Raw genomic sequence first — 72,089 nt, 5'->3', positions numbered from 1 at the left:
TGGGGTTTGTTTTTGATGGTTTTTGTTGTTGTTGTTGTTGTTGTTGTTCTGTCAGTATTAGATATTTTAAGAGACTAAGCGATAGTCAAACAGTTTTCTATCGGAGATGAAAACTGCAGCGAGCCCCAAGACGAACTGGCAATGTATTGCACTACTACTAGTACACCGTAAAAGGTCTTATAACAATAGCTGACGTGGATGAGGCTTAAACGGTAAGAGTCGACACAACAAATGTACACGAATCTGTATTTTGCTGAGAAAGTGGTATCCAAAATATGACATGCGTAACACAAAGAGCTTGAAGAAATGAAAGCAGGTTGTCAGCAAGTCTATTGTATTCTGGTTCGTAGGCAGATCCCACTTGTCTTTGTCCTGAAAGTGTATGAGTGTATTAAATGTTCATTGATAATCCCGAGAACCGTCCCTGCTGGATTCAAACAAGAACAAGTACACACGTGCGGTTTACTTTTCTTTCACTGCCTTCAATGGGGTCAGAGTTTGGGACACTAGAGTGATTGAGTGAGTGAGAGTTTAGATTTACAGTCAGACCGGAAAACAATGGTCAGAAAACAATACATACTTATTGAACATCCATCACCAAATGACAGGAAAACAACTGATGTAACACTGTCTGTAGAAAAGGACAATACAACATAAAAACAGGCTACAGATCACCAACAACTGACAGTAGATCACGATGTTAGACAACCCCATCTAATTTAAATCAAATTCCCCTCGTAGGAAAAATAATATCAAGTCAGCAAATATTGATTGTGATGATTAGAGGACCATGTTATATATCGTGTCTTTCAGCGCAATTTCTGCAACATCACGGCGCAGCACCCTGTACCTACACGTGCAATGAACCCGGTCTTCCGCGTGACATTTGAGTGAATAAACCAAACGGTTACCCCTACAATTACACGGTTGTTGACTAAGCTATTACAGTACTGTTATATATTTTTCCATATGGCCTAACCTGTGGCCTTTACTACGACATTTTGGGCCTGTGGATGGTGCGCCTGCCAAGAGAGCTAAATGTCGGTAGTTGGGCCATATATTGGCAACCTAATATGACTAAACGAGCTGCTACCCCGACTGGAACTCAGAGAGTGAGTTTGGTTTTACACCGCTTTTAGCAATATTCCAGCAGTATCACAGCCGGGACACCCGAAGTGGACTTCATGTATTGCACCCATGTGGGGAATCGAACCTGGGTCTTCGGTGCGAGGAGCGAAAGCCTTAACGTCAGGAGCTCAGTACCAAGGGGGGTAAGACAGACTGCCAGCTCTGTAAGAGTTTGTTGTAATTTTGTTTGTTGCTAAATGCCAGTATTTGAACTGGTATGCTGGTAGATGCTGATCTAAATTGGTCTGGAACAGTCATCATGAGTGTCAACATATGACGTTCACGAACGAAATCAGGGTGCCCGACTCTTATACATTCATATGGCTGGAGGCCATTTCTAACACCACTAATATTAATTGGCCCTGTGGTGGTGGTGTGTGATCTTGTCCCTAAAGCGCAGGTCACAAATCAGGAGAACCAACGTTGGTCGTGGAGTCTTTGGATGGTGTCATGGAGAGTCATTCGATGGGCCTGTTTGTCATCTTGACTCCTGATTGTTACCTGGACTTCTGTCCTGTTCCACAACGAAGCATGTATGTGCATAGGTGGATCCAGTGTTTGTGTGCGTGCGTGTGTGTGTGCGTGCGTGTGTGCGTGCGTGCGTGCGCATGCCCCATTTTGTCTTGAATGTTTATTGAATGACCGTTGATACACTCGTGAGAATGAAGTGTTCACCATCCCATCCCAACCCTGTTTACCCAGCAGAAAATGGGTACCCAGGAGTTACTTGCACAAAACGATCCCTACAATGACAGCAAAAGTATGGGGGGTTACGACCACCCTATTAGAGCTAAATGAGCTTTGTACAAGCGCCCACAGCGATATAAATCATATGCCTATTAACCCTTTAACGCTTTACATGCAGCTTGAGATATCCATCCATGTCCATGACGTTTATAGCGCAATTGGAGTATCCTTATATTTACACTGTTATTATTAATACAACCCCGAGTGAGGGAAGTTGTAAAGGCTACGCTACTCACCTGTCCATCCGTATCCATTAGGAAACAAAATCATGTCAACTCTCTGGGTGTGTCATGAGAAATCCTGTTGCAAGGTTACCCGTTACCGTTTGTTGTAGAAGATGACAGTTAAAACTGGTTATGACAGTAAACAGCCTGGTAAATATGTTTATCTGCAATGGTCAATAGGTTATTGTGTGACTACAAAGTACACTTGAGTGTATGTCATTGAGACTTGTTGACTAGAGGAAGGCATTTGCTTTGGTCTTACATTTAGGTGGTGTCAGGTTAGCCCTTCAGATTAAGACAACAGTGAACAGAGAACAGTTCACTAAAAGACATAACACATCTATGGGTATCTTGGATAGCTTGAGAAACTGTAAGTGTTCTCAAGGTTCAGTACTACTACAGGATGGATAGCCAGGGATACTGTAAGTGTTCTCGAGGTTCAGTACTACTACAGGATGGATAGCCAGGAATACTGTAAGTGTTCTCGAGGTTCAGTACTACTACAGGATGGATAGCCAGGGATACTGTAAGTGTTCTCGAGGTTCAGTACTACTACGGTATGGATAGCCAGGGATACTGTAAGTGTTCTCGAGGTTCAGTACTACTACGGTATGGATAGCCAGGGATACTGTAAGTGTTCTCGAGGTTCAGTACTACTACAGGATGGATAGCCAGGGATACTGTAAGTGTTCTCGAGGTTCAGTACTACTACAGGATGGATAGCCAGGGATACTGTAAGTGTTCTCGAGGTTCAGTACTACTACAGGATGGATAGCCAGGGATACTGTAAGTGTTCTCGAGGTTCAGTACTACTACAGGATGGATAGCCAGGGATACTGTAAGTGTTCTCGAGGTTCAGTACTACTACAGGATGGATAGCCAGGGATACTGTAAGTGTTCTCGAGGTTCAGTACTACTACAGGATGGATAGCCAGGGATACTGTAAGTGTTCTCGAGGTTCAGTACTACTACAGGATGGATAGCCAGGGATACTGTAAGTGTTCTTGAGCTGCAGTACTACTACTATTTTGAATCTTTGTACTGAAATAACTGTAATCATATGTTTTTCATACTGCTGATCAAGCAAGATGAGTGAGTGAGTATGGTTTTATGCCATTCTTAGCAATATTCCAGCAATATCACGGTGGATGACACCAGAAATGAGTATCATTGTACCCATATGGAGAATCGAACTCAGGTCCTCGGCATGACATGCTGATGAAAATGGACTATCTAAAAGAGCTTCTTACAAATGATTAGTTTCTATCTGGCAATATTTGAGATCATTTGCCTGGAAAGTATAATTAGTTCAACACCATAAGTAATTACACCTGGTTCACATCAGTCTCCTTCACTTTTAATGTGTTCAGGTTCCCAACATACAATGTATCCCAGTCAGGTTATCTAGCTCTAGGGTAATCGACAAAATTACAATTTAAACATTGCGAACAACTATTATTATATTTAATAAAACATAAAATTCCAAAATTGCAATCATTCTTCTTGTTAATGAAGCATAACATAAATATATAGTAACAGTGAATGAGTGAGTGAGTGAGTGGGTTAGCATCATTCAAGCAAATATCATGGCAAGGGACACCATAAATGGGCTTCACACAATATACCCATTTGGGAAATCAAATCATAGTCTTCGGAGTGACAAGCCAACACTTAACCATTCGTACGAATTCACTGCAAACAGACTACAGGATGACACATTACATTTATACATTCAAAATATAGTTCAAGCATTCTGCATACCAGTTTACCTTTCATCATGAACTGCTGATTGTTTACATTGGAATGCATGCTTCAGTGGCCTCTTGCTATTACATAGCTCAAACTCTACATACAGGTCAGTGAGTGCTCTACTGGAACAAGGGGCAATAATGTCACAGCACCTATATAATATACAGGAAATTATAGTAATATTCTATCTTCTTTATTTACATAGGGGTGCAACAACCTCACTATGAGTCAGATATGATATACATCACAAATATAGGTTTGTGAATATGAATTTTGAGAAACAAATAAAATAACAAACAAGCAGTTGATATATGATTCCTTATATTCAGTGAAACAATAATAATATAAATTCTTTGACACACTTTGAGTATGTTGACAATGTGAATGCATCATGGCAATAATCCACAACTATCATATTATATACAGAAGACTGTCGATTGTTGTTCTTCCTGGCGTGGACAAATTCATCATTGCATATATTGCTTTGATGAGGAACACCCAGGTTCAATTTAATTGCTTGTAGGGCTCGGATAGGTCACAATTTTCTACTTGGGTACCCCCTCCCCTATTACCCTACCTGGATACCCGATATGTTAATTCTTGACATCAAATCTGTATGAAATAGCAATATTTCTTTTTAGTTTGGAGGCTAAAATTTTTCAGTATCTTCAGTATCTTTGAATGAACTACATTCAAAACATGATGTCTAAATTATGTCTAAATCTTCAAAGACAATACAACCTTTTAAAATAACATATTGCATTGTTCAACCTATTAGTCACATGATCACAAAGGGTCCGGGTATGGAGATGGCAGCCTGAGTGTAACTTATCACCCATTCGTCATGGGTATCCGGGTTACCCCTACCACCCTTAGTTGCTTGGGTTTCTGTTAAATGGCTCATTCTCCAACCTGGCGGCGGTCTGTAAACCAATTTCAAGTAACAACACACCTATTCACAGATGTAATCATGAATAGGCAACTCTAGTGATCATGAATAATGAAATGAATTCAAGAAAGTTAATGATTCTATTCAGTGAATACAGGAGCAAATAGTGACAGCCCTTCTAAAGTTCACATACAATAACACATGCATTGAGTATTATATCAGTTATATCATACTGAGTTTATGACATCAGTATGCATTAATGTTTAACTGTGGTATGGTAGTTGTGGCCTGGCATTATAAAACTGGCATTAGTGTACACTAGTACAATCAGACACACTCATATGACAGCTCTTTATCTTTTATCTTAAAATTCTGGTTTTGAATCTCTGACATTTTATGTCTAAAATGAATGAAAACATATAAACTACCAAGGTTTTAATATGAGCAAGTCTGTGGAGAACTGATCATGTGGAGATAGTACATTGAAAATTTCAAGTTCACTTTTTAGAGAAAACATTCCCAAACCTATAAAAATCAGGCCTTTTCACTTTGTTTTTGTGAGTATGAATGAAAACAATGTCAGACTGGAATATCTTGAGATGTCACCATGCATAAGTTTCAAGAATCAATATGTATCATGATATCTATTTTCATGATATTACTGTGTAAATTTAGTCACATTTTGAGTATTAACATTTCATATTGTTTAATTGTTCATGAAAAGATCAACATTTTTTATTGATATTTTATTATTTTTATTATTTTATTTATTTATTTAATTTTTTTATTCTCTGAGATTAAAAAAGTTCTAATTTCTCATCTTTATGCATGAGAAATAATCATTATAACTCCCATAACATCAAAAAACATGATACAAACACAAAATGTAATTGATACATTAACAACCGATACTTTCAAAACTAAATATTTATACAGTTTAGAATGTATTGATAATAGTATTGCCTTAAAAACATTGATGCATCGATTTGTCATGGCACTATCCAAGAACATCTTCACATCGGCAGAACAAATGCTAGATGACCTGTGTTCTGTTCTCCAGTTAAATAGGGATTCACCCTAAATTGTATAACCAGGACATTTTAGAGTTGAAAATTTTATAAAACATTTCATAAATATTTAAGGAAAAGTTGAAGCCAGCTGGGAAGAGTCAATGTACTTATGAAGTGCAATGACCAAGTAATTGATACTACCAACAAAAACATGCATAAAATATGTATGACTAAATCTAACAACACAGGATCATAAACTATTACAGCATGCAGTGAATAAAGGAAATACGATACAAAACTAATCTTTGGTCCACTGATGCCAGCGTTGGCAGGAAAAGATGATGCATCTGTATGTTAATTCGAGACCAACTTGTGTTATTCTGGGACAGGTGTCTTCTTGAAGGTTACGGAAAGAAGCAAGCGGTGATGAACCCCGCACGCCTTCATTAGGGACCATTCATAACTTATGTCTAAGGGGGTGATGATGATTTGGGAGGTGGGGAAGGTATGGAGGTGGGGGCACTCATTTTGTTCTGGGTAGGTGTGTGGAGGGGGCCATCATCAATCTTGTACACACTCTGGAGGGAGTTTCAATGACTTTGTACGTGACAGGTATGGGGGAGTCACTTTGTAAATATATCTAACTGACCAAATATGGCCACAAAATGGTTCCAACAAATGGCAACAACCTCTACTCACAATATGACAAACAGCTCTTATTCAATTGGCAATATCCCATGAAGCCCTAGTCCAAGCAGTTATGTCTGTTCTCTAAGCAACTCTGTGAAGGTCTTGGTTAAAAATGGCCTTCAGCAACCCATGTTTGTCTTCAGATGCAACTTACAGGATAGGATGGTCAGGCTCCATGTGGTATGTCATAGTATCCCAGCTGTGTAGACTGATGCTGATGATGTTGACCACTGAAAGTTGTCTGGTCCACACTTGATAATTTACAGCCATATAGATAGAATATTGCATAATGGTGCATTAAACATGAAGAAAAACAAATACAAAAAATTATTTAAAAAATCCCAAAAAATAAAAACAATCTTCTCTCTGTATTATTTCAACGTGATAATGGTCAGGTTTACACAAAGAGGAGATGATATAGGTTTCCTGACGATACATGGCGTTGTTTCTACAGTGATATAGATGACAATGTGCCACTTGAACACTATGACTGGATGATGAAGGAATACCATATGTACAAACCCATGAAGTGAGTGGGTGAGTTTAGTTTTACGCCGTATTCTGCAATACTTCAGCGATATGGCGAATGTCTGTAAATAATTGAGTTTGGTCCAAACAATCTAGTGTTCAACAGCATGAGCATCGATCTGTGCAATTGGGAACTGATGACGTGTCAACTGAACCAGCGATCCCTTATGACCCAAATCCTGCTGTTGAGCGAGTGGAGTGAGTTTCTAAGTATTAGAGTTGTATCACAGCACCAACCTTGTGAATGAGTGAGTGAGTTTAGTTTTATGTCACTTTGAGATATACTGTAGTAATATCATGGCAGGGAACACCAGAAATGGGCTTCACACATAGTACTCATGTGAGGAATCTCAGCTGGGTTTTCAGCATAACGAGCGAATGCTTTAACCACGTGGCTTACCTCCCTTCAATCTTGTGACAACAAAACAAATTTTCTAGTTGGCCTACAGAATATGATTCAATTTCTTTACTTGAAATAAATTACACACATATATGAATATTAGATATCGCAAGGAATATTTCAAGTCTTTTTTTCTCATAGGAAGACATTATAACACACTGATGGACAATGCCACTACCTGTTGGCAGTCATGCAGCAACTTTTCAGAGTGCAGTTCACAAAATGTGCATTCAATCATAAAATCCTTAATGTCCTCTAATAAAAATACTTAATTATAGGTGTGGACTTTTTTTCAACTACAAACCCTTGTACTACAGAGTTTATAGAAGAAGAGGTGTAATAGGGGATACTGGATTTACAAGATTCATAAACTGTCAATGATTGAGCCTGGGAGGGAACAGATGATGAAAAGAAATTGAGGGAAAATGTCACAATTTATTCCATTCCGTTGGAAATGTTTTATCAGCATGGATATAGATTACTTTTTCTCATATACATTGGCATTGGCTAGAGGTATGTTCACAAAAAGGAATATCCCCTACTTTTTTTGAATCGTATATTACTGAGTCTGGATTAGATCAACATCATAAAGTACAGATCTACGCAAATGTGATTCGATGACACACATTGAGTGTCTGACCATCTGATCCCATTAACTGCCTCAAATATGTGTTGCTGTAGACAACTTCTATACAGGATTTTCATGAGTGAGTGAGTGAGTGAGTGAGTGAGTGAGTGAGTGAGTGAGTGAGTGAGTGAGTGAGTGAGTATGGTTTTATGCTGCTGTTAGCAATATTCCAGCAATAGCACAGCACAGGGCACCAGAAATAGGCTTTGCAGTTTTCATCAGTGTCTCTAAACTGAAGATATATGACAAGTTAACTGAATGAATGAGGATACCTAATTTTTATTTATACCCATGACACCACCATGAAGGCAAAATGAATTCAACTCTTAAATGAAACAGTGGAGAAGGATATGGGCTGTTATTTTTGTTGAATCAGAATACCATTTCAGTCACTTCTTCATAAGACACAAATATATTCTCAGAAAAGAGGTGAACAATTCTGTTTATCAACAATGATCATTTTGGAGACATCCAGCATGTACAACAAATGGTTATTACTTGCATGAAAAATTCTAAGCAAAATATTTCTTTCAGAATTTTCTGAATCTTTTCTCAATATGTCCCAGAATGTAAAATAATAGAACCTTCTCAGTAGGAGAAATTACATCTACTTCTAGTAAAGCTGAAACTACACAGATCGAACAAATTTACCACCAAGGTGACGAAGGTGAAACTCAGCTGCATAATATTTGCACATCCTGTAACAAGTAAGGGAGGTAATCACTGTATCATGAATATTTATGGAGAGTTTGGTTGAGCCATATCTGACTACATCTGAACATATGACTTCTGTATGTGCTTGCTACATAACAAGTGACAAATATATTTAGGAGAGCAGTGTACAAGTCTGCTTCTAGTAACACATTCCCACCAGCATTTCATACAATATGCTAAATAAATAAATACAAAGTGTTGCCATACTACATCAGAACCTTCACTTCAGCAACAATTACCATACCTGTCATATTAACACTGTACTTTATACACAACCCATATTTTCTTGTGTGTATTCCACATTCTTTCATAAAAGTAGTAGTGCAGAAATGACAACATTTATCATAAATGTTTCAGTTTTAGTTTATTTAGTTTTAGCTTTAGTTTATTTTCATTGCATAATCTCTGACAACAAATTAAACAAATGTATGGTTTGAGAAAGTGTTTCAGTGCCGACTAACATGCCGCATGTCAATTTTCTAAGTGTTTGGGTCACTAATTATGGCTAATATGGTAATCAGTGCAATCTTTGATTCACTTTATTAGTCTTTGGCACTTGATCTTATCAGCAAGTAACCATAATAGCTAAAAAGCAAGTTTCACATCCAAAATATAACAATAAACAAATGACTAGCACTGTAGAACTATAAATATTACAAAGGCATCATGTCACTCCACACATTTCTAAACATACATAATGGATTTCTCTCAATATTTCAGCTCTCTGGGAAGCTGCCATATAATTCACTTCGAAACAAATTATGCTTTTAGCTCATAATCTTAAAACGTTTGAATGAATTAATACAAATTGGAATTTAACTGACTCTCGAGCCCACTACTGGCCAAACATTATTTCAAGTGAACCCCATCGAGTTATGTCCCTGTTCTTTAGGAATATCCTACCCACAACTTGTCATTGGTAAACGCTGACAACACCACATGTGACAGTTTTCGATGTTTGGAGCAACTGATTACATTTCATCTATGTCAACTGTTGTCAGTCTGGAAGCTGTTTCAAGTTTCAATTATTGATTTCAGGTATTTTATTGCATTGTTTGGGAGCTAAAGTGAGGACATATTGTGCCTTGTATTTGTCCATCTGTATACAAAAGTGTCGACTACAAAGGAAAGAACTCATTTCTTATGGGACTATTCTGAAATTATAACAGTTTCTGCATTTTCCATAAAGATAAGGACATTATTTTTCTGCATTCTGTAGCTTTGATGCATTTCATCAAAATGACCAATAGTAAGAAAAACAAATTTTTCTTACTCTTTCTAGGATCAAAGCAGCAATATCACAACAAGGAGTTCCAGAAATCATCCTTGCTTTTTGTACACATATGAGAATCAAACCCTATTTGGCTGCTGTTTGCAGCAATCCTATGCTGTGGCTTCTTGCAGCGACCTACTGTGACAGTCTATGAACCCCCACAATACAGTAACTCTGAAACTAACTCAGCTGATACTTAAACTACCAAAACAAAACCAGTTATTGAACAAAATTATCTTCACTTCATTTTTAGTCATTGGAAATAGAGTGTCAACAAACCACTGGGACTGAGTGAGCGAGGTTAGTTTTACACCGCACTCAGCAATATTCAAGCTATATGGCGGCGGTCTGTAAATATTCGAGTCTGGACCAGATAATCCAGTGATCAACAGCATGACCATCGATCTGTGCAATTATAAACTGATGACATGTGTCAACCAAGTCAACCTGACTACCCAATCCCGCTACTCGCCTCTTACAACAACATCATTTTCCAACTTAATACAAGACATTTTCTGTCATAAAAAATACTAAAATACAAGTGCACAAAAATCATACAAATATGCTCCCAGCTGTATGAATGAGGTAACCAATCTCTTAACTAATAATTTTGGTAATAAGTACATGAAAACGCGTTGCTAAAAAAACGTTTGGTTGCACTGAGACTTAACAAGAATCATGCTAAGTTGGCAAATGGCATAAATCCAGCACACCATTAAGACTAGAATAAACAACCATTACAACAAGCAGAAGTTTGACAATCAAAGGAGTGTATATGTATAGACAGATATACATAGTTTCGGAACACATCTGCTGTGGATAAATGGCTATTATAAGTTATCACATCGTGTCTCGAGAAATACGGGGTTTTATCAGTCCCTCGTAAGGTTGTATTCCCCCTCCAGCTCGGGGAATACAACCTTACGAGGGACTGATAAAACCCCGTATTTCCTGAGACACGATGTGATAACACATTTATCTAGCTGTATGTTTTCACTAAATCAAAACAAAACAACATGCATTGAATCGACTTGCTGCCATGTTGACACCAGCTGATTGTTTAACCTCAAGGCACTGCACGTTACTAAAGGCTTGTTAATGCATGCTTTTTTCACTTCGCGTCGTCACCGAGGCGTAGCGGGGTGACATGACTTTCACAGCGGGAGTATACGACTTTTATACTGCTGCTGGAGGATCGTGATGGATGTACATGGTATTTTATCAGAGTCACGTGGACCAATCAAAACTCAACATTCTTACATGAGGCTAGATAAATAGCATATATCCAGGTTAACAGACAAAAAAGGAAATAGCATATGTACGTTAAAGACAAATAAACTTAAAGACAAATTAATTTAACATCAACATGAGATTTAGGACAAAGAATCACAGCATGTAATTGGAGTTAACAAGAAACCACACTTAACAACTGAAAAGACAGACCATCAAGTGTACAAATGCACAATGCAATCTTGTTACGTTTTCAATACCCACACTAGGTGCAATCTGGCTTATAAGTTTGAATGCACCATCAAACTTATGGTTGCACTACAAAATAACATCACCGGTTCTAAGAGTAACATAAATACTTGTTTAGCAAATTTTCATAACAAGTAGTCAGTATCAGATACATGCTGCAGAATCACACCCCATCATGATGAATGATTCTGTTTCCTGTTTGTATTTCCTTGATCAAATATCTAGCATTTGTTTACATATTTGACTGAGTCCAGGACAAGAGTTTTGTTTATCAGCAGTTGACTTATTGCCTGCACCTGATGGTAAACACAATTTTGGCAAAGTAACCTCAACTCCTTCCTCATGAAGGTGCGACCAGAGCTGGATTTAGTGCCTTGTTACTTGCACTGGTACAGCCCAAACTTACAAAGTGCAACCAAGTCATTAGTCTAACCTGCACCAGGTGCAAGTCAAATTATGAGAAATATATCAACAATAAATCTAACATTATAAGCATAAATATGTCAGCTCATGTTTTCATTTAACCTTGCATAGCTATGGCACTGAAATAATGCTATATATAGACATATCTTAGTTATGACAGCTCTTGTTAACAGGGACCTTTGTGTTGCTATGGTTTCACAGAAATATGTTTATACGCACCAAAACCTCTGACGTTTTAACACACTATGTTACAACTGGAATTTGACTGGTGCAAGTAGCTTTTTATCCCAGGATGCACCTGGTGCAGGTATTTTAATGTCTCTTAAATAAAGTACTGATTGTTTCTTCATTCTCATGATACTTTCCTTTCAAGAAATAGCTGGTTCTTGAAAAGTTGGCCTGACATAAATCTTCATATCATTCCTGCAGTTGAAAAGTCAGGGAATCATTATTGGTGCTGTATAGTACAGTGATCTCTGACATGCAGTATGCAAATGTTTCCTCTCCACATAGAGAGAAACGTATTACTTCTAGTCCATACTTCCTAATTAATACAATTTATTATTATGAAAGCAATAAGATGTTGGAGGATCTATTGTTACCTGCAAAGGTTTCAACCTGTTTCTAAAGGCAATCTACACCAGCCGTAGTTCACATGCAATAGTGCAGTAAATAGCAAAATCACATCCTGAAATGCACGTTGGTTGTTTACCATACAAGCAGGGAAGTACATCTAAATACAAACACACAGTAATGCATCTAAATACAAACACAAGGTAGTGCATCTCAATACAAACACAAAAAAATAAATTTTAACACAAAGAAAACATACTACTGTCCATGTGGTTGTGAAGAAGTTCATTTGGCAAATACGACAAGGTAATTTCCTAGAATAAATAAAAAAAACACTTCGTTTGATAAACAATGGGTTCATTCAAGACATTCCCTAGGAGCATCAGTCGAATATCATTTGATTAACAGTGGGTTCATTCATGCATTCTCCAGTGAACAAGCCAATATTGCAGAGGCAACCATGCTGCAGGAAAAAGCAGCTGATGAAAATGAGATGACAGGACACTTTCACACACAAACTTGGGTAAAAATCCCTGTGAACAGACAAACCATCACTCAACACACAAATAACAAACACTTAGGACAGCCATACCATACTCCCAAACCCAAGAACAAGATGAACATCAAAAATGTTTGCCAAATCAAGAGCCATAAAAACTGAAAAGCTGACATGATAGATGTTGAAACAGACATGAGCACCAGATACTCTGAAGGAAGACAGTGGAGACACAGCTAACACACTGTGGATGTCCTTTCTCTTCAGCACGCTTATCACAGACTTGGTTTGGCAGAGTTCAGTGTCCCCGGTCAACTGGCCAGCAGTGTTTTACAGTTCTTCATGGACAATCTGAAACAGAGTAATGCATCCCAAAGTGCAATGGAGGACATCGCTCTCGAGGCATCGGCACAGAAAATACAATGCAGGATCAGTAACTTTATTACAGTGTGAATAACATTGTTATTATTTGAATTAAGAAATACAGTTCATTCTACCACCACGAATAGTGTAATAAAGCACACTTTCACCCTGAACTATTATAGTTAAAGCACGAATTCTAACACCATGTATAGTGTAATAAAGCACACTTTTGCCCTGAACTATTATAGTTAAAGCACGTCCTCGTGCGTTAATTAATTTAAATAATTTCTAAGCCTTATTTCGATTGATCTATGGCAGAAAACAAATGGCGATGTCTGTGACCTAAATTAAGAATCCTCGAACAGGGCTAACTGACGTGCTGTTCTTTTGACGTGTCAGCCCCCTATGTTAAGACAAACGTTACTAGGAAAACAAATGATGAACAGTTTGATGATGGTTTATGTTTGGGTTAAATATCTTCTCTAGATCCTTTTAATTACATCCGTGATTCTCTTAAATCATACAAGGCAATATGACCGCCTCATTTCTACAACCAACGAAAGTTTAGATCAGTACATTCAGAGGAAGCTGACAAGTCAAGCGACGTTCCACGATTGCATTGTGGGAATGTAAACATTGCCAACATTACCGTGTCTTTGTAAGATTTTGAGTTGAACTATCAGACATTTTATCCGTCGGAAAACATAAACGTAATGTTTCCACGGTGATGTTGGCTGTGCGGTGCAACTGCAAACCAAGAAACGGAATGCGACTAAGCAGTTTACTATGGAAGGCTGTACGAGGCGATTGGCAGCTGACATCCATCGTGACGTCGGTTACATTGTGACATAATGCAAAAAAGTTTGATTACGAGGGGGCAGACTGGAATGGCGCAGTGACGTCAACACATTGTGACGTAATGCAAGAAGTGCACATTATCGTCTGATAAAGTATTGTCGCTTTTGATCTTTCACCGAAGCATTCTGACATAGCCTTGTTCCTTATTCAAACATGTTGTTAATGCTAACGAGACAGTATGACTTCCGTTGTGCATCGGCGTCATGAGGCAAACTGCCTATGCCAGCACTTTGTCAAAACCGGCATTTTTATTTTGTCCTGAATGGTGCCGGTATTGACAGTGTCCACTGTATATTCTCATATATACATACACCACGCAACCAATCACGTTTCTTTTATTCAAGACCAAGTCTTTACAGGAATATGGCTGTGTATGATGTGGTAGAAAAGAACACAAATCAAATTCTTACTTTAATACCTGTGGAAAAAAACAAACACCTGAAAAAGCCAGAAGTTTCACTTTGTACATATGTTAACTCTCACTTGGTACTGGGCAGACAGACAGACAGACAGACCAACTGGCAACCAGACAGTCCGACAGACCAACATACCAGACTACACCAGACTGGGTGCTGTTAGGCATAGACAGTTTTGCATATATGTGGGTAAACGTGTTACCTTATATGGCTTGCAGCCACACTGTGTTTCATGGCTTTTCTCTTGTTCTACCAGCTCAAAAGACTTGTCCTTCTTGGGTTTATTTTTCAATAATTTGGAATATTCCTGAAAACAGACAATGCATACAATTAATTACAAAACAAAACAATATCCATTCACTTTTTGTTAACTGTCAGCTTGAGTAGTCATGAGTCAACAGGGGAATGACTTGTCTGAGGCATCACTTCAGTGGATCTAGGGATATGGTAAAGAAACTTACGCTGAACAATTTTGTGTGGTAGCAAAAAATATCAGCGGGAGCCAGTTGATGCCGAACAAACTCCTGAGCATTATGGGCAATCTCCTGTACCTGCAACAGACACAACACATGTGTGAACATGTCCATCCAACCACACAGACATATCTGTACAAGTCCATTCAGCCACACAGAGACATCTCCAGAAGTCCATTCAGCCTTACAGACACATCTGCACAAGTCCATTCAGCAACAAAGATACATGTATACAAGTCCACTCAGTCACACAGACACATCTGTACAAGTCCATCCAGACACACAGACAAGACCAGGTGACCAATCTGAACATGTTCAGTCACACAAACAAGTCTAGGTGACACATTTGAACATTTTCAGTTTGCCAAGCTTACCTCATTGACATGTCAACATCTTCCCTAATCTTCTCTCATTTAAATGTTCATCTACTCCCATCGCAAAAAAATCCATCCTTTGATATTTCATCTCACTAAGTCCATCAATCCACTCCACAGATACTTTTAAATCTTGCATCTTTATTTCTATCTCCACTCATGCTCACATGATAAAAATTGAGTGCACAACTGATATAATCTCTATGGTGGTAACAGAGGATTTTGAACATGCTTTAGGGTATGGATTTGGTGCTGTACTTTAGAATTATATTTGCCTCAATGGAGAAAATGTCTTAAAATGTGTCTGACACTGTACTCTCTGCAACTTTCCCATGCTTCGTGAAACCTACAGCATGTACCTCCTTATCATGTTCCCTTGCCCATTTTAACTTCTCCATGAGGTCACTGAGATCTCTCTTGAATGGCACATAGTGAACATATGGTTCCAGATTCTTGTAGAAGTGTTCGTAGTAGTGGGAGCTTTGTTTCAGCACCGTTGAGTCACCAGCCAGCAAGTATGGCAGGCGGTAGGCAGCCACAGTCCCATCCAAGTTCAGCTGGTACTTGTGCTGCAGGTACACCAAACATTCATCTGACCCTCTCAGTTTCAGGTAAGAATTACATTCAATATCATTGCTGTATATGCAGCCACAGCCTCTCCATCAACAAAAAAAGTTGACAGGATGCAATTTAAAATATAAATCTTAGTCCAACAACATTGCAAGTAGCTATTTAAAATATCCAAATTCATACATTTCGACCTAATATTATAAAGCAATAATGATGGCAATACCCTAAATGAACCTCAGTTTTTTCAAATACATACACGGACAGTGGGGTATCCTAGTGGAAAAGCATTCACTTGTTATGCCAAAGATCCAAGTTCGATTCCCCAAATGGGTACAATGTGTGAAGTAAATTTCTGACATCCCCTGCAGTGATATTGCTGAACTATTGCTAAAAGCAGCATAAACATAAACTCACTCACAGATTTAATCACATGTTATCACATACCTCAAAGAAGCTGAAGAAGGACACAGGTTTGACAATCTTGCCATACTTCTCCTCATCCTTGGGGAAGAAGAACATGTTTGTGAGTGATGCATTGATTATGTCAGGGTGTTGCCTGGCCATCTCAACTAGCTGCAGTCTCTCCTCCCTGCTGTCCCGCCCCCTCCAGAAGGCCATGTTTGACTTGTCCTTCCACCTGGGGCCAGTGTTGCCTTGGACAGAGAATATATCTAGCGTCACTCTGAAATACACATTTGCATAGGGGTGAAACATTATACCATGATATAGGTAGTCTTTTGTTCGCACTTTGGTAGACCCAAATACATAAAAAGATTCGGTATTTTCTGTTTTTGCACCATTATCCAATCAACCTTTTTAAACCTATTCTAACATGGCAAGTAATTGAATCTTTTTGTCAAAATTGATGTAGCTTTGGGTCTTATTGTTAACTTTCTGCATTATGATCATATACCAAACTAAGATCGACCAACCTGAAGGCCTAGTACTGCAAAATATACTGCACCATAGTGGAAGCATACCATTTCACTCCTACATTCAAACATTGCAATAATGGTGTTTCAAGATATAGGTGAGGTGAGGTGAGCAATGAATGAATGAATGAATGAATGAATGAATGAATGAGTGAATGAATGAGTGAATGAATGAGTGAGTGAATGAATGAATGAATGAATGAATGAATGAATCCCCCCCCCCCCCCCAATCCCCATCCCCTCCCACCAATGGTTTGTGAGCTGTACTTCCATACATGTATTTTAGAACAAATACAAAGATTGACTTTACTTGAAACATTCAACAGAACACAACACATATTATAACTCTGATGATCACTGGGCAATATGTACAAAGAATTCCATACATAAATACAGAATACTGGGTAAGGTCAATACAAAGATTGACTTTATTTGAAACATTCAACAGAACACAACACATATTATAACTCTGGTGATCACTGGGCAATATGTACAAAGAATTCCATACATAAATACAGAATACTGGGTAAGGTCAATACAAAGATTGACTTTATTTGAAACATACAACAGAACACAACACATATTATAACTCTGGTGATCACTGGGCAATATGTACAAAGAATTCCATACATAAATACAGAATACTGGGTAAGGTCAATACAAAGATTGACTTTATTTGAAACATACAACAGAACACAACACATATTATAACTCTGGTGATCACTGGGCAATATGTACAAAGAATTCCATACATAAATACAGAATACTGGGTAAGGTCAATACAAAGATTGACTTTATTTGAAACATTCAACAGAACACAACACATATTATAACTCCGGTGATCACTGGGCAATATGTACAAAGAATTCCATACATAAATACAGAATACTGGGTAAGGTCAATACAAAGATTGACTTTATTTGAAACATTCAACAGAACACAACACATATTATAACTCTGGTGATCACTGGGCAATATGTACAAAGAATTCCATACATAAATACAGAATACTGGGTAAGGTCAATACAAAGATTGACTTTATTTGAAACATACAACAGAACACAACACATATTATAACTCTGGTGATCACTGGGCAATATGTACAAAGAATTCCATACATAAATACAGAATACTGGGTAAGGTCAATACAAAGATTGACTTTATTTGAAACATTCAACAGAACACAACACATATTATAACTCTGGTGATCACTGGGCAATATGTACAAAGAATTCCATACATAAATACAGAATACTGGGTAAGGTCAATACAAAGATTGACTTTATTTGAAACATACAACAGAACACAACACATATTATAACTCTGGTGATCACTGGGCAATATGTACAAAGAATTCCATACATAAATACAGAATACTGGGTAAGGTCAATACAAAGATTGACTTTATTTGAAACATACAACAGAACACAACACATATTATAACTCCGGTGATCACTGGGCAATATGTACAAAGAATTCCATACATAAATACAGAATACTGGGTAAGGTCAATACAAAGATTGACTTTATTTGAAACATTCAACAGAACACAACACATATTATAACTCCGGTGATCACTGGGCAATATGTACAAAGAATTCCATACATAAATACAGAATACTGGGTAAGGTCAATACAAAGATTGACTTTATTTGAAACATTCAACAGAACACAACACATATTATAACTCTGGTGATCACTGGGCAATATGTACAAAGAATTCCATACATAAATACAGAATACTGGGTAAGGTCAATACAAAGATTGACTTTATTTGAAACATACAACAGAACACAACACATATTATAACTCTGATGATCACTGGGCAATATGTACAAAGAATTCCATACATAAATACAGAATACTGGGTAAGGTCAATACAAAGATTGACTTTATTTGAAACATACAACAGAACACAACACATATTATAACTCTGGTGATCACTGGGCAATATGTACAAAGAATTCCATACATAAATACAGAATACTGGGTAAGGTCAATACAAAGATTGACTTTATTTGAAACATTCAACAGAACACAACACATATTATAACTCTGGTGATCACTGGGCAATATGTACAAAGAATTCCATACATAAATACAGAATACTGGGTAAGGTCTATGGAAAGATTGATTTTGGAATAAGGTTCATGAACCTAGCTTTCAAGAGTCATTTCCTGCACTAACACCATAAAAAATACTTGTAAGTAATAATAGCAAAACCTTGTTTTCATTTTTTCCCAAGATGTGTTTGCAAAGTTGGTGTTGATTGATAAAACTGACAAAAAGAGAGAGATATAAAAGATTTCACCTTGACATCATTTCCAGGGTAGCTTCAGTGATATCATACGTGGGAATCACGATATCGAGTGTATCATCTGACCCGCACCAGGAGAATATTGGGATAGGATTCTCACTCAATCTCCTGTTCTCCAGAGGCCAATCACCAAAGTTCATAATAAATTCCATGTCTGGAAGCTTAACCTGACAAACAAAGTGAGAATATACACAGTGTTAATTGTCCTTTTATCAGCACTAATCTGTCATTTTAATGTAACAATGTCTTATGCTATTCTTAAGTTGGGTATCCTGTACAATTTACCTACACGTATGTGTTTAGATTATCATAGAACATCTTCAAGACACTTGGCATTATCTTTTTCATTGCCATCATCTGTTCTTTTCAATCTAAGTGCGGTGGGTAGTCTGGTGGCTAGTGTCAATTCCCCATATGGGTACAATGTGTGAAGCCCTTTTCTGGTGTCCGTTATCAGTAATACTATTGGAATATTACTAAAAGCGGAGTAAAATCATACTCACTTACTCATTACAGTCTAACCACTGTGTGAGTCCTTCCTTCAATATTGCATTATTTTCACAAATGTTCACAATGTGACAAAACTAGATGCTCATATCGTGAAAACTTTCCATTTCATCAAGATATATCCATTTTATGTTGAATAATTAAAGAAGAAAAAATTAACTTTACAAACTTATGAAATTGAGATATCCTTGCTTTTCAGGTTTTTCTTGCTTAGAGGATTCACCTGATAGCAGGAAATTAATCATCAAATTAATCCTTAAAATATAACACAACAATATATGTGAATATATGTGACATACCTTGCGTGTCAAAGACAAGAGCAGTGCATCTGAAAACATCTTGAAGCCCACATGTTCCCCATAGGTCTTCCTGTATATCTGAAAAAGTCATCATCCCTCATAAGATACTTTGTGGGGATGTCAAGTCTCTGAACACCCCACCCCCTTGACACCACCTACTCAAAACAAAATCTTAAATAATGTGGACTTAAGTCATTTTCAAAAAGAGAGGGGTTTGAACCCTCTGACCCTCACCCCACATTGGATCTATCAGTGGGTCTTATATTGAAAGACATACCTTGTTATTGATGATCTTATAATGACAGATGCTGTGCCTGCCAGCATCACTGAACCTCTCCACTGCTTCCTTGGCAACCTTCTTGAAGTCAATGTCCTTAAAGATCCCCAGGTCCTGTTTGATTTGTCTGTAGCTACTTGGACAGTCCATGTCCTTGAACCACTGATCAAGGTCAGGCTGTGGACAGTCACACTTCTCATGGTACACCATACCTGCACAAACAATTCATTGAGTGAGTGAGTCAGTTGGCTCATATATTGTTCCCATGTGGGGAGTCGAACTCGGGTCTGAGCAAACGCCATAACCACAAGGCTACCCCACCACCACACGTCATTGGGGAATGATCTGGAGCAAGTGAGTGAGTGAGTTTAGTTTTATGCCACACTCAGCAATATTCCAGCTATGTGACAGAGGTCTGTAAATAATCAAGTATGGACCAGACAATGTAGGTATCAACAGCATGACCTAATCAGCGAGTCTGACCACCTGATCCCGACCATATACTCAAAGTACATTACTCCATGTAACGTATGTATGTATGGAATACACTTTCTTGGTAAAGTACAAATTCTAGTACTTTTCGGAGTTGAGAGCTATCCAGGATTCGAACCCGCACCCTCAGAGTCAGGCACCTAATCGCTAGCTCACAAAGCCAGCCGCCTAACCTGCTCAGCCACCGTGACTTTCACAAAAATGGAAGTCAGACAACTTTGGGCTTTGTGTACCCCTCTGATAAGTGTTAATTGTCTTTGATTTGAAAGCTTTAATTACACAATGTCATTTAGCAAGTAATTCAAATAATTTGAATCTTGTATCCTGCTAGGTATAGTTTCAGTAAAGTCGCTGCAATGTAATTCCCCTTCTTAATATTCACAAGGACTACATTTAAACGTTTTCCCAAAATTTATTGATTGGAATGTGAGGCAAATATTTTCATAGCCATCACTACACGACAGATGACACAAGAAAAACATTTAGAGTTATCTCCCTTCCATCGATTTGCATTCGTAAAACATTGGTAATCTCCATGCAGTGATGCAATTTTATTTGAGGTAACTACCACGAAGTACTGAATGAGTTGCTGTTGGCAGCAGGGTGTATTACAATACACTTTGCTTGTACACAGGGTGCACTGAAAATGATAAAAGAGTGCTCAGCCAATCAGACAGCAAAATTTATGTGTGAGTAAATTGCCATATATGCTTTCGTGTCACAATATATGGTGATATGAAAATTCTCTGCAATACCCACCCCTAATATCCGGTCATGAAAATGTTCATGCATCATAACCTGACCCTCTATTGTGACTTGATAATTGGTTTGAGATTTGTGGACAGTTTGGATAGGGGTACTAACAACCACACAAAAGTCTATTATACCTACAGCTGTGTCAGTTGAATGAATAAAGTCATATAGGTGTAAATGAGTGGCCTGAATGTTTCTATAGCATACTCATGTTTCATGTAACCCTTTAGATATATTTGAATATAATAGAAGTTTAAACACATCAGATATGCACCAGTAATTATGAAATATTGAATGTTGTCATAAGACAGAGATTGCAAACATTCATTTCTCTATTGCTTGTTAACACCAGGCATACTAATGTTACAGTCTAGACCTGAGAATCGAGTAATCAATTACATGAGCCTTGATCTGCGCAATCAGGAACTGTTGACATGAGTCCAGCAAGTAGGTGAGCCTGATCACCTGTTCCTGTTAGTTGCCTTTTGTGGCAAGCATGCGTTACATAAGGTCCTGTTAGTCACTTCACACAACAAACATAAAAACGAATTCCAACCTGGGTCTTCACAAGTGTGTTGCAAGTCGGATCACAATCATCTCACAACTGATGACTGGTTCATTACCAATGAGCAAAAAAGATTGGTTAGCGTCATTTTTAAGATTTTCCTGTTCAGGCTGTTAATGCAGATAAGTGTAAAAGAGAACAACACATGGTTTCTGGTGTTTTTTTGTTTCATTCAGAAACTGCACAAACATCACATCCAATTTAAAATTATGCAACTTGAACATAAACTTCCAAAAGTCTTCAAGAAATATTATGTAATGACTTTTCAGGGAGTGAAGAAAGTTTTCTACAAATTGAACACCCTCAGAATTTCAGGCCTCTGAAAACATCAATGATATGCCAAGCATTTCAAACACTGAAAGAAGAATTCCAAAATCATTTGTGTTCGATGATGAGAAAATGTTATCGATTGCTTGGTCATTTGGACACTGTGACCAATCTTTGATTATTTGAATTTATCAGAACACCACTACTGAACTTTCAAACAGAAATAAAAACAGACCTTTCAGGTTGTATGGTGAATCAGCCACATGTCTTCCTTGGTACAAGATGTCTATCTCCAGGTCCATGACGGATTCATACATGCGATACCTGACGATGTACGACCCATCATGTCGGTCTAGCACCTGTGTCCACACACGCACTCGATCATTCGACTTCTTGTATATGGTCACAGCAAAAGCTTTTTCTCCAACTGAATCGGGAAACCTGAAAAATGAAATCAAAATTTTACAAGGAAGCTGAACCCCTATTACAATAAAAGTTTCCAAAGGTAATGTATCGATGATATTGATTTTTCCTGAAATTTACAAAAAAAATTCCGTTTTCATCATGATTCATAATTTTTCCAAAAGCTCTTGGATAGAAAGAAAAGAATGGAATCTGTATTTTGCAGTGCAAATGGCACACATTTTATATATTAGAATATGAATTGTGGTATTGCTATCGTGTGAGTGAGTGAGTTTGGTTTCACTCCGCCTTTAACAATATTCCAGTAATATCACTGCGTGGGATACAAGCAATGGGTTTTACACTTTCTACCTATGTGTGGAATCGAACATGGGTCTGTGGTGTGACAAATGAACCACTAACCACTAGGATACCCCTCAGCCCCAATATTCATGTTGAGTGTGAGACTGTCTTCAACAGAGTATAACAAGATGGGGGACAAACTGACAGCAAACATACAGTTCACCTTGACACGATGAACTTAACATGCAGCAAAGGATAAAAATATTGGGCATAACAATGAGATGAAACATGTTAATTTCAGTATACGCATTGTGTGTAGACCAACTTCACCATATTAGAAATAGATATCAAAACAGTGACTTCTAACACTTTCTCAAGAGATATGAAACTTTCTTCAATATTATGTGTACTTGAGCATATCACACTTTTTTCATGATCTATTTGAAGTCACAATAACATTTATGTCAGTTGTGAGCAGCCATTGTCTGTATCAGTAAACAAATACATCTATTCAATGGTCACATGACAGATGGCTCACAAGAAGGCTGAATATATTAGCGACAATTTTACAGTTGTAATTTCAGTTCTTTTTTACGACCGCTTAGTGTGGTTATAGAACATATGTACAATAAAAGTATAAAAGGATATGCTTAGCTTGAATGTTGGCTGACAGACTTAAAAGCACTTTTGTCATGAGGAAAAGGCGTGTGACTTGGTCTATGTTTCGAATCCCATCAATGTCTTGTGGCAAACAGCGGGGTACTGAAACGTGTTTTGATCAAATTTGATATGAAGGTACTCAGGCTGAGTTGGAAGCCTTGCCCATGATAAATGAAGTTAACCCTGTCAGCAAGATGACAAGGTTAGGATGTCATGGGACGACTCCACATCCTGCTACATAAATTATGAAATTGATATTCTATTACGTATTGTTGACTGAAGGAATAAGAAAACAAGTTTTAAGTAGTTTTGGATTACACAACATTTTGGGGTGTTAGTGGATGAAGGAGCAAGCATACACCAAAACATTGGGTTATTGACAATAAAGAAGTTGATATCCATATTCACTCCTTGATGCCCTTCATAGATTTAACTGAAGGAATGACTTGGGATTACCTTTTCGCTTACTTGTATTAAAATATGTATAAGAGAAGTTGTGCTATTGTTACATACAGTTTTGTCCAAGATAGATTTGACCTATCTTTTGGATACAGAGCGATTACTAATGTTTTCAAAAATGGACCTACTCAGAACTTCTTGATTCCATCCTTTCTAGTCCCTAAATAGCACAAGGCATCAGTTGACAACCTGTTCTGTCTTAGTGTACGTCTTAGTGTTCCTATTTGATTTAAGATTTTATTTCCAGACAAGAAATTATTACAGATGTACAGACAGACAGATGGTTGGATGGACAGACTGACAAGGGATTACTATATCTGCTCATAACCTCATATATGGGGGTGAAAAAAAGAAAAAGAATGGGTTTCCCTTAGTGGTTTTCTGATCCACAATTGGTTTCTACAATGATGTAAAATCACTTTGCTTCACAGTCTACTATGATATCAGTATTCAGACATCACAAAGAAATGACATCTGTTGGCAACATTCGTCAAAGAGCAGTGTTATGACTGTTTATAAATGAAAAACGTTGGAAGAGTGCCAGATAGAATGTAGCCATTGCATCTTTTGATATCAAATATATTGACACTTACTGACGTAACGGTAACTTGTAAGCTTTTATCAACTAGTCTTCATATACTTAATAACAGAAGACCGTCTGGTGAAATACTACATATGTCCAAGCTTTACCTAAACAAACTCTTACTGCTGCCTAACAAAGAGTGAAAGAGACCTACCCTGACACTCTGTAAGCACCCCATGGTTCAATAGAGCCACACCTTGGAAATCAATTCAGAGACTGATCTCATGGGTTTTTTTTCGGACTCTTTGCAACAACAAGTCATAATTCAAAAGACATCTTCAACTCTCACTTTTGAAGATATCTATACACATGATATATTTCATGTTTGAGAAAATCAAACCTTTTTAGCAGCATTCACACAGCAAACTAAAGGGGCTACACGTCAAACTCAAGCTTGAAAGTGTGAACATACCAACAACTTGTCACAAACAACAAGAGTCGTCAAACTGTTGTTGAGAAATAGTATCGGTCTCTATTCTGACCATCTTTTCCATGAAATTTTCGGTATTGTCAAACTCGAGTTTCACGTGTGAAATGTCAAACTCATGTTGCTCAGAAACAACCAATCACAGTCAACGAAATTGCCACGTGATTGCACCGATACCTGTTCAAATGACACAAAAGTTTGACAATATGTATCTGAAGTATAGAAACGCAAGTTTGACAGCATTTAAAATTTTAACATGTGTCGTCAAACTTCAGTTTATCGTCTGAAGGCCACTATACAAACATGCACACTGACAGTGATGTAATATAATACCAGCTCCTCAGACAAATTAACCACTAAACCAATTAATGTGACGACTGGCAATATATGCAAAATACGCACGTGTGTGTGTGCGTGTGCATGTGCGTGTATCTGTGTAGATTTGTGTGTGTGTTTGTAGGTGGGATGGAATGTCAAGACACATTTATGGGGAGGCAGTAACTAGGTCGCTAGTAACACTGAACCAAGACCACAACTGTTAAGTGTTGCTGGTCCAGAGATTTACTGATTTATAACTGAAACGAAAACCTTCAGACTAAAGTACTCAGTGACTGACAGTGATCCACCTGACTCTTGCTGCCACACCCTGATCTAGGTGTGGTCAATGCCTATTTGAACTAAATATAGTCCAAAGTACATGAATTGCTAAGATATCTATAGCTGTTTGAGTAGCAATGAAACACCAGCTTGTATTTTGTAAAGTCACAGTGAGCCCTGTGCATGTATTGACTATTCACATTCAGGTAAAGCCTGCCCAAAAACACACCTGAGCTGTCTGTGAAAACATGCACATATGGCATACTGTCTATGTCACATACCAAAGTAACCACAACAGAAGAATAGTTTGTTTTGCAAAACTTTATTCCTCCCCTTAAGATATAAGTAACCCCAATACCTATACTAAACTAATTCTACAGGTGCAAATACAACTAACTAATCTAATTACCTAACCTAGCTACATATACAGTTCTGTCTACCACTTATATTGCTAAAGTTCTAATAATACTACTACTACTACTAACTACACTAAAATCCTAATACCCTCACTAATATAGATAATGATTACATATAATCCCAATCAGAAACTAAACAATTGAACTAAATAACAATAAAGGAATTTGCCACTCAGAGAGAACACTTTCTCTTTACAATGTAATCAGAATGTCAGTGCACTTTGGTTCCACTTGGTGACGTCATGGTATTTGTGTGGTATCCCTCACACCCAGGCGATGGTTTCCCTCACGGAGTTTAAGGGGCCTGTGTAATGGTTGATGGCTGTGCCATCCACATCTCACATTACTAGGAGATACATGCTCCTTGTACAACAGGGAAGACTCTTGTCTGTCTCCTTACAGGCGGAGATAATACCCCTCTCCTTACTTTAAGGATAACCGGCCAGTTCCGGGACACTACAATACAATATAAGTAACTACAGTTACTCAGTAAGACATGTGTCAATGTCTTATACTTTATGCATGTACTTTACTCCGATTTACATATTTGAAAGTGGAACAGTTTTTGTGGAACGATAACATTCAAATTTTGAATGGCTTTGTGGCTATATAGTGTTACAATATGCACATATATCTAGAAATACTACATCAGTAAAACAATTTCTTGCTACATCTACTCAATCAATAAATACAAAAGTAATAATGATAATAAAAACTTACGCCAGCCAGCGTGAGATGCAATCCCATACAAAAGTTGAACCCATACAGGTGAACACAGTGGTGATTCTGGCTGACTGTGCAGATTACTACCCTTCCTCACTATTTATATTGACCTCCCATACCCAAGCTACTCAACACCTCTCTATTGTTTACAAATTAACACCCCAGCTCTCTGGCCATACCTGGTCACGCTTCCCTGAACATAACCCTGTTCCCATAGTATTACCGAACATAATCTAACAACAACTCCCAACAATATATAACACACTCTAACAATACCATACTACATCTATTTACAGTACCATAAACTAATTATATAAACGAAATCATCTGTGATCTTGACATCACTCCCCTCTTCAAGTAATTGTACACAAGTACAATTATATATTACACTCAAGATCACATTTAAGTTTGTTTTAATGCATAAATATCATAAAACACAATTGTCTAAATGTACAATAGCACAGTAATACATAAGAAATAACTGCTGACAAATAATCTGGATATGCAGAGAGTACATTATTTACACACTGCCATACACATAGTATGACTAGGGTGAACACCGGCTCAAGAGATCAGCCCCAACATTCTCACTTCCTTTGATTGCACGAATTAGAAATCTGTAGGGTTGCAAAGTCAGGGCCCACCTCATCACTCGTCCATTGGTCATTTTTGCCTTGGTCATCCATATTAAGGGCTGATGGTCAGTCTCCAAAATAAATTCTCTCCCATACAGATATCTTTCTAACTTCTGTATTGCCCACACAATAGCCAAACACTCTTTTTCTATTGTAGAATACGCTCTCTCACGATCTACTAACTTCCGACTCACAAACAATATTGGAAATCGCTCACCTTCCTGTTCTTGTAGCAGTACAGCTCCGATTCCAACGTCAGAAGCGTCTGTTCTTACCAAGAATGGTTTCTTCAAGTCGGGTAGTTTCAAGATAGGAAAACTTGACATATGGGTTCTTAACGTAGTGAAAGCTAATTCCTGGCTTTCTGTCCATATGACCTTGTTTGGCTTTCCTTTCTTTGTGAGATCAGTTAGCGGAACTGCTATGGCTGCATAGTTTGGGATAAATTTCCGGTAGTACCCGGTCAGTCCCAACAACGCTCTCACTTGTTTCTTGGTTTGAGGTCGCTCCACATTTAGGATCTTTTCTACATTCTTACCTTCTGGTCGAATTAGACCACTACCCACCTTGTGCCCTAAAAAGTCCAGATGTTTATATCCCACTTTTACCTTTGAAGGTCGAGCTGTAAGATGGAATTGTCTTAACCTCGTAAATATTGCTCTCAGACTTACCATGTGGTGTGACCAGTTCTCAGTTCCTTCTATGATGTCGTCTATGAAGTTGTCTGTATTTGGTATGTTGTGCAATACTTGTCTCATCAGTCGGGAAAATACTGCAGGTGCATTAACTACTCCAAATGGCATCACCTTCCATTGGTATAATCCATCAGGAGTTATAAATGCTGTCAGTTCTTTGCTACTCTCTTCCATTGGAATCTGCCAATATGCTTTGCTTACATCAATTTTGGTAAGATATTTACAGTTCCGTAACCGTGCAAAGATGGAATCAGCTAATGGAATTGGTTCGGCATCAAATACGGTCACCTGATTCAGTTTGCGAAAATCGGTACAAAATCTGTAAGTCGAGTCAGGCTTCTTCACAAGTACAATGGGGGATGCATATGGTGACTGAGAAGGTTCTATCACCCCCATGTCTAACATTAGCTGTATCTCCTTAGCTACAACATCTCTCATATGATGAGGAAGTGGATAGGGCTTGGATCGTATAGGCTCATTACATGTCAGCTTGATCTTATATTCCATACAATCTACCTTCCCTGGTAAATCACTCAGTACATCTTTGAATTCACTTATGAGCTCCTTCACCTCATTTTGTTGCTCCTCTGTCAAATCTTCAGAAATGTCTACATCCTGATACGTTTCCTTAGAAACTAAAGAAGGTGAAGCTATGTCTAACATACTCACCTCTTCAGCCTTGACATCCACCAGACCAGCACTGACATGCACAAGTTGAGCTATGCTGACGTCACATACAGCTGTGTCCTTGACCTCCTCTCTCTCAATGTACCTTTTCAGTAGATTGGCATGATAGGTTTTAATCTTGTTACCAACCTGTATTCTGTAATTGCCAATGCCAAAGGTATCCAGTATTTCATATGGCCCTTTCCACTGCAGCAACAGTTTGTTTGAATCAGTGGGCAACAGAATTAATACTTTATCACCAACCTTCATTTTTCTTGGCTTGGACTTCACATCAAAGAACTTTTTGTATTTACATGCTTTCTTTTGAAGTTCTTGCTGTGCTACGTGAATAGTCTCCTCAAGACGGTTTTGAAGATCTAGCACATACTCATATGTGGTTCTTACCTCTGGATTTGGTATATCTCTTGTCCAGATTTCCCTCAGAATCTGTACTGGTCCTCTCACAGTGCGTCCATATAAGAGTTCAAATGGGGCAAAACCCAAACTCTCTTGAGGTACCTCTCGGTAAGCAAATAACAAAGCAGGTACATACCTGTCCCAGTCATTTGGTCGTTCTGCACACATCCGTTTCAGCATCGTCTTCAAGGTTCCATTGAACTTCTCCACTAGGCCATTGCACATTGGATGATAAGGGGAAGTAGTAAGCTGATGTATGGACAATAGTCTACTTACCTCCTTCATCACGCCTGACGTGAACTGGGCTCCCATGTCTGTTAATATCTCCTTGGGGATACCAACCCTACTGAATATCTCGAACAGAGCTTCGGCAACATATTCCGTCTCTACTCTGGGTAAAGCTACTGCTTCTGGGTATCGTGTTGCATAATCAACCACCGTCAGTATATACCTATTACCCTTGTCTGTGACAGGATACAATGGACCAATCAAATCAACAGCTACCCTCTCAAATGGCACTTCAATTGATGGCATTTGTCCCAGTGGTATTTTCCTTACCTTTCCCTTCGGCATGGTACGTTGACAAATATCACAAGACTGAACATGTCTTCTGACATCACCAATTACTCCTGGCCAATAAAACTGTGAGATTACCCTATCTAGAGTCTTCTTGATTCCAAGATGTCCACCCATCAGTGCTTCATGACATACCTTCATTACCTGTGTGCGCAATCCAACCGGTACTACTGCCTGTACAACTTGTTTACCATTGTCCATTTTATTGGAAGTATGCTTCCTATACAGCATATCATTCTCCACAAAGTAAGAGGAAGTACTATGTCGGGTCTCCCTAATCTTACCTTCTTCCACTAATTTTCTTATTTTGTTCAGACTTGAATCCTGATGTTGTAGGGATACGAACTCACCTCGACTCAGTGTCAACCCAACAGGTTCCAATGTCTTCAAGGGTTCCATGCCTACTTGGCGTACTCTTCTCTGGCTCCTTGTCTCTACAGCACCTACTGTTTTAATGTCCTGCTTATCCCACATCAAGTCTGGATCTCCTGGCTCTCTAACTCCGGGAATATTGCCTAATATTAAGTCACAGATTGGTGTGTCCATACATGCTGCTCTCACCATACCCGTGTAAAAGGGCGTATTTACAGTAATCCATGCTACCGGAAGTGTCAAGATCCTGCTATCTGCTAATTTACAAGATTGTGTTTCTGAAGTCAAACATGCATCTTTTACCATTGACCTCCTCACTATTACACCGTTACATCCCGTGTCTCTAAGCACATCTACTGGAGTGTCGTTTACCTTTCCCTGATAAAATGGCATGCGGTGATCTTTGGTAAGCACACTCCCTGAGGCTACATCTGCTTTAGTAACCTCCTCTGAAGTTGCTGCATCACCATCTAGAACTTCATGTATGCAGGGCTCTACTTTTGTGTTATCTGGATGTATTAGAGACATGTTTGTGTTGTCTTCACTCACCTGGATACTTGCCACTTTAAACTTGGGTTTCTTGCACTGTGCTGCCAAATGCCCAGTTTGATTGCAGTTGTAACATGTCCTTTCCTTAATAGGAACAAATTGTTTGGAACAAGTACCATGTTTACCTGATGCGCTACCCTCGACTATTTTCCCTTTGGAAACCTGCTTGTCAGTTTGACCTGGAATAACTGGTCTATTGTATCTTCCATGACTCGTACCTCTAGCTTCTATAAATTGCTCTGCTAGTCTAGCCATTTCCATCGCGTCTTTTGGCTTTCTCTCTCTCAAGAATATACCCAGATCCCTTCCAGTCACATTCAAAATCTGTTCACGCAGCAGCAAATCTCTCACACCTTCGAACGTCTTTTGTGTACCACTTAGTTCAATCCATCTGTTGAAATAGTTCTCAATTCTAACTACAAATTGTGTGAAAATCTCACCTGTTTCAGTTTTAGCAGTCCTAAATTTCTGATGGAATCCATCCTCAGTCATTTCATAGCGTTTAAGTAATGCAGTTTTAACTGCATTGTAATTTTCAGCCTCAAAGGCATTTAACCGGGAGTATACTTCTAAAGCCTTACCTTTCAGCAGAGTACACAGGTAAGCTGCCCAATGGGACGGGTCCCAGCCTTGCGCTGTAGCTACACGTTCAAACCTTTGCAGATATGCATCAATATTGTCATTGTGGTCGTCAAATGGAGGCATTTTAGGCATCTTGGGAATGGCTGCCGATCTATTCTCTCCTACCTGCCCTTCTTGATTTCCTGCCGCACTCTTTTCTAACTTGGCTAGTTCTATTCTTTCATTTGACTGTATTTTACACTTTTCTTTCTCCAATTCTAATCGTTCTCTCTCTCGTTCCCATTCTAACCTTTCTTTCTCCTTTCTTTCCTCCAGTTCTAACTTTTTAATCTCCCGCTCCCTAGCTCTTTCCTCCCGTTCGAGCCTGTCCTTTTCTTTCTCATTCTCCAACTCCATTTGCTCTTTCACAAACACTCTCAAATCATCTTTCTCATACCCTAAACTCTGACCCAGTTTGATAAGTTTGTCAATGTCCATAATTGTCTGTATGAGGGCAAAGCAGGGTACACAAAAAGTCAAACTGTCTGGAATAAATAGGGATCCTACCAAGAATAAAACCGGAGGTGATTTCCCATATATCCCAATGTTCAAAATGTTCACGACGAACCAATGGCCTTAACTGACCAATAACCACAATACACCCTCCACCCTTGAATTCCAAATCATACACTCAAGGACGCAGAAGTGGTGCCGTATGTTCTAACCCTTCTTTATGGACACAAAGATTCTGCAGCGATATACAATCAACAACGCTACATCAAATGCGCTACAGAACACAACTAGGGTTCCCTTTGATAGTGACAAATAATCTAATTATCCCACCGCTGCCACCAAAATGTCACATACCAAAGTAACCACAACAGAAGAATAGTTTGTTTTGCAAAACTTTATTCCTCCCCTTAAGATATAAGTAACCCCAATACCTATACTAAACTAATTCTACAGGTGCAAATACAACTAACTAATCTAATTACCTAACCTAGCTACATATACAGTTCTGTCTACCACTTATATTGCTAAAGTTCTAATAATACTACTACTACTACTAACTACACTAAAATCCTAATACCCTCACTAATATAGATAATGATTACATATAATCCCAATCAGAAACTAAACAATTGAACTAAATAACAATAAAGGAATTTGCCACTCAGAGAGAACACTTTCTCTTTACAATGTAATCAGAATGTCAGTGCACTTTGGTTCCACTTGGTGACGTCATGGTATTTGTGTGGTATCCCTCACACCCAGGCGATGGTTTCCCTCACGGAGTTTAAGGGGCCTGTGTAATGGTTGATGGCTGTGCCATCCACATCTCACATTACTAGGAGATACATGCTCCTTGTACAACAGGGAAGACTCTTGTCTGTCTCCTTACAGGCGGAGATAATACCCCTCTCCTTACTTTAAGGATAACCGGCCAGTTCCGGGACACTACAATACAATATAAGTAACTACAGTTACTCAGTAAGACATGTGTCAATGTCTTATACTTTATGCATGTACTTTACTCCGATTTACATATTTGAAAGTGGAACAGTTTTTGTGGAACGATAACATTCAAATTTTGAATGGCTTTGTGGCTATATAGTGTTACAATATGCACATATATCTAGAAATACTACATCAGTAAAACAATTTCTTGCTACATCTACTCAATCAATAAATACAAAAGTAATAATGATAATAAAAACTTACGCCAGCCAGCGTGAGATGCAATCCCATACAAAAGTTGAACCCATACAGGTGAACACAGTGGTGATTCTGGCTGACTGTGCAGATTACTACCCTTCCTCACTATTTATATTGACCTCCCATACCCAAGCTACTCAACACCTCTCTATTGTTTACAAATTAACACCCCAGCTCTCTGGCCATACCTGGTCACGCTTCCCTGAACATAACCCTGTTCCCATAGTATTACCGAACATAATCTAACAACAACTCCCAACAATATATAACACACTCTAACAATACCATACTACATCTATTTACAGTACCATAAACTAATTATATAAACGAAATCATCTGTGATCTTGACAGTCTACACCTCAACAAAGTATTATTCAAGACATGACACATTCTTAATAACTCCCCTGCCCTTGAAACACCCCTATTAATTTATTGGTCTATATATCTCAATCAGTCCCCACACCACTTCCCTTGTAACGTTCCTAACATTATTCAGCACGTCAAAAAGACACAACAGATGATCGTCTACTACTTAACTTTCACATCCACACACACCTACAATGGACGATCCCACTTGTCTATCATTGATCCCTCGCATACACACACCCCTACAATGGATGATCCCACTTGTCTATCATTAACCCATCGCATACACACACCCCTACAATGGATGATCCCACTTGTCTATCATTTACCCATCACTTCCATACACACATACAATGGATGATCCCACTTGTCTATCATTGATCCCTCACTCCTATACTCATCAACACTATTAGCCCTGGTCCATATGTTGCAGGAAACTTAAACACAATAAATTTGTTTACATGGGTTTAGGACATAGTCAGTGTTTTCTAGGCTACTGAGCAGACACTATGAGCAGACATTATGTACAGACATAACGGCTATAGAGTTTCCAAAACCGGTAACTGAATATCATGACTACTCCACCCTTCACGACTCTGTGCTGTGTTTGTCACAGGTGAAAATTTGTCGAAAGCCCTTAAGAATCTGACTGTAGTATGCACTAGGGTCCCAGTCCGTAAAGTGTTTATAACATTACGACATTCAGAAGTCTATAATAAACTATAAAGTTATGACAGGTCGCAATGTCACAAACGTTTATTGCATCAGAGAAAGAACTCCCATGCTATTCTTATCAACAGTTTCATTAGTGAGCACTGCAGTGTGGAATACTATGCTACTTTAAAGGGGTACTGATGCGCAGCAATTTCCGTGGACTGATTGTTCCTCTTGTTATTGTTTTTTTCCAGTGATTACCTGGATGATATCCCAGAATTCGTGACTGGTTTGTGACCTCTGCTACACAGCTCTTATGCGCAATTGAGAGTTTAATTATAGACAGATCAGCTGAGGTGAAATCATTTTTTCTTCATTACAAATGTATTATGAAAACAAATGAAACACTTTGAATGTTGATCATCTGCCAGTAGTGGAAATGGTAAAAAAACTATTAGGACGGAAAAATAATGAAGCCAGTGTACGTCTTTATATTTTGTCTCATAACCCTAATTAGTTTATTGTCATATTTGTATGACTTTGAAAATTAATAAAAGAACACACAGTCTGCTTATACTTATAGTAAATTTCTAACATGAATGTAACATTTAAACATTGAACCAAGACCAATCCACACTGCCAATGTGGATCCTATTTCACACACGCCCTACATGCGATCAAGTGTGTGTTTTCTGTCATATAGATTCTGCTGAATGCTACAACAAACAAATTAAAACAAAATGCAAACAATGAATTGAAAACAGACTTATGTTATAGCAACAACATCAGGCTACTACCTTGTTCAGGAATGCATCCATCAATACCCAGATAAAGAACAATATTCCATTGCTCTGCAGCTGGTAAATAATCCTGCTCTATGTCGCGTGTCTTACAACATTCTAATTTGAGAAAAGGTGACACATCGGCCTTTTGACAAATCCGCTGTAGAGGATAAAAGTAATAAATAAATCAGTGTGTTATCGGTTAATCCTTTGATTGATGTTTGTTTTTGTAACACAGCTGATAAACCCTTACATGCACATATTACGTAATATGTAATACCTTTGCCACATCAGACCTTTATTAACAATGTGGAGTATTTACTCCATACAGAGAAATCCCAAATCCTTTATCGGGCAATCTGAGTGGTGTCACCACTAATTAAACCTGTTATAAATTCATTAACTGACCATCAAGTGAATGATGAATGAATAACATATGTAGGTTTATACCATCAAATGGGAGTTACAGCAAGGAAGATGTAATCTCTGTGTTGCATTTGTTGGGTTCACATTAATTTCAGACTTGCTGTGCGGATGCGCAAAGCGTGTAAAAATATCTACTGGCTAAGTTCCGCTTTGGTCATACGTTTACCTATAGTGTAAATACACTCAAAACAAAATGATAAAATTATGATTATTCACGAGTGACAACTGTTCACAGCTGATTAAATATATCGATTTGCATATGATTTTCAGTTATTGATGTCCTATTTTGGTTGCAGCTGCATCAGAAATGTGTGTTTTCTTAGTTGTGAGAAGGGGATGTGCGGGAAGAACGGTGGTGGTGAGATGTGTTTATACAAGAACTTATTCACATAAATTAAGCTATTTATTTCACTACTCCCGGTCTTTGGTGCATACAAGTATAAAAATAAGTTGTAATAGACATAAAACTATATATTTGGTTTGATTGTTCGTTTTCTTTACAGTGTCCTAACACTATCGGTAAGCTTACGACCAAAGCAGGAGTTAGCCAGTAGATATTTTTTTACAGGCTCAGCGCATGTGCACAGCGAGTCTTAGATTAATGTGAAACCAATGAATGCAGCCTGAAAACACTTATGGGCAGAAACTGTTTTGAGGATATCAACGGAACTTTGTTGTTACATAAGGAATACATACAGGCATTTGCCCTGTACTTGGATAAATAGGTGTAATCAGGGGTTTTTTTACATAAGAAAATTTTCAGATTTCTCTACCAATAGCAAAGTCGTTGTTTTTAGTTTACAAATACAAATAAATAACTTTGCGTTTTTATTATCATAGAATATACACCAGGGTACCTACCATAGCTACCAAAATTTACATCCGGTTTCTGCTATGACAGCTGGGCCAACCCTCAAAACTATCTAAATATAAAGCTTTGCAATCTTTTGGACTTATATGAAACAACTGGCTTGCTACGTGCCTGTAGACATATTTTTAAATGACATGATTAAATATTGAGGTAAAAAACACAGAAATAGGATCAAATTGGATCAGTCACTATACCATCCAGGCATCAGAAAAAAAACTACACTGCTGGGATGTTTTGCTATATTCAGACAAGGAATACCATGAATATTTTTAAATAACGGCATATGATGGGCATCAAGCCTCCTGGTTAACGAAAATCTGCTAATATGGACAGGAGCCCAGGCCCTTTGTCCGTCACAGTCTAGGGAGTACGTGCTGACCAATTTGCAGCTTGGTTTCATAATTAGACTGTTGGCAAGAAACATTATTCGCTCCGCATCAGGGCCCCTTTAAGTACCAGCTAAACTTATGATGAAATAACTGACTATTGTTTCTTAAAAACAAATTTTTCCCAAAATGTTGGTAACAACTAGACCTGTTTGCTTGACTTTTGAACTTAATATAGCATAAGCGATTACAGTTTTGACATGGTATCAGCAATACAGAGACAGTTCAGAAGGAAAACGCGGGTTGTTCAGATGTGATGTCTCCTTGACAATATCCCAGCCATGTAGCTCGGAGACATTTCAGAAAGAGAAAGTGAGTAGTTTAAATGAGACATTGACTTAACGATGTTGCAGCTATATATCAATGAGACATTTCAGAAGACCCTTGACAAGAAATGGTCCATACACATTGTTGTATTTACATCTACACATTTTGAACTGCAAAGGAAACGCAACTGTTTTTAGTCAAGTTTTTACTTTTATGAGACTTCATTTTGCTGTTCAAAATGAACATATAGTGAGTGAGTGAGTGAGTTCAGTCTTACGCCACACTCAGCAATATTCAAGCTATATGGTGGCAGTCTGCAAATAATCGAGTCTGGACAAGACCATCCAGAGATCAACAGCATCAGCATCGACCTGCGCAATTGGGAAACGATGACGTGTCAACCAAGTCAGCAAGCCAGACCACCTGATCCTGTTAGTCGCCTCTTACGACAAGCATAGTCGCCTTTTATGGCAAGCATGGGTTGACCTATTCTACCCCAGACCTTCATGGGCCTATGGACATAAAGGGATTAAGAGAATAAGCACATGGTTGGCTGTACAATTTCTGATCTAATAATTTCATATTCGTTGTCATGACCTCAGCAGATCAGTGACTTGCTTGAATGCATTTTAAAAGACTTCAGGTGTTTCTTTCAGCTTGCCCTTTGGGTGTAAAGATTTATGAAAAGTATCCATAGTAAGCCTGGACTGACTGTAAGGATGTCATAAAAATAGATTAATTTACTTATTGAAAACAAAATTGCCTGTCAAAAGTCCTAACAAGGTTGTACTGGCTATGGTACCATCAATATGAACCTGGGGGCCATGATACAAAATGAATATATGTTAAACGTGTATCTTTTCATCCAGCATCTCAGGTGTGGGACTTTGTCCGAGGAGTCTGCTAGTGTCACACTTGCATGATACACACATGTTAAATGAATTGAGTTTCCCTCACAAACTAAAACAAGATGGTCTCCTTTGCCACTATTCAGTTTGAAGAACTATACAACTACTTTCTGGGCAATATTTAATGACTGGTTGCTCATGTTTCTTCCTTACGCTGCAATGATTAATTATCTGCTTGACCTTCATCCATTGATGGGACAGTCGGGTAGCCTAAGTGTTAAATTGTGTCTTTTCATGTTGAAGACTCAGGTTTGATTCCCCATACAGTGTGTGAAGACAGTTTCTGGTGTTCCCCGCCATGGTATTGCTAAAAGTATCAGCAAGTCAGAGGCACAAACACTTCTAATGATGTTAAGAATGAAACCATTTTAAGGCTCTCTATGAAAACTTCTTTCACAAAAGCCTTTCATGTTTTTATGCATTGAAGCTAACGTGTCTAGTTTTCCCACTGAATGTCTCTCTACAGTGAATATATCAAAGGTGTCAGGCAGGCTCCTCTCCATCATAAAACATGAACAACAGGCTTCACTGCCTTCGAACAACGTACTTGGATACAATGACACTTTTTAGCACATAAATAGAAATAGAAACGTAAAATGCAGAAAAAGTCATAAATTTGATGTGGACCTTAGTCTCCTTTCACAAGCCACTAAAATGATCGTAAGTCACAAAGGTAACCTTAGTGCAATGGGAATTTAGGATAAGGGTACAATGTGTGAAGCCCGTTTCACCCTTCCGAGACCTAAAACCAAGACATAAAACCAACTTCACCCACCCACTAACATCACGCTTCAGCTGATTGTAAGATGAGGTGAAATGGCGCATAAAATCCCTTTAAAAGTTGCATTAACAAACACACATGAATGCACATATATGTGCAGCTGTCAGTATTAACAAAGAATACTGACAGTTAGCACACTTAGATACAGTTAGATCAGCTTGACATGGATACACAGATACCCCTCCCAAACACAGTATACTGACTACCACTTATAAATTCATCCCCTTAATGAAAAGCACATGGCAGGGAAACAACAAGTACAGTGGAAGCTGTCTAAACCGGCACTCATTGGGACTGAAGAAATATTCTGTTTTAGGTAATGTGTCGGATTGTAGAGCTGGGTACAAGCCATGGATGGGGCTGAGATTCCATGCCGGTGTTGAGAACTTGCCGGATCGGTTTTAACAGCTTCCACTGTACCATCTTTCAATGTCTTTTGGTATGGGTTGTTTTCTATTCGTTTACGTTCTTAAAACAACACTTCATGGTCTGTTGACCACAGATTACACAATGATAAAGAAGCGACATCCCTATAATCTGAAACTGGACTCTTGAAAGAAGAAAAAGGGGTGTATAGAGGTATAAAATGATTTTATTAATTGAAATTAAAAGACATTTCATGTCTTAATGGGAAGATTATTAGGAAGAATGATTGGGATGTATACATTTGATGCCTAACTTATGTACACAGTGTAAATTACACAATTGTTCAGAATATTTTAACAACTAATACTTGTTTACATGAGACTGGAATTAGAGAATGACCATTATGCACATTTTGCAAACAGGCACGAGAGTCTGTATGGCATCTACTGTGTGAAAGTAGTTTTGTCAAGGTAGTGAGGACCGAATTGTCCTCAGAGCTATGGATATTGGGTGAAGGACAAATTGAAGTAACACTAGAAAATATATTATTTTGTTTTAAGAAGAAAAATAACAAGTCTCTAAACATTATCTGCTGAAAAGTAAAGAAGAATATTTACACTATGAGCAAAAGAGAAGTTAAACCAAACTTTCACCGATCAAAAGTGAAACGTTTTATACTTCAAAATGTGTAAATTTATTGCCCTTGCACATGGTGACCAAGCTAAGATGTATCTCTTGGAAATAAAAGCTTATCCTTATATTTTGACATGTTAGGCCATTTATAAAAATAATTACTACTAAAAGAAGAACATTCATTGGCCAGTGCTTTACATCTAAATAAAGAATGGATTTCATATTGGATATACTTATCTTCCTACTCGACTAAATATTCTTACAACAGTTAATCAAGATCACTGTAGCCTTGGTGAGGTGGTTTCATTATAAGAAAAGGGGTGCATTTTTTCATCCTAATTAGTCAGCTTTGCTTTCATTCACGATTGGTGATGTAGCAAATAGAGATGTAGAGACTAAACCTTTGGAATAATCCTGATAATGCCTGTTGGATCCAAGCTCTAAAGAATCAGCTCATTTTGGGAAACAATAACTGATTATTGTATAAATTCATTTTGAGCATTGTGGAAAGATGAAACCCAATGAAAAGTGAAGCAGTTCATCCATATGCTTGTTACAAAATTATGTCACCTTGTTTATAAAAACTTTGAAAACACGTATTTACCTTCCATTATTGCAAATTTGCGCAAAATCAAGTTGACTTGAAGAAATGTTTGTTCAGATATTGACATAATTGATGTTATTCATCCATTCAGTCCTCTTGAGATATCCAAAAAGATATGAAAGCCAGTTATCCTTTTCACTCCCTTAACAAACACATCTATGGGTGTGTCCCTGTCATGTTGTGTAACTAGGACACATATGGGTTCCTTTCAATGCCACAACATATAATTCTGACATATTTTCATCCTGATTTTGCAAAAATGTTAGGCAGCAGTATTCCTGTTATATAGCATCCATACAAAACGTTTACTACTAACGTGTACTCTGTGACAGATGTAGTTTACTTGAACTGTGATGATATTATCAGAAATTGCACATGGTAAATTTCCTCTACCAAATAAAGCAAACAAGAAAATTAAAGGTAGAATGATCCAAAGAGGAATTCCCTGCACTGGTTGTTGCTCTTCTTACTGATTAATATTCCCTTGACTACCTGCATGATATTCAAAAAATTGTTACAATCTCTGCAATTGGTAGTAAAAGGACATATCCTTACACTGATTAACAAAGATGAAGTACAGTTTCAAGGTGGATACCTGCCTAGTCCCCCTGTCCATCATGGTTGAATGACTCACCACCTGAAGGATATATGATGTACATGTAGTTAGATTATAAGCATGGAACATGAATCACTCTGGATCAGTGCCCCTTTAATTGAGTGAGTGAGTTGAGTTTTACGCCGCACTCAGCAATATTCCAGCTATATGGCAGCGGTCTGAAAATAATCGAGTCTGGACCAGACAATCCAGTGATCAACAACGTGAGCATCGATCTGCGCAATTGGGAACCGATGACATGTGTCAACCAAGTCAGCGAGTCTGACCACCCGATCCCATTAGTCGCCTCTTACGACAAGCTTAGTCACCTTTTATGGCAAGCATGGGTTGCTGAAGGCCTATTCTACCCCGGGACCTTCACGGGTGCAGTGCCCCTTTAAATCTGCGGTGTTGGGCCCCAACTGTGTGAATGTGACTAAATGATAAACATGCATTATATGGGACTATATGATATCACCAGGATACCACTGGCTTTTCAAATAATACATAGTGCAATATTGTATTTGAGAACTGGTCTACTGAGCAAAAGAATATAACAATAAGTTACTTCTTCCCTGCTGTAACCTTTCGTGGTATGAAACCATGCATGATATTTATCACCATTCACTTGATGGTGTGACCCCACTCTGATTAAGTGACAAAGGTTCCCATTTTCCCATCTGACATACTTAACATTATGAATTAAGGTCTGAAATGAAGATTTATTAGATGTTCTGTAACATGGGCACGGAAGAGAAAGCAAGAGGAATGTTAGACAAGGTAAAAAAAAAATTAATCAAAGGATTCACCAAAAACATACTGTTTGATTAATAACTTTTATCTTACATGACAGATTTGTGTTAAGGTAGTGATTATGTACATAGATTTACTAATGTACACATAATACACCGACATTCCATCGCAAGTTTCCCTTGTAAATGTAAAGCCCTTCATAGGATTAATCGCTGATACATGGTTGACTGCTCACTTTGGGGGGGGGAAAGAGAGAGAGAGAGAGAGAGAGAGAGAGAGAGAGAGAGAGAGAGAGAGAGAGAGAGAGAGAGAGAGAGAGAGAGAGAGAAATGGGGTCAAATAATAATAGTTCATTAACTAATAATCGTCCATTCATATTGCACATGACTCAATGAATATTTCATGCTCTAAATGCACAGAAAAGATAGGTATGGGAAGCTAAGGTCATTAGTTCTGTACATGACATGTAGGGGTTGGGGTGGGGGTGGGTCACTTACTTTATTGTACATAAATCCATTTGCTTTGGACATAAATTTTACAGGGGTCATTCATATTGTACATGCTTCTCCACAAAAATCATCATCACCTCCTGTAGCCAAAAACTATGAATTATTTCATATCCAAATGGTGTAGATAGATGCTCATGCTGTTGACAACTGGACTGTCTGGTTCAGACTCAGTTATATTCAAACCACCACCATAAAAGTGGAATAATGCTGAGTGTGGCATAAGTCTAAACTCACTCACACATAACATGACAAATAATTTGCACTATTAACACACAAAAAAAAATCAAATGGGTTTATATTTTCATTATGAACTGTTTACATGATGAGCATCAGTAGGATAAATCTTCAATGAAATGTATCAGCATGTTTCACTGTTTTGTATCAACAATGTCACAGCTGTCACTCATTGTGCATTATCACAATGCCTCCCTGAACAACAGGTGCCCCAAACAATATCTATCAGCTTTTATTGACACCAGCACAAATACATAAACAGGCTCTAAACAGTAAAATTCAACAACTAATGCATGTTAAACATTGTTATAAGTTACTGCTGCTTGTAACAGTGTTTATCACAATTCATAAGCATATGTTGTACAATGTTTAACTTTTTAAATCATGTTTACAGCCAAAAGGGGTTGTGTGTAGTGTCACAATGGCTACTGATTAAAGTAAGTCATGTATAGAGACGTGGAAAAACTCTGAATTACTTGATTGATTGATACAAGACTGTGTCAGATGAACTCTTTTTATCAATGGTTGGTTCAACTAGTGAAAAGGTATTTTTTTTCAATCTGGCATTTTTGGAATATTGTGTCACTCTGTAAATAACTGAGCTGATTCGTTTGATGTTTGATGCTGCACTTAGCATTATTCCAGCTATATGGCCGCCATCTGTAAATAATCGAGTCTGGACCAGACAATCTGTGATAAACATCATAAGCATCGATCTACGCAACTGGGATACGTTGATGTTTGTCAACCAAGTCAGCGAATCTGACTACCCAATCCCATTAGTCACCTGTTACGACATATATGGGTTACTGAAGACCAATTCTAGCCTGGATCTTCACAAGCTGAGATGAGATAACAGAGTCATTTAGTTGGATAACGACTGTATGCATCATTAAAAAAGAAGAACAAACATTTTTTTAAAGGTCTAGAAAGTCAATTTTACTGGATGAAAAAGTTTCACAGTTACCCAGTGGTTTTCCAAAACCCAAGAGCTATATCCATGTTACAACAAAACTTCTGATTTACAACATTTAGGATTTAACAAAACTATGGCTTTGTATTGAAGATCCAGTGATAGTGCACAACTGGCTGTACCATGGTGTACCTATGTGTTAAGTATGGACACCAGGAAAACATATACCTTTTGTAGAGTGAAAATGACAGTACCTGTGTAGACACAATGTTTCATTTAAGCATTCGACACTCTCAAATCTTGTTGTAAGCCCAGTTTCTTTACCCAACATGATGAAAGTTAATATGCTACAAAGCAGCAGGCCATGAAATAGATAAATCATGTTGGATTTTGAAGACTGACATTTTTAAACAGCAGCTGCAACCTGAGATTATTTATTACATTATGCACAAAATGCTTCAACTGTTTTGATGACGGGTTGGAGGAACACAACTCAAATGACACTCAAAATATTCTACTCGTAACTTATAGCCTGAGTTATTGAGGTTTTCTCGTAGCTTATAGCCTGAGTTACTGAGGTTTTCTTTACACTGCCATTAACAACATTCCAGCAATTCCACAACATGGGACACCAGAATGGGCTTTACACATCTTGTGCCATACAATAAGCTAGAGAAAGCTTTAACCACTAGGCTACCCCATTGCCCCTGCAGCTTATAGAACACTGAGTGACTGATTACCTACAGTCATAATAATGGGGTGTTTAATGAAACTTCTTTTGACTAGTATATTGTTTCACTGGACAGTCCTCCATACAGCTGTGTTTTGTTTCTACAATCGTCACTTTCGTTCTTTGCATGGTCATCCTGTGGTGACCGATGCCAATCCCTAAATGGCCCTGCTTTTGTTTGCCATAGGGTTAAAAAGTAGTGGCTTATTTGTTCAGCTCTAACTAAAGACATGCCTTTATAGTTGCTTGTGGTTCGCATTGACCTCCCCTAATCACAAAAGCTTCAGAACAAATTGGTTTCATTAGACCAACCAAACAATTGACCATGATACATATTCAGCTGCCCTTTTCTAATCGTCCAGAGTACTGTGACAGAAATTTATCAACATGGTTTTGAACTTTTATAAAATTTATAAGTATGATATATTTGTGTTAGCTGAAAAAAGAGTTAGTAATAATATTCATCAGTTTGGAACCAGCTTTGGAAAGATTGCCACTTGTCATGACAGCATCCCTGTTTTTAGTCATGAACATGAACGCCAAATTACCAGCTGATACTGGTAATGCACTAAACATCTATCTAATGATCTTTAAGTGACCGGGACGCTGTCAAATTGAAGGACTATAACAGACAGCGACAAATACTACCAATATAAAGTCATGTTTCGTATCAGTATGTACCTCTCTCCGAACTGGTCGACAGCTTCTATGTAAAAATACCGCACCGGCAGGAAAAACTCCGATTTCAGTCCGGGGCCCCAAACTCGAGAGTTCCTGAGGGATACCGCTCGTGGGGCTTCTGACTTTGGTAACCCCGAATCTCCGACAACTGTGTGAAAGAAGATCATCAGCAAGATGGCAGATAATCGTTTGCGACACATTCCGAAACTTGCCATTGCAAAACACCTCTCTCATAAGTCGTTCTCAGTAACTGACACTCAGCCACGCCGGCAAACTTATCCCTCCCAGATGTAAACAGACGACACAGTACACGGATTCTGTTATAGTGGGGAGAAACTAGCCAATCACAACATTGTTTTCAAAGAGGATTATCCAATGAAATCAACTTTAACAAATCATTGGTAACAGGTTGTATGAATTTAACACCCAACACATTCAATGAGACCGTTGCTCAGACAGGTGCGTCCAAGCACGCGTGATTCTAATTTCGACTCAGTCGGTGTGAATAGAACACTTGCAAACTGTATACGCTAGCCTTCTCAAACGATGATAATACTTATGACATGTATGTGAATGATCCTCTGGTTACACTGATGTGAAAGCAGACATTGAAATCCATTACGAATCACATTCACAAGCTTAAATGTAAGTTAACCAAATTGGTTGTTTGATGAAGGCAGACATGTGTACGTTTTAACTTTGGTCAAATGGAGATAAGATATTTTACGTGCGCTTTAAAAGGTTTTGCTTCCATTACACAGATAGAAGGCTAAATAAAAATGTGAAACGTTTCTCGGCCATCGGTCTCCGTCACTTTTATTCGCGCACGTTACAATTTTTATTGTCATTTAAAAAAATAATTTTGTATCTCGATCATCCATTTGCCCACTATAAGCATGAGTCTCAGTAAGAATGAGTGTGACTGAATCTACAACTCTTTAATTAACACGTGCTAAACTTCACAAACAAGATTTCTGAGAGAACAAAAAAATGTGTTTCTCCCTCGTCACTTTTTTCTATAATAAATTTACAAAATAGTCCAACCACCGTCACTTTTGAAAAAAAAACGTGCCCGAGAAACATATAATTTGTTTTGGCAGGCTCATCACAAAACTTCATACATTATATTACTCGATCAGTACACCTCTTATTACTCGATCAGTATACCTCTTATTACTCGATCAGTACACCTCTTATTACTCGATCAGTATACCTCTTCTGAGTGAGAAACAAACAACCCCCCCCCCCCAAAAAAAAACAACAACAAACAAACAAAAACAAACAGACAAACAAACAAAAACAACAAAACAAAAACAAAAAAAAAAACCCACTGCAACTCGTTAAAGGTGTAATGCATCTCCTGTTTTCTGAATGGTAAGAATATGTAGTTGTTTTTCTACCTTCCTCATCTCATTTTAATATTTTCTGTACATACATCCCACTTACTTACCCGTGAAAGTCCGGGCTACAATTAGCCTTCAGTAACCCATGCATGTCGTAAGAGGCGACTAACTGGATCGGATGGTCAGACTCGCTGACTTGGTTGACACACGTCATCGGTTCCCAATTGCTAAGATCGATGCTCATGCTGTTGATCACTGGACTGTTTGGTCCAGACGTGATTACTTACAGACCGCCGCTATATAATAGTAGCTGGAATATTGTTGGGTGCGTTGTAAAATAGAACTCACTCATTCACTCGCTCAGGCCAGACTCTATAATTGTTGATCGCCATGATACAACTAGCTCAAGGCCTCCATACAGCTGGAATATTGCTGAGTGCGGCGTAAAACAAAACTAACTCACCTTTGCTGTAAACCGAACCTTATAAGAACACGTAAGCAGAAAGGTGTGGTATTGGGGACGAATCTCTGTTCGCTCCGATTATGCTTCAAGGTGTGTCCGCACCATGCTTCGTGTTCACTGGTTTTGCCTAAATGCGGAACCTTACATACAAGCTGCGCTAAACCCAACTCATTCACTCATTCACTAACCCTGTATCATAATTCCACTTGTTCTTGGGTCATTGTGCATCTATTCTGTCTCATACTGAAAAAGTTTACATTCGATGTGTGTATAGATGTTACATTTAACGAAATGACTGAAATTTTCACTAACGTCACGAAATGACTGATTTCCCAATCTGACTGTAACATATATAAGGTTACATCGAAGATTTATTTCTCCACTAACTTGGGGAACCAACTGCATACTTAAAGGTCACATGCAACCCAAAAATCAACAATAATTAAAAGACAAATATCACTTATTCATGACATATACTATACATAGCTGCCTGTAAAAAACAACAACAAATAAACAAAATTATAAGCCTACAATCGCGATTCAAAAGTGCAAAATTTTGTACTTGGGCTTACTTCCCTCGAAACGAAGTTCTCGGGAGACCGAACCCAGTCATAGCGGGTGGATGTGCACTCAAGTGTAACGACGGCTTCCGATTGACTGGTTCATCTTCTGATACGCTGAGGGCTCATTGTGTGTACAGAAAGATGATCTGTTTGATGAACTTCATGCGTTGTATGGAATCATATACTTTTGTCAAACAAAATCATATACACTAGAAGTAGTTGTTATCCATAAAGAATGTATATAGAGATGCTCGCTTTTGTAAATACATGTTCTCTGAATTTGCGTTCGACCCGATTAAAAATCATCTCAGTAGAGATGGTGAACTACTGGCTGGAAAATGTCATTCGTCCACGTACAAAGCAGGACTTGAAGCTGACAAGAGCTTGTATCAGTTTCCATCAGATCCAGTCATCAGAGAAATATGGATGTACATGTAGTTTGTTCGCAACCCACAGACATAAAAACATGTCATGTGTACAGGTATCACACCTGCCTAGTTACATAGTGCGGCAAGGACAGGACTCGGGTGCACGAGTCATAAATCAATTTATGTTATTTATGGCGTATAGCCTGATAGGTGTTAAGTACAAATTCATTAATGTAGATGATTTGCACAACGATCATACACTGAATTGCTGAAAAGCATGCACAAATATTGTACATGTGAACAGCTGGTGTCAAGTTTTGTTGAGAAGTCGCCAATTTTCATGCACTGATTTTCATCATTTGTTTGAACTCATGACAATAATATTTCCAACGTTACTAATTTGTTGTATAATACGTCAGTTCATGTGTACACAGTACCTTTGAACAGTACGGAAAATATTGCAAACGTCAGTTTAGAACAGTTGCTTGAAGGTGAGTGGATATATTTACACTAGTGAGTGAAAACTTCTGAAAGGAAGTGAGTTTAGTTTTACGCCGCATTCAGCAATATTCCAGCTATATTGCGGAGGTCTGTAAATAATCGACTCTGGGCCAGACAATCCAGTGATCAACAGCAAGAGCATCGATCTACGCAATTGGGAACCGATTACATAAGTCAACCAAGTCAGCGAGCCTGACCATCCGATCCCATTCATAACACTTTGGCTACCATTCAATTTAAAGTTATAATTCCTATTGATACGAACGTTTAAGAGAATAATGGGTTCGGGTATGTCACATGGATCTACGCTGAACGATATATTACAGCTGAGCGCAACAATTTACATGAGTTCGGGTATGTCACACGGATCTACGCTGAACTATACATATGGAAATTAATTAAGCAACACCAAATTCAAAGACACATAAAAACTTAACAAAGTTTAACGAAGTAATTTTGATGATTGATTATTCAATTTTGATGTATTGACATACAGCATGAGCTTTTCATGGGTTGATATGACGCGCGTGAAGCTTGCACAGCGCACGTGCATTGCTTTAACCTCAACTTTCGAAAAATGCACTTTTTCCCTGGGGTGTTTACAAGCGCAGGTTGTCGATTGCATTCGGTTTTTCATTCATTTCAATGTCATGGCACGTAGGAAATTATCAGAGGCCACTCGTTGGCAAATAATCGGCATGAGGAATGCTGGTATGTCTCTAAGACAAATCGGGACTCAAATCGGACGACATCATTCCATAATTTCAAAACTTTTGAAAAAATACCGGGCCACTAATGAAGTTAAAGACCTGCCTAGACCAGGAAGACCCAGGAAGACCACAGTCCGGGAGGACAGAGCTTTACTGAGACTTGTACGGCGCAGGTCCTTCGACTCGAGCTCTCGGTTGAGACAGGAGTGGCTTCCAGGGAGACCCATCTCGAACAGGACTGTTCGGAATCGTCTGAAAGCTGCAGGATACCGGGCAAGGAGGCCAATCAAGCGACCCAGACTGTCTCCAGCCCATAAGGCAGCCCGACTGGCCTGGTGTAATGACCGTTTGCACTGGAACATTGCCTCTTGGAGGAAGGTCCATTTCTCAGATGAGAGCCGGTTCTTGCTGCACATGGTGGACGGTCGTACTCGGGTCTGGAGGCAGAGGAACACAGCAATGGCTCCACGGAACATCCAGGAGACTGTGGCCTTTGGGGGAGGTTCCGTTATGGTATGGGGGTGCATTTCCATGAACTGCAAGTTGGATATCATTACCATCCGTGGCAACCTTAACGGTGTTCGTTACCAACAGGAGGTTCTTGACAGGGCTGTGGTACCTCATTTTGAGAACCATCCTCTGGCAACGAGACCCATATTTATGGACGACAATGCTAGACCTCACAGGGCGCATGCTGTAAATGATTTTTTGCGGCAAAATGCAATTGACAGAATTCCATGGCCTGCCATGAGCCCTGACCTCAACCCCATTGAACATTTGTGGGACTTTATTGGCCGTCGTGTGAGGCAGAGAGACCCACCAGTCCATAATCTCAACGAATTGACGGCTGCCCTGCATGAGGAGTGGAACAGGATCCCCCAGAATCAGATCCGGAGACTCATCCAAGGAATGAGGAGGCGTCTGGAATCGGTGGTGCGTGCGCAGGGAGGACACACTAGATATTGATGAAAGTCGGTGTGCAGACTCTCAGATGACTGTTCTTTCTTTCCATGTGACATTTGTGTTAATACACCTGACAACAACGTCTGTGGATGAATAGTAAATTGTGTCCATTTTTTCATGAATTTAAGACAGTTTTAAGAATTTGGATTTCGTTGCAATAAAGCAAAGTCTTAATACTTTTTCCCTTTAAGTTGTTTGTCAGAGATCGTCTGTTGAATAAAAAAGTGTCAAACTATATCAACCCGGCATATTTTGATTGTCAGAACACTTCAAAGTTGCTCCAATAGAAAAAATTGGGGTGTTGCTTGATTAATTTCCAGGTGTATATATACTACATACAGCAGAGCGCAACAACTATATGAGTTCAGGTAAGTCAGAGCAATACCTGTCATATATAATTATTTATTGCATAACGACCCTGTTTTAGTTCACATCGTTATATACAGGGGACATGGTGACGACCTCTTTTTCTCGGTTCGTTGATTCTTTCTTTGTGCTTCAATAATATCTATGGCCAAACGCGCGAATGCTTGAACAGATCTGGGTGTTATTTCACTCAAAATCTGTAAGCGATGACACAACGAAGGTTGTACATAACGGATGGAACATACGAGATAGTAATTTGTTTTTCGTACAGTTAAAACTGACTTAAGAATTCATAATTTTAATGACAAATATGGAAAAATGGACGTGTATATGTGCGAGTATGCCATTACTTCAAATGTATGATGTATGTTTATATACATTCTCTTCCCACTGAGGTTACTTGTCATATCTTCCTACCTAACCTTCCTGCCGATCTTCGTAGGAAGATATGACAAGTAACCTCTGTGGGAAGAGAATGGTTTATATATGGGTATGAACAGGTTGTGTGGGAAGCAGTATGTGTTGTTTATCGCTGCACTCAGCATTGTGCCAGCTACGTCATAGCAATCGACAAATATATAGTTTGGCCAGACAATCCAGTGACTGACATGAGCATCGATCTACTCCGCATGCCTTATTGATTCTGTTACGAGAGATAATTTTGAGTGAGTGAGTGAGTTTAGTTTTACGCCGCACTCAGCAATATTCCAGCTATATAGCGGCGGTCTGTAAAGAATCGAGTCTGGACCAGACAATCCAGTGATCAACAACACGAGCATCGATCTACACAATTGGGATCCGATGACATGTGTCAACCAGGTCAGCGAGCCTGACCACTCGATCCCTTTAGTCGCCTTTTACGACTAGCATAGTCGCCTTTTATGGCAAGCATGGCTGGCTGGAGGTCCATTCTACCCCAGGACCTTCACGGGTCAGATAATTTTGAGAATATATAACTAATTACGTTCGTTTTTTATCTGCAGAATGTATGGGTGTTATGTAAACTGTGCATATTCTGAGTGTTTTTACCTATCTGACAAATGCATGCACTGTGTATTGTTAATTACACGAAGTGTAAACATTCTGCGTTTTATTTTTTTGTAATCAACGGATCCCCGCTAATGTCCAGAAAAATGACCCTTGACACTTGGGTGAAAATAAAATGTTGGGGTGTAACTGTTAACACTGGGGCTAAGTTTACTCAGACTGAAAAAAGCTGTATCTGTCAGCATGCATGTGCGACCTCACTTCAAGCAGGAAGCCTGTTGTACAGTATCCCTGCTTCAAGACAATAGTCAAGGCTGTCGCATACACGACTGTTACATTAAAGGGACACACACATCGGAGACCATAATATCTTTTATATGGTCTCTGGTGTGTGTGTCCCTTTTATGTAAATATGGTCTCTGAAAACACACACACACACACACACACACACACAACAGAAAAACAAGTTTTGTCTACAAAACGCTAATGCACTCTTGCTCAAACTAGGGTCAGGGCAATTCTATTCGTTAAAAAAGATGAGCTTTTTTTAATATTAGTAAAAATGTTTTCATTTCACATCACCGAAGAGTCACTCACTTCGTCACGGATTAAAGGTTGTTGTCGGTTACGAACATTGCCGAGACACAAACGGAATGTAACGATTCACAAAGCTTTTGAAACATGCGCTCTTCCTCCCTCCGCCATTATGCATCGTGGTGTTACTTCATGCTTTACACCATTTTCCAGTCATAACCCGATCTATCAGTAGCAAAGAATCCTACTGCAGGTGACGCTGGTAGGTAAAGGATAAATCTGCAGGGCATATTAACGTTTGGTTTGGTGATATCTTTCTTTAACGTGGGAGAACACAACCCTCAACCTCCCACCGCTCATGCGCAGTATCGTTCTTTCTCGCAAGTTACCGTTCCGTACGCCATTATCGTGGTCCGAGAAAGGGACGGGATTTGGTGAGAATTTTTGAGTGTTGGAGCGGCAAAGTAGGAAGTGGCCGTTGTATTAAGTTTTTAAGATGTCTTACACCAACAGTATGAAACTAGAACAGGGTGTGTAACCCCCTATATCGTATTTAGCCTGTTTTTAGGTTCCGTGTATGTCTTTGCGAAAACGTGCCCTATTTTTGTCGCAAGGTTTATCATCCTGGGTGAAGTGAAACGAAAAATTCGTCTGCTACAAAAATTGTTTGTTTATGTTAGTAACTGTTCACTCTCGATTGTTTTCATTTTTTAAGAACACTTTACATGGGTGAACCGCACGTCGCAAATGGAGTATTTATCGATTCAGTGTATTTGGGTCACGCCATGATGTGGAATTCCGAACAACCCCTGCAAAATGAATTCTAGGTTCATTCCACGACACTAATTCTTTTGCAAATTACATGCACTCACAGATCTGGACAGTGTTTGCTACAGCTCTTAAGACAGTTTTAAGGCTGTTTCAATTATTGGTTGCTTTTGATTTATGAACATCCAGAAAAAGAGACAGATTTTTTCTGCGCTCAAAAGAGGTTTAAAGTGACTGAATGAAGAGAAATGTAATTTAATGTTAGACCTCAGGCCCACCAACAAAAGTTACAAAGTAAACTAAATATACAGCAACTTATATAAACAGATGTTATATGGACTATTATATAAGTTTGGATACACAACACTTTTAAAGACATTATTTCTTCACATTGTTACAAGTTTTATGTATAATGATTGGTGTAAAACATATCATTTCAGTATGCTTTATGGTATCTAATCTTGAAAAAATGTTTATACTTGAACAAATTTCTTTTGCATTCTTTTGCTTAACCAGTGATATGACTGAATATTGTTCACTTGTGTAACCTATGCAAGTTTTCTCCCAATTATCAAATGCTGTTAAAAAGGCATCCTATGAAACATGTTAGCCAGTTAGTCCAAGAACCAAATGTTTTCAACATATTTCATGTAAGTACTGTAGGTTATGTTGCCTATACACAGAGCAAATTGACATGGCTGATGATTTATGGAGAGTGTATGGTTTGCAATGAGGTGCCTTAGAATGTTTGTTTGTTTGTTTTTTAATGCAAGACTCAGCAATACTGCTGCTATATGGTGACAGTATGTAAATGATGAAGTCAGGACAATACATTCCAGTGATCAGCAGTATGAGCATTGATCTATCATTCTATGCAGCTGGAGTAAGATGGTGTGTTAACAGTCAGTGAACCTAACAACATAATCCTGTTAGTCGCCTCTTACCACAATTATTGGTTGTTAAAGAACAATTCAAACCTTTATATTCACGCTCTTGTGGACACAGGGTCAAATGTGTTCACAGAGAAGAAAAAACAAAATGTGTTACCAGCAATAGATGTTATGTCAATTGCTTCCTATAGTTAGTCGACTAACGGGATCGGGTGGTCAGGCTCGCTGACTTGGTTGACGCATGTCATCGGTTCCCAATTGCGCAGATCGATGCTCATGTTGTTGATCACTGGATTGTCTGGTCCAGACTCGATTATTTACAGACCGCCGCCATATAGCTGTAATATTGCTGAGTGCGGCGTAAAACTCAACTCACTCACTCACTCCTATAGTTAGTTTTGAAAGGTAAATTGATTCCCTTCATGGTATTACCTCCTCCCATACTACATTGAAAAGAATGCATATAAAACACTTATGTGGACGAATTTATGTTTTCAGATAATGTCTACAGATGGTTCTGGAGAAAGGATTTCAGAAGCACCTCGTATTATTGCTGTCGAAACATCATCAGTAGTAACAAACCTAGATGAGTCCTCAAACATGGATGGAGGGGGAGATGATGATGGTGTGTTACCTTTTTGTTGTCGTTATTATGATGGCTGCGGATATACTGAAAATAAAAAGAAATGCATTTTTTTTTTAAGAAATGAAGTCTCATAAAAGTAAGCATGCATGCTTATGTCTTCTATTTAGAAACTTAACAAAAAGCCAGAATTGGGATTATTTTGCTGTTCAGTGTATTTAAAATGAATATTTTTATACAAGTAATGATATGGAACAGTAACTAATGCATTTTTTTACCTTTCTTTTGTTTTTCAATATGTGTTAATGTAAACTTTGTAGATGGTCCGTTGGCGAAACGGAGGCGACTAGAGGACAGTGAACTCTGTGTGGATCAGTCAATAAAGGTGTGGCATTATCTATAGGAAGGGATCATAAAAATAAATATACAATTTTCTTAGTACTAGTCAGCATCACTTAGTGTTAGGGTAACCTAGTGGTTAAACTAAAGTGTTTTCGCTGCACGCTGAAGAACCAGGTTTGATTCCCTGAAGGTAAATATGTGAAGGCTATTTCTGGTGTCCCCTGCCATGATATTGCTGGAAAATTGCTGAAAGCCGTGTAAAACTAAACTCTCTCAGCGTTGGTTTTGGAGTTTTTGAAGCAAAGGGATCAAGAGGATGAATCTGGACATGTGTTCCCAATTGTGTGTCAGCTTTGTTCAATATGTCAGTATGACAGCTGGAGCAGTCCCTTGTTTCTTAAGTGCCAGTCAATTTTATCTATGATTAATGGCACATTACACTGACAGTTGAAGTTATTTTTACCTTTGAAAATAGATTGGAAACAGTGTTCAAAACAGAGTTAATTCAAACTCACTCGCTCACTTGAACACCATGCCACAGAGGATATCGTCAGAATAGCTGTTTGTGTACCTTAGAATGAAGTTTACTTCTAACCAGTTTGAAATGCGTAAAGAAATTGTACCCATAAGAAAAAAAGCCAAACTCTTCCTCCTTAACCTACTAAACAAAAATCATCTTTACGTTGTTAACATCTTTTTTCTTTTAGCAAATCCTTTTTAACATCAACAAAGCCATCTGCATGAGATTGGAGACAATTGAGAACAAACTGGACACACTAAGTCAGAGGTCTCGCACTGTGGAAGAAAAGGTGGAGCAGCTCTTGATACAAGCTAGACAGGCTCCAGGGGCCTCCCTCTCCCCTAATGCTACTGGCTCCAGGAGAGGGTGAGTAGCTTTCAGGTTACTCTTTACTGGCTCCTGATATCTTCTCAGATTTGCTCTCATTATTTTTCAAGTTGTTTTCAGTGCCATACTTGTGCTGGTGGGATTTACCAAAGTTCCAAATGTTTTAGATGACCATCCTTTTGGGCTTTTGTATGGTTTCAAACTATGTGACATGATACAAGTCAGAAGTCTTAAACCAGACTCACTGACTCCCTCCCATGTTATTTGGCCCATTATCAGTGGTTCAGGTTGTATTGTGGAAGCCTAGATTTGCCACATGGCAAGTGACTTTAAGAAAGTAACTTGTTTTGACTAATTTTCCACTTGCCCTGATTTTTTTACATAAGCATGATGATGTAATTATGGAAAAATAAGTCAACATGATGTTTGGTTAATGTTTACTGGACTGTTTACTGAAGAAAAGTGATAAATGGAAAAGAAAGATACGTCTACTTTATTATCATTGCGAAATTTAATGGCTACATTTTGAGCAGATATGAAATGAAATCCATGTTTATTTGCAGTTTATGATGTGAGATTCCATTATATTATCTAACTGTCAATGAGCAATCAACAAGACATGCAAAATTAGATATTGTTGTAATTAGATTGTAATCATTAAATCAATGTGAATGCCATTCCTTGCTTGAAAGTGTTTTGCAAAATTATTCTCAGTCAACCTTCCATTGAAATAAAGTAGAAAATTATTTATTTCAGTAATATGTCACAAAATATTTTTTATATCTCACAAACTGTAACTGATATCATCTTCAGTATAACTTCAACAATGTGACATTCAAACTACAGTCCGTTTGACTCAAAAATGGACAGATGAATTGTAGTCTAACTCAAAGCCTAGTACACGTCAAATACTCAGTGAAATGCAGATCATAATCACATCTTCAAACCAGTTCTGTTAAGTTTTAGCAGTGTCTGTCCTAAAAACAAAAAAGTTGTTTAACAAATCATCTTTAACATATTGACACAGTTCACTGTTACAAGGGAAGAGTGCTTATGAAGGGACGCCCAGGTGTGAAAGAAGCACCTCCACAAGTGCCGACAAAGTTCTTGATTCATTAATCTGTGCTGTGCTATCTCCATTCTTTCTCACACACACCAGTGCGCTTTTGAGCCATACGGACTGTATGTGATGGGGGTTCTGGTCAGCTGAAAAATTATTATAAGTCAGAATTGTTTGTTTGTTTAAGAAATTAACTAATTTGGGTCCCCTGGAGAAAGTAAAGCCTGATTTTCGAACACATGGACCACCTGGTCAGTGTGTCTGTTATGTGTGGTGAAATTGACGCGAGAAATTACATACATCAGCATACATCACTGTTCTATAATATATTAAGGTCTGGTTTAGAATTGGTCGCCAGCAACCCTTGCTTGCCTGAAGAGGCTGGGATCATGTGGCCAGGATTGCTGATGTGGTTGACTCATGTCATTGTATCCCAATTGTGTAGATTGATGCTCATGCTGTTGGTCACTGAATCAGTTATATGCTGACCACCATCAGAAATGCCAACAGAATTTATCAGAATTATCCTGAAAAATGCATGTCAATTCCACCACCCCGACAAAACCAAATTCATTCCAATTGTTTTTCAAAATATAACAAAGATATAGATAGTCTTACTGGAGAAAGTACCAAGAAATTGAGTAAGCTGTCAGATAAATTCCACGCAATGTTTATTTCATTCACAAACACTACTGTGAAGTACTGCAAACCGTGTCCAGTATAAGGTATTGTATTGGATCTTACACAGCAAAATGTAATTCTTTCTGTTTTTACTTTCAGGGCTGTCATTGTTGGCCTTCCCCAGAATGGAACACGGTCTGATACTGGTGAGACTTTATCTAGTCCATTATCTTTTTTTATTAGACTGACATGTATATCTATCAACGAAGATGGATCAGATGGTCCCATGCTTCAGTCAGGCAAGCGTCATTCACACTAATAAATAAGCATTTATTTCAATGCATACTCATTGGTGCAGCGTTTAATATAATCATCACTCTTAACCGAGTGTTAAATCCATAACCCACCGTTAGCTAACTGAATGTTAACAGAGCATTGCACAGCCCATGTTTAACACTGTCGTTTACTAATGTCATTGTTATCATCTTGGTTAAGTTCGTGGTTAAAGTTTTATCAGTTCCATAATGCAGTAGTTTGTTTAGTTCAGTCAGTGTCGACAGTGGAGGCACCAAACGAAAAATCACTTCCTGAAAACCTAAAACCAAATACTCGGTTCACTATTTGGCAGCAGTCCGTAGGTGTGTCAACTTTGACACCAGGATAAAAATAACCGGGTTTTGAGAAACGTTTTTAACACTTGATTAACTTTAATGGCCGGTCAAGAGGGTTTAACCAGTGGTTAAAAGATAACTTCTTTTGTTTTGTAAGAGTTTTGAACTGGGCCCAGGTCTTCTGTTTCATGGTTACCATGAATGGCAAATGTCTCAACTAAAAATGGCCTCACTAAAAAATTCTATCTGGGGCATTGATGGTCCATTTGTACTTAGCATGATCATAATGATATATACTCTTACAAAAGGTAGGGGAACCTGAACATTGAAGTCTAGTAGAAAGAAAACCCATTGAGGAACGTTACATTCATCTGGTGTATGCAGCATCATTTCATGTTATCAGAACATGCAAACACAATGCATGGGAAGCACGTGCACAACATGGGAGTCTCCTGCATGTGCACGGGGTGTCATGAATCTTGACGTTTTTTGAGGCAGTGTGATAAATCACTGTAGACCATTTTTTCCAATAATTTTCTTGCATCTGTGCGTGGCAAGGGTTTTCAGGATCAAATCACACACTACTGACTGAAAATTGTAAACCTGAAATTTTCATGTCATACTCCAGTCACCTAACAAGGGGGATAACTGAATGAACAACTTTGCTTTAAATGAAATCCATGTGGTGATCCATTCTCAAAACATTGATTATTATTTCAACAATCGTACCGTTACATTGAAAGTACACTTCCCCTACTTTTTCGGATGTGATGAGCCATTATGAATGATGTATGTGTGTCTACAAGCATTAACCAAAGCTTTGGACAGGAACAAACTTTATGGATGTACAACTTCTTTCCTCACTTGATGCAATATTTTGATATAGATTCTTGTATTGTTGTCAAGCAGGAATAAAGAAGGTGTTCACCTGTAAAGTTTCTCCTAACCTGACTCACCAACTTCTACTAAATGCCTCTCAATGTAGTTGAAATTGATAGGGAAACATCTTAACAATGGATACTATCAATAATGGAGGCATTCTTGTTTGATAGGTGTAGTTGTTTCAAAATGTAGAATAAGATGGGAAGCTAGTTAGCTTCTTTTCTTTCAGCTTCATTCAATATTTGATATTACCCAGATGACAGTTTACATTGTCAGTGTTAAAACTGAGGGTTTGTTGGTCTTCTCCTTGAACATATGGATCACTCTACATTTAGGGCAAGGAAACCTGAACACTGTGGTATCCTGCTTTGAGACACATGGATTCTTTGTTGCAGATGGTGATGGAAGTGTAGATGGAAGTGTCCAGAATCTTGGTCCAAATGTCACCCTAATTACACTGAACACTGAAGGTAGGGATGTCATGATGTTGGAATCTTCGTAATTCTGACTTTGTGAATGGGAAACTAATATAAGTGAATGCAAACCAGTGGATTCTAAATAGGATTAAACAAGAGCTATTAAACCACCTTGCTGAAACTTTGAACCATTCTGTCTATAATCTTTGCAAGCAGCCCCTAGTGTATGTACTGAGACTAGGGTTGGTATTCGACCTCTAAAAGCATGATTGATTATCAATGTCTTCTGTTGATCAATTATTGATAATTGATCAACTACAAGTTTGGATTTACGAACACAAGACACACTTGAATAGACAACTGCTAGACAATCGCTTGTTCCAAAGATACGTCATATGACTCAAGATCATAACCCATTCTTCTTTAAAAATGGATATAAAAACACTAAAGGGCATTAATATCATCAAGTATTTGACAACTATTGTGACTTTAAATCAATATTTTTGCATTTAAACAACACGTATGTCAATCATTTGTGTGTGTGCAAAAATTGAGAAACAATGAACTCAAGATCTGTGTGTCGAATTCGATGCAGAAATCAGAATAGAATGGCAATACATCTGAGAGTGTAGATATCACAAATGTCAGTGAAGCTATCTATTTCCAACCTTGTTCATGAATTTGATGAGAATTGAGCCTTTTACAAATGCGCAATATTTTCTCGAAAAAAACGTGTGGGAAAGCAGGCATTTTGTTGACAGTCTGACCAGCCAATCAACTTTCTTGTTTCGATCATGTGTTATATTTTCAGGATTATTCATTATTTTTAGAACCAAATTTTCATAACATACTACATTTACAAAATCTTAATCAATGCTTGCACATTCAAACATGAAAGTAAGCATGGGTCTAAGTAATATATGTATCCATGCAATAACACAAATAAAAATGTTATGGATGTCTACTTCTTCAATATTGTTTACACAACGTTTCTGGGCTATCCACCTGATGAAGGAACATTCTGTGAACAATAAAGAAAAAGTTGAGATCCATAACATTTTGTCTTATTCCTGAGTTCCAACTTCTGTATGCCTCTCAAGAACCCACGCCAGACCTGTTCTTACACTGCAAGCCACTGTTTGCACAAGAAGAAAACAACTGTTTCCTTGGCAAGCTATAAATAGACTTGACTACCTGTATTGCGAGTGCGAACAAATCTTGCATGTACACCAATTGTATATGTTATTCTTGAAGATGGTATACAATGTTATCGATTGGAAATATTTTCAATCGATTGTCAAAGTTTGATTGTCAAACAATCAGTAAACCAATTATTTGATCGATTGGTGTGAATCAAAGGCCAACCCAAATTACAGATAATAGTGCTGCAGAAAGGTTATGTAATTAACCTATAAAAGAACATGTTATTGAAAACATCTTTCGTCATTACCATTTAAATTTGTTCATGACCACTAAGCATGAAAATTAGAAACTTAATTTGCTGTTTGTGAGTTTAAGCGCCCTCTATTGTCAGTTCAAAGCAGAAGGGTCACATATTATATCAATAATTCTATGCATCATCCAATACTTGTTTCAGAGGATTACCCTAATGGTGTTTGGCTTGGGGAGGAGTCAAATCCTGAAATGAGGGTACGAGTACCAATAACACCAAGGTAAATGCACAGTTATACTTTCAGTGAAGTGTGAAGTACCCATGAAGATTGTGGTTGAATTGGTGTTCAGGAATTGGTGCAGGAGACGACTGATGGCATAGGGTGGTCAGGCTCATTGACTTAATAGACACGCCATTGTATCCCATTGGCATAGGATGATGCTCATGCTCTTGATCACGGGATTATCTGGTCCAGACTGGATTATTTACAGACTGTGTCATGTAGCTGGAATATTGTTGAGTACAGCATTAATCAGCAGACCAACCTGTGTGAACGAGGTGTGCGTTGCCATAGCCTGTTGTTTGTATCAGAACATGAGGATGTCTATGCTATGTCAGTGTGCAATCAATCAGATGGGGCCATGGATGGCCCAGATGTCTTATATGATCCATTTTGTTGTATTACTAGAGTTGTGTCCCCATGAAATGTTAGTACTTGGGCTCTTATTCACAAAATGTTGAAGCCCTAAGCATTTTTAACTTTGGTCGTAGCCAAACATCATAGCTTAAGAAGTCCGCAGGGCTAGGAAAGTTTTGAAAATAGCTAACCTGGTGGTTTTTGGTTTTTAATAACAGATTTCTCCAGACTGTCATTTTGGTCTTTTTGTCCACGCCTCACCAATGCTTGTGATTTTCGACAAGAGTGTCTGGGAATTGTATATATATTGCTTGGAATCTTTTTGCTCCAACAGAAATGTGCTGTGATGTAGCTGAAATATTGTAAAATGCAGCTTTGAACCCCATGATAGCATTATTATCACTTCTCTGACATAAGGACATGATAACTTTCTATTTTCACACCGTGACTTGCATTACCAAGATTTGATTTTGAGGGACTGCATATATGCTTGAAACATTTTCAATGATCACTGTCAATGAACTGATGCAGGTTTAGTATGATACTGATTTGATGTTTATCAAATCATTCTAATATTTATGTCATGGCTAGGGGCATATAAGGTAACTGTCAGCATTCGTCCATCCTTTCGTACGAAACAGGGATTGTACTCTGTCCACTTCTCCACAAAAACTGCTCTACAGAATGGATTAAGCTTATGTTTCATTTGGACTTGATAGGTGTGCATCTCATAGTTGCATAGATGTTTATTGAACTTGTTTAGTATAAATTAATCACCAGAGCACACTCAGTGTAGGGAACACTTCCTAAAGCAGTGGGGACATCTGTGTCCCTGGACACAATTTTGTCTTGTTTTCATTTGGTTCATGATTGTCTTGCAGTGTACAGCTTATTTATGTTTAAATATGCTTATTTTCAGTGACCTTTTACACGTGCATTCAAACTGCCGCACACCTGAGAAGATGGCGCTGACAATGCTAGACTACTTATTTGACAGGGAGACCCAGGCCTGCTCCAATCTGTCAGGGATGGGCAAACATGGGAAGAAGCAGCTAGATCCCCTCATGATATATGGAATCAGGTGTAAGTTGTGAAGACAGCTGAATGTTGTTAAGGCTGGTGGGGAATTGGGGTAATCTGGTGACTCGTGATGCCGAAGACCCCATTTAGATTCCAAAAATTGGTACAGTGTGTGGAGCCCATTTCTGGTGTTCCCCACCATGATATTACAGGAATATTGCTAAAAGTTGTGTAAAACCATATTTTTACCTTATGCTGCATTACTCCTTAATGCATTTACTGCTTGCATTTTGACAAGACGAAGGTGTGCGATGTAAATGTCAAGGAGAAGTGGTTCCAACTATGCGAGTTGCTATATTGCTGTGGCATTGTGCCCACATGACCCCGGTCGTGTTGACATCAGGTATCCTCACATTACTGCTTGTCACCTGACTGACAGACTGTGCGATATTTCGCTGCATTAAACTTGTGACTTGACACTTTAGTGTGTTCCTTTTTTGTCATTGTTTTCTTTCTTGTCACAGCTTCTTCAAGAACGGTTTTTGACTTTTCATTTGAAGAGATGTGTATTTATATAATTATGTGGTCGGCACGTTCTTCATTTATTTCATGTTTATTTTGTGTGACTGTTTGTTCCATTTACCTTGTTGAATTCAGTGCACGTGAACAAGGCCTCTTCACTCTGTTGACCCGTGAAGTTCCTGGGGTAGAATAGGCATTCAACAACCTATGCTTGCCATAAAAGGCGACTATGCTTGTCGTAAGAGGCGACTAATGGGATCAGGTGGTCAGACTCGCTGACTTGGTTGACACGTCATCGGTTCCCAATTGCGCAGATCAATGCTCATGCTGTTGGTGACTTGATTGTCTGATCCAGACTTGATTATTTACAGACCGCCACCTTAAAACTAAATTCACTCACTCACTCACTCTCGCTCTGCTCTGGTTTGCAGGGTTTTCCACTGGGTAATCTTTTTATTACCTACTTTATCTATGTTACCTACACTTTTTGTTCTTAACATGTAGATTTGTCCAGTATATTTTTTGTAGGGTATTGTTTTCGCTTTCTATCTTGTGCGTGTTTCTTACACGTTATAGGACTTGCTTTATGCTTATGATTTATGCCACGCTGTGTTGCTTCCAATGGTAGCAAGTCGAGTAAGGACCTTCATCCGAGGTGTTTGAACTGCACTTGATAGTGTTTTCTGAGTTCCAAGTGTGACCTTTGTCTTAGACTTTCTCCTACAGCTTAAAAGAAGTGCTTGTGTGTATCTAAGAAGCAGCTTCCAGACACAACAAGCTTCCAGACGTAGGATGTCTGCCTTTCGAGACTTGGTTATTTCCCTGGCGAAGACAGAGATAGGGCTACATTTCCTACAATAACGATAGCGCCTCCACACTCTACGGCTTCTACTTATTCGATGCCTCCGGTGGCACCTGGGGTTTACGACTTCAGCATGGAGGCAGTCTTTTCTGCAGTTGATGTTTTAACAGAGGATGGCGCCACAGTCGGCGTTTCCTTACCTCCCAGGTCAGTCAGTGTTTGCAGTCCATCACTTGGGTGCCTTTACTGACGATGACTCATCCAGCACCGCCTTCAACATCATCAGTTGTGGCTCCCTCTACCTTGATGGGTGGCGCCCAGGGGCTCTTCACATCGTGACTCAACTTCACCTGGACATAGTTCACATTATAGCAGGACATCCACCATGCAGAGACATAGGTCAAGCAGTTGTTCGCCTGTCCAAAGATCTTATAAATCTCAGTCGGATTCATTGGAGGAGGATTATATTCAGGTGTTTGAGGACTCATCTCCAGAAACTAATACGCACTTGGGCCTTCAGCAAGTTCTGGACTGAATGGCGGATCGTTTGTCGTAGGTGGCTCCATCCCCAGGTCCAAGGAATGATAAGCGAGGTACTATTTGATTGGACCCAACTTTGATTCCACCGGATCCATTGATCAAAGAGATGATATCAGTGTTGGATGAGGATTATTGTTAAGTTGTCCCTTCCCCCTTCTATTTAAGCGCCAGGCTGTAGGAAGGATGATTTTCCTGTCCATGCTTTGGAGGTTGCAGATTTATCTTGCACATTTGATGAGGACTTGCACCTTCACAGTGGTCTGGTGTCTGCGAAACCAGGGTAACGACAGACTCTCCATACCTATTGCATCGCCTATTTTTCATGTTGTCAATTGTCTGGATCTGAAGTTCATCATCCAGCACATTCCGGATTGCAGGGACATTCTTGCGGACGACCTTTCCAAACAGGACACAATAGCGCCAACGGAGAGAATGCTACATCCAGAGGTGTTTGCTATTGTTATCCACCGCAACGCCTTTTGCGGGGGATATTAAAATGCACACCATCCGTCCAAACAACATTTATCTTTTCCAGAGTAGAACTCTAAAACCATTCAATATTTCTTCACCAAACTTGACACATAGATTGGTCTAGTGGTGTACTGTTGCCTTTTGATAATTTTTGAATTCCGAATAAAATATTTTTTATGGCAACAAGTGTGACTTAGGCTGAAATTGGAGGTAATGTGGGTCATATTGATGACTGTGTCTTCTTGTTTGTCGTGGTCTCGGCCATCCCAACATTGACTTGTTTGCCACCAGTCAGAATTTCCATATCCGAACCTTCCATAAAACCGGTTCCAAATCCTCAAGCATGGGCGGTGGATGGTCTCAGCATTTCTGTGGAAAACCTAAGCGTGTACGTACATTGGCACAGTGCGATGGCAATATGGTGACTCGCATGGTTGGAACAACATCTCTTCAACGTTTCCATCACACAGCTTCATCTTGACAAAAGGAAAGCAGTAAATACATTAAGGAGTAATGCAGGATAAGTACACAAATATAGAATATATCTAGATTTTATTAGATTCATGCATCTGCTCACTCTTACAGCTTGTAGGAAGTTTTGACATACCTTGAAAGATCAGTCCAATTTGAAACTGTCCGAGACAAGGTATAAGCCGTCCCATGGGGACGCTTGATTAGAAAAGCACAACTGATTCTGACTGTAAAAGGTGACGGTATGTATCCAGTGGTTGATTTTACTATCTTGTTCGCTGATTGAGTCCTGCAACCTGATGGTGGATGGGTGCTCATGATTTTAATCAGTGGATTGTCTGGTGAAACTCATTTACATCTGCTGTCATTTGGCTGGAATATTGCTGAGTATGGTGTTAATTTACTGTGAGACAATAGCCAAAGAAAATAGAATTATTTTAAAACACTGAGACCAAGGATGGATTTACAGTGCTTGATTCATGGTTAAAGTGGGAAATTAGGCAAATAACTAGATTGTGTGATCAGCCTCGCTGACAGGTTGATTGTTGACCATATCAATGTGATATGGATGGTATGGTCCATGAAATGGACAAAGACATTGCCCACATTTGCAGACTGGGGTGGCATAGTGGTTGTGGTTGAGGTGATTGCTCATCATGCCGAAGATCTGAGTTTGATTCTCCACATTCCCCATGGGTACAATGTGTGAGGCCCATTTCTGGTGTCTCCCTGCCTTGATATTACTGGAATATCAAGCAGCACAAAAGTAAACCCACTATTCGCAGACTGTATCATCAACCTGGAATTTTGCCAAATGTGGCATTAAACAGCACTTGTAACATGAATATATAAATGATGTATAGTGGAAGCTGTCAAAACTGGCATCTGTCCAATCCGGCAAGTTGCCACTACCGGCATAACATCTCAGTCCCATCTGTGACTTGTACATTTATCATCAGCTCTACAATCTGGCACATTGTCCTAACTGGATTATCTATTTAGTCCCAGTGAGTGCCGGTTTGGACATCTTTTCTGTATGTATTAACCTCTGATTCATTCTTCATTTTCTCTTCCAGGTCATCTTATTCATAGATTTGGTATAACAGAAAATGATTGGCACCGAATAAAACAAAACATAGACTCAAAGTGTCGCACTGCATTCCGAAGAAAACAAAGAGGGATGCCATTGACGGTAAAAGCATTTAGAGGAAAGGCGCCTCCAACTTATGTAAATATTGGGTCACATTTACCGGGAGAGCTAGGTTGTCAGAGCGATGAGGATTCAATCAGTCACGAAGACTCTGAGTTACATATCCATCAGGTACAGAGCAAACTTGAAAACTTTTAGTTTCTACCATTCGGGTTATGCTTTCCATTACATTCAGTTTGTGGCATGTTTTGAATAGTGAAAAATTCTGAAATGTCACCTGTGCCTATTTCTGTTGTGATCCCCACTGTGAGATTGAAAAAAAGTGTTTTGGAATGTGATTTTTAATTTGAGAATCGCATGGTATCATGCAGTGCATGTTTTTGTTGTAATGAAATGGAAAAAACCTTCACAGCAGGACCTTCAAAATTAAATTTTCTTTCGAAAGTTTATATTGGGGACATTACTTGTATGAAAACTTTCAATGCAGCTTTGCTCGTAATTTGATCCTGTGTGTCAAAGTGGAGGCTAGTTTATCCTCTTGCATGAAATTGTTACCATGGTTACAGTTTACTTTTGGTTGTTGTTTAACAAGAAAGACAAAAAATTGATAAAAAAACTATTCATAAGTGTGCATGATGTGGTTCCGGTTACTGGACAGAAACCTGTTTTGTTGTCATCATGTAATTAAACTGAACTATTCAAATGCTTGAAAGTCATGACACAACTTTTGTCCTGTTATGTTTTTCTGACATTTTGTGAAGGTTACACAACTGGGCCTACTCTTTTGACTGACCCTAGTTTTCAAATATGATTGTAATCTGAACCACTATTTTCACTTTTTTGGTCACATGTACAGTATATTATCAGAATTCCATTGTTGAAATTTATTAAATGTGATTCTTAACTGGTTACAAAAATTTGTAAACATTAAAAATTATTCAGAGATTGAGAGCAGCATAAAGTTAACTTTAAATCAATTGTTGATCATAATAATAAGACTGTTGGATGCCATTATTTATGTAAGTAGAATTTTCATGCCCAAGTAATTTCCTTTTCTTGTATCTGATAATATTTCTCCAAATTTATGCTTGTGTTTGATGAAAGATTAAGGTATTGTAATTGAGTGTTCCATCTTGATTCAGGCTGAAGTAGACAGCATCCAGCAAGCTGTGTCTACTATGCAAGGGGAGGCAATCCAACAGGGAGAGATACAAATACTCCATGCCACTCCAGAACAAATATCCCAACTACAGCAAGCACATCATATACAAATACTCCAGGGAGATCAAGTCATAGGGGTAAGGGTTCCATTTTCTGGAGGTCGATTCAGATTGATGTTGGGGTATGGGTACCTGGTACATGTTAGCCAATTTTGAGTTCATGACTGAACGTCAGGGTATGTTATCTCTTGGCTGTGTTGTCCAGTGCATGGAGTCAGTGGCTGTGTGACTCTAGTTCCCTTCAACCAATGATGCTGAAGCTTCACATGCTTGCTCCAATGTGAATTAGTTAAGTCTGATTTTCAATATGTCTGTCACAGTTGTCGTAGTTCACAGTTCACAGTCATTTCCATGCCATTGTATGACATTTCTGATATAGTTGTTCAGAGGGTTCAGCATAAGTTTTTCTGACATGCTCCAAGATGATACTTAAAGTTGAAATGTTTTACGGCCATTACTCATCCATCTTTGATCAAAATGAAATGAAATTTGGTGCAGGGGGGTTATCAGTTGTTAAATTTCAGTAGTTTTAATTTCTTACATTATCTAACATACTGCCCAGATGCCATGTTTACATATCACTAAATATTCTCAGAATGCAATTTCTCGATCTTAGAAACCAGTGGACTAGGTGAAAATTCTTCAGTTGTTTCTACCAGTTATCACATTTCATTACATTTGCTTTAAGACATCTGAATCTGATTTTCAGTAGTATCAACCATATTATACATCATATTTTGCCAATGTCAATGGTCAATGTCTGTTGCAGCAAATCCAGCAAGGTGATGTGGCAGCGCTCGGGGATGGCATCCAGGTTGCTACGGTAACGACAGACTCAGGAGAAGTTCTTCACATTCAGCAAGCACCTGCAGTAGTGCCTGAAGTGACGGAGTAGCAACAGGACTTACCTCCCATGTACATATTAACACAGAAGGCAGCACCGTCTTCATTGTTCATTTGGCTGTTCAGCATTCAGCTTCAGAGAGAACTATTTTTCCTTTGAAGGACTGGGTAATAATTGCATCAATGCAACTTGTGCTCTTTGTTGAGGGATTCACAGTTCATTGTGTGTTCAGGAAGCAGCTTTAATAACTGCAAGTTATGAGTTGGTGATCTAACATATATTTGTGTGTTGCTCATGGCTGTTGGTGATTGTAACAGGGCCCGATTTAATGAAATGAAATGAAACCAAGTTGCACTTGGTGCAACATTAGGTAACAGTGTTGTTGCACTTGACAAAAACAGTGTTGTTATCAAGTTGGTATAAATATCAGGCTGCATTTTGCAATTTCAGGTTGCACCAATTCAAGTTCCATATGCTTAAATCGAGCCGCTCATGATGAGACAAATATGTCTGGAAGTACTGTCGTGACTATCAAGGTTTGTTCTGACAGAAACTCATTCAATTGAGAGATTTATCATTAAAGCCTGAATGAAGATCTTCACTTTCATAGTCCCTCAAATGTGAAAGAGTGAAAAGAAAGTCTGTAAGGTTTGAAAAAAGCTTTCAATTAGACTTTGAAGTTTTTGTTTGTGAACTCATATAAGCATATCTTCTTCAGAGAATACACTATGTGTCAGTGATTTCTATGTTTGACAGTTGTGAACTTTCAGGACTTTGTTTGGTGTGAAAAAGAACAATTGTTCAATCATGTTTCCTATGAAAAGTATTTGGCCTTGTGCCTGAATGTACCCATTTTCGGGTTTGATTAGGAGTATGTTTTGATTGGTGAAGAGTGTGAGGCTTGCAATTAGCATAGTTATGACCAGACATTTCACAAAATCGTTTGTATGTGATGACTCTCTTAAGACTTTTAAGATAAAGAGCTGTGAGTCACAGCACTCCCATTTCCTTGTGGAACTGTCCTGGACAATAGAGGGCATTATCTCCAGGTTCATCCTACTTTGAACTCCTTAATACTGAAGTAGGTCAGCTTTACCTTTTGTGAAAGGACTTTTTCAAAATACAGTCATCCCATGCCATAATGTGGGTCATGAAATGTGTGTTATACAACACAGAATAAAGGCTGAGTAAAGTGATACTTTCCATGTGCATTACACATCTCAAAGGGCATCATTGTGAGGGATGACTGTATATTTCTTGCTCTCATGACTGCCCACACTTTTTCCATCCATAATCAACCTGTTTTTTGGCATTGATGAGAGACACTGGGTTGTTTCAACCAACCAGATTAGTTGAACTGGCTGAAAGTTTGACCTACTCAAGACACTTTACAGGCTATTGCTGTTTGATATTACATTGTTATTTGAGCATGTTGATTGGGACAGAACTGGCACTTTAGCAAAGCTTTACCATTTTTTTCAAAAGTGCATGGCCATTATTTATCAATTAAATTTTTTAATGTATTTGTTCATGTGTGGTTTGTGTTACCTGTCATCAATTTATGATCAGTGCTTGAATACTTTTTGCCTGAATTTTGTTAACACTGTCATTAAACTGTTAATGATCCAAGCTGTTTCCAATACAATGTATTTGTCAAGGAGCCTTTTGTTGGAATGACAGTGTGTTGAAAGGTCTTTATAGGCCCAAGTTCTTGACTTTGTTATACAACTGGAATTATGTTTAAAGCACAGTTCTTCTCACGTCCTCACTCTTATCACATTCCGTATAACTTCTATGGAATGTTTGTTAAATGCAAGCCCATCATATGATACATGTATTATCCTATGACTAGATTATCAGAAATTTTTCTACTAGTCTTCATCTCTAAATAATTACGGTAAACATTTTCACTGATTTGTAAGATTTCATAACCATGTGTAGATCCTGTTTTTGTACTTTTGATACCTGTCAGTCTTCATGTATTGCATCAGACAGTGAAAATGTACATTTAGAAGTGAAGGGATTAATCTACATCTGTGCAGAGGCCAAAATTCCATCCCTGCAATGAATATCTGTTAACATTATGAAACTGAAATTACATGACCTATATTTCCTTTGATATTTTACTGGGGCGGTGGGGTAGCCTAGTGGTTAAAGCGTTCGCTCGTCATGCCGAAGACACGGGTTCGATTCCCCACATGGGTGCAATATGTGAGGCCCATTTTCTGGTGTCCCCCGCTGTGATATCGCTGGAATATTGCTAAAAGCGGCGTAAAACTCACTCACTCACTCACTTGATATTTTACTGGTTTTGCTTTAAAGACATGACTTGAATGCCACTAGCAGGATAAAAGGATATGGGATAAGACTGTAATACTAGTCTAACATAGCTGCATATTAAAGATCAGTATTAAAATGCCTCAGATATTATGAAAACCGAAACTGAAAAAGAATCAGTTTTGAAGAAATTTACATTTTCTTTCCAACTTGCCCTTCAAGGACATTTGAAGAGTGCTAGGTAAATCCATGCAATGCCACAGTGTCAGTGTTGTCAGGACTATGTTTCATATCATTTCCTACTGACGTATATTGGTTTTGTTTAATCTTGTTGCGCAAAGGTTCCACAGCCTGATCATGACTTGTTTTATGCAAGGTGAAGAATTTGGCACATATAGTTACACTGCTAGCACTTGAACACCAAACATTCTGCAATGCAAAATTCACTGGTCTACCATAATTGATGGGTAGCTTAGTGATCAAAATGAAATTATGTAAATTATGTTGTTGTGTGCTAAAAGATGTTTCTGAAAGGAAGATAGCATATCAGTTTACTTACAGTTTGTGTACATAAGAGGTATCGACAAAGTTGATTGTGTATTCAGTTAGTGATGTGTTTCGTTTTAGTGTTCATGAATATAATACAAACAGTCGCAAGCAGCACACGTTATTTATAATATTAATGATTTTTTTTCCTTTTGAAGGAAATAATTGATGAATTGGTGTCAGATTTCTAAATGGACGAGAAAAGGACAATTTCTGAAAGTTTTCGATGCAAAATGATAAATTCTTTTACAGTTCAATCCCTGATCCTTGCATATTACAGTACAGTATGTCTGACGCACATGGTGTGGACAGTTAAGAGATGAAGCTGACCTCTCCCAGGTTTTTGGAGGTTATTTGGAGCAAGTTGTGTCAAACTGATGTGTTTTTCAATGTACTTGGTAACTCAATTCCATTTGTTTACACTTGTTATTTAGCACAGACATTGTCAACAGTTATACTCTGTTGCACCAATCTGTTTCGTTACTGGTGGGATTCAGTGTAGGATTTACTTAGCAGAATATAGGGACAGGTCATTTGTGTGGTGCATGAGTGAGTGAGGGGTGGGAAGAAGAATAAATGTAAAAAATTGATAGGATGTCTGCCTGTAGGTTTTCTGAGGACAAAAATCCTTAAAACAAATAAAATTGGTTCAGCCTTCAGTTTAGGCATAAAAGTATACATGCTGTTACATATTTCACAGGTAATGGTTAAGTATTGCAGTCACAATAGGAATACATGTAGTGAACAATCTCTGCTCCATACCCACTAAGCATAAACTGTCATTGTGAAACTCTGAAAGTTGTGATAGTGTTAGGGATAAGAATGTTCTAAGAAATGAAACCTTTGTCTTTGGTTTCCTCTCTTGTCACACTATTTAAGTGAATATAGTAATAATAAGTCTTTATGAGATTGATTGGTATTTCTCATTGATGGATGCAATTGTTCAGTTTCAAAATTCAAACACGTCTCAGGAATTCTGTTGGAAGTAACCTGGCTTGATCTTGATCCTGTTGAAATATTTCAGTTGCCAAAGTTCCTTCCAGGGAGCAATTCATTATTAATATAGTTTGGATCCACCAAGTAGTTTCATGTTTTCCGTTTGTTTGTTGAAATGCATTCAATAAACTATTTCCTGACATGTTTGTGTAAATTTTGTATTTATTTATGCCAATGTCATACTTGCAGAGATCTATGAGACTCTGACTTTGGACATCCGCCTGATTATTGGAACAAAATGTATGGTCACATGCTGCACAGACCCCTGAAGATTCGGGTTGGAATTGATCTTCAGAAACCCATGCTTGAGGTTCAGAGACGACTAACAGTATCGAATGCTCTGGCTTGCTGACTGGGATGAAACATGTTTTTGTATCCCAACTGCATAGCTCGATGCTCATGTCGTTGGTCATTTCCTGGTCCAGACTGGATTATTTACAAACCACCGCTGAAACATTGCCGAGTGCGTCATAGAAGTACACCGACTCTAATACTGAACAAAGAGAACTGGAATATGCCTCATTGTCCACAGGGTTTTAACTTTAATGCTTGGTTTGGTTTTGATACGGTTTCTAGGGTCAAGATGCACCTCAATCAGGAAGGTACGGTTTCAAGTTATGTTTCCATTGTAAACAGAATTCTGCATTTACGACTGTCAGGGCGGCAAAATGTCGGAAACGGGCATATGAGACAAAGTCGTTTCAGAGAAAGCTGTTGCTGGCAAAAGAGGTAGGTAAATCAACCTATCAGGT

At 38.4% G+C, this 72,089-nt stretch overlaps 2 protein-coding genes across 2 annotated transcripts; one reads left to right on the top strand and one right to left on the bottom strand.

The window, feature by feature from the left end:
* Window positions 1–12,737: 12,737 nt before the first annotated feature.
* LOC137257851 (protein O-glucosyltransferase 2-like) lies at window positions 12,738–44,930 on the bottom strand. Its single transcript, XM_067795334.1, has 10 exons — window positions 44,631–44,930; window positions 22,650–22,855; window positions 20,338–20,549; window positions 20,061–20,138; window positions 19,249–19,421; window positions 16,450–16,687; window positions 15,795–16,004; window positions 15,050–15,139; window positions 14,791–14,895; window positions 12,738–13,302 (listed from the first exon to the last, which is right to left on the bottom strand). Exons 1-10 carry the CDS (start codon window positions 44,843–44,845, stop codon window positions 13,282–13,284), a joined length of 1,548 nt encoding a protein of 515 aa, XP_067651435.1. The 5' UTR covers window positions 44,846–44,930; the 3' UTR covers window positions 12,738–13,281.
* A 6,877-nt stretch (window positions 44,931–51,807) lies between these two features.
* Window positions 51,808–71,479, top strand: LOC137257852 (protein BANP-like). Its single transcript, XM_067795335.1, has 11 exons — window positions 51,808–51,862; window positions 53,585–53,711; window positions 53,990–54,054; window positions 54,719–54,897; window positions 56,699–56,745; window positions 58,428–58,502; window positions 60,046–60,121; window positions 61,398–61,561; window positions 65,381–65,625; window positions 66,597–66,752; window positions 67,444–71,479. Exons 2-11 carry the CDS (start codon window positions 53,588–53,590, stop codon window positions 67,567–67,569), a joined length of 1,257 nt encoding a protein of 418 aa, XP_067651436.1. The 5' UTR covers window positions 51,808–51,862; window positions 53,585–53,587; the 3' UTR covers window positions 67,570–71,479.
* Window positions 71,480–72,089: the final 610 nt, after the last annotated feature.

Source organism: Haliotis asinina, chromosome 12 (genome assembly GCF_037392515.1).
Source record: "Haliotis asinina isolate JCU_RB_2024 chromosome 12, JCU_Hal_asi_v2, whole genome shotgun sequence".
NCBI lineage: Eukaryota > Metazoa > Mollusca > Gastropoda > Lepetellida > Haliotidae > Haliotis > Haliotis asinina.
The sequence above is the reverse complement of the archived record's forward strand: the minus strand, read 5'-3'. Positions and strand labels throughout refer to the sequence as shown.

What these genes read in the sequence shown, in the direction of transcription:
- LOC137257851 (XM_067795334.1), bottom strand. Translation starts at nt 44,845, where the DNA reads ATGGCAAGTTTCGGAATGTGTCGCAAACGATTATCTGCCATCTTGCTG. An exon ending in TCTTGTCTTTGACACGCAAG is followed by an intron (nt 19,422 to 20,060) that starts GTATGTCACATA and finishes TTTGTTTGTCAG; the next exon opens with GTTAAGCTTCCAGACATGGA. An exon ending in CAAGGGAACATGATAAGGAG is followed by an intron (nt 15,140 to 15,794) that starts GTACATGCTGTA and finishes TGTCTGTTGCAG; the next exon opens with GTACAGGAGATTGCCCATAA.
- LOC137257852 (XM_067795335.1), top strand. Translation starts at nt 53,588, where the DNA reads ATGTCTACAGATGGTTCTGGAGAAAGGATTTCAGAAGCACCTCGTATT. An exon ending in TGGAGGGGGAGATGATGATG is followed by an intron (nt 53,712 to 53,989) that starts GTGTGTTACCTT and finishes TAAACTTTGTAG; the next exon opens with ATGGTCCGTTGGCGAAACGG. An exon ending in CTGAGTTACATATCCATCAG is followed by an intron (nt 65,626 to 66,596) that starts GTACAGAGCAAA and finishes ATCTTGATTCAG; the next exon opens with GCTGAAGTAGACAGCATCCA.